This window comes from Pygocentrus nattereri, chromosome 7, assembly GCF_015220715.1.
Source record: "Pygocentrus nattereri isolate fPygNat1 chromosome 7, fPygNat1.pri, whole genome shotgun sequence".
NCBI lineage: Eukaryota > Metazoa > Chordata > Actinopteri > Characiformes > Serrasalmidae > Pygocentrus > Pygocentrus nattereri.
In genome coordinates, this window is record NC_051217.1 from 40429685 (window position 1) to 40490973 (window position 61289).

General features: G+C 40.5%; 2 protein-coding genes and 4 pseudogenes across 2 annotated transcripts; all 6 read right to left on the bottom strand.

Annotated features, from left to right (window-relative positions):
- Positions 1-1797: 1797 nt before the first annotated feature.
- LOC108434053 lies at positions 1798-6694 on the bottom strand (annotated as a pseudogene).
- A 5848-nt stretch (positions 6695-12542) lies between these two features.
- On the bottom strand, positions 12543-15903 carry LOC108434054 (extracellular calcium-sensing receptor-like). The gene is made up of 6 exons (XM_017708968.1): positions 15689-15903; positions 15245-15536; positions 14316-15107; positions 13936-14160; positions 13696-13819; positions 12543-13450 (listed from the first exon to the last, which is right to left on the bottom strand). Exons 1-6 carry the CDS (start codon positions 15901-15903, stop codon positions 12543-12545), a joined length of 2556 nt encoding a protein of 851 aa, XP_017564457.1.
- A 6146-nt stretch (positions 15904-22049) lies between these two features.
- On the bottom strand, positions 22050-26349 carry LOC108434055 (annotated as a pseudogene).
- Positions 26350-30533: 4184 nt separating this feature from the next.
- LOC108434056 lies at positions 30534-37053 on the bottom strand (annotated as a pseudogene).
- A 2379-nt stretch (positions 37054-39432) lies between these two features.
- Positions 39433-42886, bottom strand: LOC108434057 (extracellular calcium-sensing receptor-like). Its single transcript, XM_017708973.2, has 6 exons — positions 42846-42886; positions 42416-42707; positions 41478-42269; positions 41104-41328; positions 40549-40672; positions 39433-40340 (listed from the first exon to the last, which is right to left on the bottom strand). Exons 1-6 carry the CDS (start codon positions 42884-42886, stop codon positions 39433-39435), a joined length of 2382 nt encoding a protein of 793 aa, XP_017564462.2.
- Positions 42887-45125: 2239 nt separating this feature from the next.
- Positions 45126-58964, bottom strand: LOC108434059 (annotated as a pseudogene).
- Between the last annotated feature and the right edge of the window lie 2325 nt (positions 58965-61289).

Sequence of the window (61289 nt, forward strand, 5' to 3'; positions counted from 1 at the left end):
AAAAAAATTGGGATGGGAACATGCTTCATCACCTCTTCCTTTAACGCTCTGTAAGTGTTTGGGAACTACAGAGACTGTTTGCTGCAGTTTTGAAAGTGAAATGTTTGATATAAGATTTCAGTTGCTCATCAGTTCAGGGTCTCCTTTATCACATTTTTCAGTTCAGAATTTCAGTTCACATTTTGGACTGCAGACAGGCCAGTTTAGCACCTGGACTCTTTTAATACCAAGCCATGCTTCTGTAACACATGCAGAAAGAGGTTTGTCTTTATGTTGCTGAAATAATCAATGCCTTCCTTGGAAAAGACGTCATCTGCATGTCATCATAAGTTGACAAAACATAATATTGTTCATCTTTAATGGTGCCTTTACAAATGTACACGTCACCCATACCATGTGCACTAATGCACCCCTGTACAATGAATCATGAATTCTGGCTTTTGAACTGTGCACTGATAACAGGCTAAGTAGTCTTTAGCCAGAAGGACACAGTGTCCATATTTTCCAAAAAGAATTTCAAATGTTGATTTGTTGGACCACAGAACACCTTTCCACTTCTCCTCAGTCCATTTTAAATGAGCTTGGGCCCGGAGAAGGTGGCAGCATTCCTGGATCCTGTTTATGTACGGTTTCTTCTTTGCTGATAAGTTTAATGAGGCCAAGTTCATCATATTTAAGTTTTAACTTGCAAGTGTTGGTACAGCAATGAACTGTTTTACACAAACAGTGGTTTTCAAATGATCTTGAGACCAAGCAGTGATATTCACTGCAAAATCATGTCTGTCTTTAATGCAGTGCTGTCTGAGGGTCCAAAGATCATGGCCAGCAAATACTGTTTTTGGCCTTGTCCCTTCCACACACATTTCTCTAGATTCTCTGAATCTTTTAATGTTATTATGTACCATCAATGATGAAAAGTGAAAGTTATTTGCTATTTTATGTTGAGAAACAATATTTTTGAATTGTTGCATTATTTGTGCAGTCTTTCACAGAGTGGTGAGCCCCTCCTCATCTTCTGTTTTTTTTTCTTGTCTTTACTTTAAGTTTAATAACCTCCACAAAGCTATCAGGCCTGAAAAATCAGACACAGCAGTGTTTTAAATTATAGACGTATTACAGGTAGATGAGAATGTACTTGACGGCCTATGGTGCACCACTATGATAAAGCACAAGCTGGGGATACATTTGAATTGTACTAAAGAATGAAGCGCAAATAAAAGGTTCTTAAGAAGAATATGCATTTGTCCACCATGTCCACATCTTCTCCATTATTGGTAACATTAGCGCTTACAGGTCTTCCAGATTTTCCCGATTGTCTGCTTATCAGAGATTTTTAATGTTTCTTTCTGGTGATAGCTTCGTCATCAATATGGATCTAGACTGCCTGCTCATTTTCTGTCCTGACTGTGTATAGAGATTCATCATTAGAATGACAAGATGCTCTAGCATGCTCATTTTCCTGATGACATTACATAATTTTATGTGGTCAGTGCAGTCAAAGGCTTTCTTGGCGTCTTTCTTGATGCCTTGACTTCTTTGATAATCCAGTGTACATCCCCAATAATATCTCTTATTTCTCTGCCTTTCCTGATCATCCTGCTTCCATACCTGGCAGTTCTCTTTTGTTGTAAAGCTGTAGTCTGTATTAAATGATCATAAATGTAATTTTCTGGCATGTGATATGAAGTAAGTTGTGTGATAGCTTGTACACTCTTTCTTGTCAACTTTCTATGGTGTTGGGATGTAAACTGACCTCTTCAAATTTGCCAGACATTAAATCGTTTTCCAGATGTATTGTCATAATTTGACCTTTCTGCTGTGGGAGAATCGAAAAAGAGGTAAAACTGGCATAACTCTCTATTCCTCCTTGCATTGAAAAGGCACTTTACCATGAGAAGAATTACTATTCTAGTCATGTAATAATTTATTACACTTTCAAAAATAACTGGTCTTGCTTTTGGCTATAGTTATTAGCTTAATGATATATTATAATTAAATGGTAAACAGCAAAATGCTTCTATAATAATTGATCAGCCTTCAGGTAAGTGGAAAAGTTAACATACATTTTTTTAGCATTTTTTTCTGGGAAAGAGCAAAAATGAAGTTTAAAGAAAAAAAGCATAAAATATACAGATTTTCACAAATAATCTACAGCAATTGAGTGTAAATCTATAAATGAACACAATAATATTTTTGGAATAATTAGAAATTTCAATCAAAGCAAAGATAGGACTATGAATATGATGAATAAATATTTGGCATTCTGCACTACTTCTAGGTCACTATTCAAATGTAAGCATTTATGACATTTGTCATGTTAAGGTCTTTGTACAAAAAGTCTGGGTTTTTTTTTTCAGTCTTCCATGGCTTCATGATGGCGGCACGGTGGCGTGGTGGGTAGCGCTGTCGCCTCACAGCGAGGAGGGCCTGGGTTCAATTCCCTGGCCGGGCGACCGGGGTCCTCTCTGTGTGGAGTTTGTATGTTCTCCCCGTGTCTGCGTGGGTTTCCTCCGGGTTCTCCGGTTTCCTCCCACAGTCCAAAGACATGCAGTCAGGCCAATTGGACATGCTAAATTGCCCCTAGGTGTGAGTGTGTGAGTGACTGTCTGTGTGTCTGCCCTGCGATGGACTGGCGACCTGTCCAGGGTGTATCGTGCCTTTCGCCCGAAGACTGCTGGGATAGGCTCCAGCACCCCCCCGCGACCCTGACGGAGAAGCGGCTTGGAAAATGGATGGATGGATGGATGGCTTCATGATTTTGATCTTGTGGAGTCCATGTCATTCTTAAAGATCTGATGTGAAATGTGTCATTATAGCAAACTTACAAATTTACAGTTGTTTACAGTGGTGGGGTGATAGGAAACAGATGTCCAAAGCCTTTAATGCCTCTAAAAGCTACCTCCCAGAAAGCTATTGTCTTTAAATGATTTCTACTCCATTGTCCGATGCTTTAGACTTAATTTTACTATAATTTTGAAATACGGGTTTAGTCTTTTCATGGTGGAAGTACATGGAAGGTGTTGCTTTTTTCCAGATTTACCACTATTACTGTCAACGTAACATTCTCAAATCAACAAAGTTTCAGTTCAGTGGTTATTTTGAACAGGAAATACAATGGCTGTATTTTTGTTGTAAAGATTGTGACCCTGGTTTTAGGACCATTATGGAGAAAAAAACTTTCTCTTCACATCAAACCACTCGTTTTGATTTTGTTTACTACTCAAAGATTGAGTTATGAAGATGTTTATTATTTTTTAATTGTTGGGTTTCCATATTGAGATAATGGGAAGATACATTATATTAATAGTGAATGTGCAGCTCATTTAACTGGGACTTTACCCATTATTTGCTTTTTAGTGTTCATTTCTGGTTTATGTATGATTATGTAACACTTTGGAAGAAAGATACAGAATAACAAACCAAAGCTTGAGGCCAAAATGGCAAATATCTCCACAGCTACTGTGAACTTTCCAGGAGAGCTGACATAAGCTGGGATGAAGGTGATCCAAACAGCACAGAATATGAGCATGCTGAATGTGATGAACTTGGCTTCATTAAACTTATCAGGCAGCTTCCGAGCCAGAAAAGCTAAAACAAAGCAAAGTAGAGCCAAAAGTCCAATATAACCCAGCACAGCCCAGAAACCTATAGCTGACCCTAACTGACATTCTAGGATGATCTTTTCCTTGTAGTGCTTTAGATTTTTGAAGGGGAAAGGAGGGGATGTTGTTAACCAAACAACACAAATTAGGACCTGTATGAGAGTAAAAGCAAGAACACTGAGTCTCTGCTGTGGAGGCCCAAACCATTTCATGACATTACTGCCTGGAAGTGTAGCTCTGAAGGCCATTAACACCACAATAGTTTTCCCCAGAACACAGGAGATGCAGAGGACGAAGGTGATCCCAAACGCTGTGTGACGCAGCACACAGGACCACTCAGAGGGCTGACCAATGAAAGTAAGTGAACAGAGAAAACACAGAGCCAGAGAGAAGAGCAGCAGGAAGCTCAGCTCTGAGTTGTTGGCTTTGACTATGGGGGTATTTTTAAATTTAAAAAATATAATGGCTATTATTATCGTCATAAAGGCACCAATAATTGAAACAGCTGTCAACAAAATTCCCATCGTTTCCTCATATGACAAGAATTCAATTTCCTTTTTTACACATTCATTCCTGTATTGATTTGACCAGTAATCTTCATAGCACTGTTCACATTTAATCGAGTCTGTCGGAGAGAAAAATAACATTCATTTAAAAAAAGTTTAATGTGCAGTAAAAGTATTTGAAGACATGCATTACATATAATGTTCCCATTGTCTCCTACCCTCTAAACCATGGAGAAAAACTTAAACTTAATTATCTCAAATATTCCATAATACATTTAAGTTGTATTAGTAATACATACAGTAATCTATTTAAAACATTTTTTTGTGATTGTTTGTACCTGTCATATTGCTGATCTCTCCTTCAGCACATGGTATACAGTCAAAGCAGCAGATAGGCTTTCCTTTCTGCACAGCCTTCCTGGTGCCTGGTGGGCAGCTCTCACTGCACACAGACACCGGCAACTAAGATCAAAGTAAATGTTCAGTAATTTACAGTAAAAAAAAAAAAAATTATATATCTTATATTAATGTGCAGGCTTTACTGAGACCAGAGTGCAGTGTTATCCTTATACCTGGCTTGTATTTTGTGCCCACACAATAGAGGCCATTTTTACTGATAATCGATTGTGAGCAGGGAAAGAAGAGTCATAAAGTCCAACAGTGACAAACTCATGGTGATCCTCAACACTTTGCAAATTTATTATTTCATATTTTGCTGCAGGGTCACCATTTTTATCAAAATAAACTTCTTCACCGTCTTTGGTTTTGAAGCGCACCCTTTTCAGATGTTCTAGAAACTGACAGAATAAAATAAAGTTACTACATCTGAAAAACACTTCTCCTTAAGTACAGCATTCTAACTAATTTTTCTGTATCAGTGCTACTCGCATGAGCCAAATCTGTGAAGTTTAAGATCTGCACTTACACCGAATTTTAACTTACAGTGAGAGGATCAGGCTGTTTCTTTGTAGAACATGTTTGTTTGCAGCCAAGAAGGTCATGCAGAGTATGGGCAACAGCATAAACAGCTTTATACACATTAGTGAAAATAGGCATCAGAGATAAATCTGTGAAGGCATTTTCTATTCCAGACAGTTTCTCCTGTCCTGTACACACTGTAGTATCTACTAAGTCATTCTGCACTGTAAACTTGCAATTAAACAAAGCCTCCCAGAACTCAGTAAAAATGGCACTGCCTGCAGTTTTCAGTGGATATATATCCAGAATGAATTCCTTCAGACCCGTCACTGTTGTATTGGGGATAGCCAGCCCTATGGCTCCTTGCAGTATTTTGTGCTTATCCAGTCTGGCTACAGTTGAATCAGAGATCCAACCTTCAGTTCCCACCCACTGGTATCCAGTAATGTTGTGCTCATAAAATACATTCAGCAAAATCTCTAGGTCATTATATGTGACAAATGCCACAATCACTCGAGAAGTAGAGCTTTTGATATGCTGGATTATTCTCAGCACTTTTTCTTGTGAGTAGGTTCTAAAAAATGAGAAAGAATATTCTAAGCATATACCCAGCTGCTCTGCTGCTTCAGTAAATGCAGCCATTCCACTGTTACCATAATCATCATCTCTCCTTATTGCACCCACCCAGGTCCAGCCAAACTCTTTGACCATCTCTGCCAGTGCTCTGCTCTGGTAATAATCACTGGGAATAGTGCGCAAGAATGAGGGATATTTGCTTTTGTCACTGAGACACTCGCAGGTGGAATAGTGACTGATCTATGAACAGATTTGCACAGGTATTGGTATTGTCAGGTATTATGTTCATCATTTTTTTTTGCCATATATAATGTGCATTGTACATTAAGCATGTGCTCTGAAATGATATTTTATTTAAATATGTTATTTTAATTTTTTTAGTAGTTATAATACTGACAAAAACTGTTATATATATATTTCCTTACTAAGGGAATGCTGAAAGGTCCGACACTCTTTGCAATAGCCATTGATACTGGTGATTGTGTCTCACCAATTATGGCTTGCACCTGTGCTGGCTTTGAGCAGGGCTCATTCAACGTTGAGTTCTCATTCCCATTAACAAGTGCCATAGCCATTCTAACCCCCATAGCCGTGGAAGTGCATGTGTCATAGATCTTGTATCCCAGTAAAACACCAGGGAGTAAAGAACTGCTGTTGTTAATCTCTTCTATTGCAAAGATCAAGGACTGTGAAAACTGGAATGTTCTAAAATCAACACTGGATTAGAGAGAAAAAAAAACAACATATACATAGACATTTTAAGGATGGCGTCTAGAAGCTTATGTACTGCTATATATTCTCACAATCTAATTAATTAAATATTAAATAATACATTTTCATTCAGTGTTTAAAAATCTCAGTTTGTTATCCTACTTACCTTATGCAATCTAGTGGTGATGGTTTGACCATATAGGACATGTCTGTGTTTTCCCAAGTCCTATGAAATGGGAAAATCCCTCCAACTATAATATCACCATCTTTAGAAAGTTTTGGGTATGACGGCTCTCCTTGAAGGCTACATAATGTTCCATTTGTGCTGTAAAAATTAATGATGGCCATTACGACATGCAAGAGAGTAAAGATGTACTCCATCCTCCTATTCAGCTATAGGTTAGGAGAAATGACGATTGAGTATGTACAAGGTCTGATCTTTCAGCTGGTTGGACGGGAATAAGTTTGTAGTATTTATACAGAAAAAATACAAATTCTCTATGGTAATATTACACTGCTGGGCCACAGTCAAAGGAGGAGTCACTTGCCGATATGAGCAGCAGTAATCTGAATTAGGCCTGTGTCTCTTTTCGCCTCTTTTACCTTTGTATTGTTTTGGTGCTTTCTTGTTTCTTTTTGTGCATTTAAAAAACGTTTTTAATTTTAAGCTCCTCATTTTTCAATGGTGATACATTACAATTGTTTTTTTGTAACATTTATTATTACATTATTGCTATTTTCTTGACTTGAACAATTTTAATGAAATGTCCAAATGTCTACCCAATCTCTCTTAAAGTAAAATAAATGAATAAGCAAATTACTAAAATGTTTTGCTTTATTGGATAAAACAAATGACAGTCGTCTAGGCGTATTCTGTGGAAATTATATTTTAGTCATGGAGCTTTCGTTGGCTTTCTCACTTAGCTGCGTACATTCATTAACCAGACTGTAAGGCTCCAGCCGGCACCCCTGCTGCTAGCAGAGGCCGATGGCAGCAAGGTGTCCAGCCTGCACTGCCTGTTGCCAGCAGAGGGCAATGGCTGCAAGGAGCCATGGACTAATTAGGCTCAACTCAACACACCTGCGGGCTCCTTTAATTAAGGCTGTGGCAAATGCCAGCATTTGTCACACCTTTGTAGAGGTCCTTAGTCATGTTTAAGAAAAGAAAAGAAAAGCAAACAAAAGAGGGCTGAGAGAAGAAATTGCCCCAAAACTAAAAGAAAGAAAGAAAAAAAGAAAGAAAGGAGGACCACAAAGAGAACTTGTTCCAAAACTCCGGGTCACTCCATTGCCCCAATAAATCTCCTTACTTTTTTTTTCTTCACTGGCTTTCATTTCTCCACTTGGGTCTGCCTCCCCGCTGTCCCATAACAGAAAGGTGTGAACACCATGGACCCAGCAGAACTGGATCCCATCAAATCTGCCCTGCAAAACCAGGGTGCTGTTATTGATAGGCATGAGCAGCGGTTGCACGGCCTGATGCAACAGCTGACCCTTCTGTTCAGGGCACAGACCAAGAGGGTTCAGCATGCCAGTGCTGCTGCTGCTACTCTGGTACCCCATCTGGGGTGATGCTCTGGTGGAAATCCAGAGAGATATGCAGGGGACCCAGAGACCTGTAGAGAGTTTCTCTTGCAGTGCTCTCTGGTGTTTGAGCAGCAACCCTCCCAGTTATCAGCAGAAAGGTTCAAAGTGGCCTACATGATCTCTCTATTGAGCATTGGAGCTGGGGTTCATACTCCCATCCTCCTCTCCTGCAGCAGCAGGCTTCTTCTCGTCAGAAGGAAGGAAGGAGGATTGGGAATTAGCATTGGGAATGTTGCTGGTTACCGCTCACAGCAACACAGGAAGTAACGTGAGTTTGGGGTTCCTGTGGCAGAGCAGTTTATACAGTGTTGCCAGATGGCATGGTGGAAGGCCCGTGTTTCCCTCCTGACCACCACTGAAGCCAGAGAGCAGAGGCAGACCACAGGAGGTGTCCGGCACCCACCTTCTGGCCAGTAGGTCTGGCTCTCGGCCAACAATTTTCTGCTCCATGTGGAGTCCAAAAAGCTGGCTCCTAAATACGTGGGGCCTTTGAAAGTCGACCAGAAAGTCGAACCCTGGTCACCTACCAGCTACGCCTTCCGCCCTCCATGAGGATCCGTCCTGCATCCCACTTGTCACGCCTTAGGCCGTTCCTTTGTGGGACCCAGCCCTGAATGGTGCGTCTTGTTGCTAGCTCCCTAGCTTACACAGACCGTCGCGTCCTGGACTTCTGCCATGTGTGCCGTGTGATTGGGAGGGCTATGGGCCTGAGGATCTGTCTTGGGTTCCATAGCGCAATATCCTGGACCCGGAACTCATTAGGGAGTTCTGGCGGGCATGGCTGCTGGCCTGGGGACTTCTGGGTCCATCCCTAGGAGGGGGGGGGGTCTTGTAAGGGTCCAACTGGCCCCCCCTACTGCCAGGAGAGGGTGACAGCAGAAAGGTTTTCAGCCTGCACTGTTGTAAATAGCAACTGAAATCTTTTTAAGCACCTTTTGGTGTCACTCTTTATAGAAAACTTTATCATATAAGGATGCAGAAGATCTTTGTAATGGAAGAAGTGGGGAAAAAAAACTGATTGTGACTCATAAATAATTACTATACTATACTACTATACTGAACCATTTGTCACTGTTTGCGCACTGTGAAATTAGACCTCTGCATTTAACTCATCCTTGCAGTGAAACACCCACATACATGCACACTAGTGAACACACACACTAGAGGGCAGTGTGCACACTTACCCGGAGCAGTGGGCAGCCCTATCTGCAGTGCTTGGGGAGCAATTGGGGGTTAGGTGCCTTGCTCAAGGGCACTTCAGTCACATGCTTTCATCCTTTTACTGTTTTACTCTAATTATCTTTTGACTTCTCCAGGCAAAGCATTTGTTTCTCCTACTGCTTCACCTGCAGGACCACTAGCTTTCTTTGCTAATGCTCCAGCTGAGTAGGAAACTTGGAAGCCTGCTGAATAGTCATCCTAAATGCTGGCACTCAAGCAGCTTGAGTAGACAGCAGAGGACCTGAATGTGGAGCAAGCACTGAATCAAGAGAGGGAACTGGCATAGGAGCTTCCCAGGGAAGCTCAGGAAGCCTATCCGTGTGTGGAGCCATCACAAGAGTTGCATAGGAAACCAGCACTGGAGGAGCAGCAGCTTGGGAAACTGGGACTGGATCAGGATGGAGAGCAGGCACAGTAGCTGCACAGGAAGCCTGCACTGAGGGAGCAGCGACTCTGGAAACTAGTATCAAATCAGGCTGGGGAACTGGGACAAGAGCTGCCTGGAAGACCAGCAGTGAAGCACCCTGGAGGACTGTAACAGGAAACTTGTGTGGAGCTGGAGCAATGGAGTTTCTTCCAGTTGTAGTTGCTACTCCATGGGAGGTGGCAAGAGGAGCCACCATAGGATAGGAGGTTCTGGGAGAAACCACATGGTAGCTTGGGTGGCATGATGAGGGCAGATGTCAAATAGCCAGTGCTCTTTGTAGCACTGGTTGGAGCTTTGAGGGCAGGCATCCACATCCCAGTGCTGTGTGTAGCACTGGTTGGAGCTTTGAGGGCAGGCATCCACATCCCAGTGCTGTGTGTAGCACTGGATGGAGAAGGGGCCAGCTTCAAAATGCCAGTGCTCTTTGTAGCAATGGGCAGAGTCTTGGAACCTTGTGCAGTCTAACACGCATTCTCTAGAGCTGTGGGCAATGCTGTGGAATCCAGTGCAGGCATGCAGGTGTTCTTTGAAGCTCTGGGCGTTGCTGTGTGTAGCGTCCCACCCCCCTAAAATAAATAAATAAATAAATCCCTTTGAGATCCTGGCCCTCTCTCAGCACCAGGCCAAAGTCAGACTTGAAGAGGCTCCTCAAATTCTCTACTGAGTGGGCCATCTCACTATGTGAGTCCCACACGTGAGCCACCCAGTCTAAGGCAGGCCCTCGCAGTAACAGGACCACAAAGTCCACTTTAGCATCCTCAGACTGGAGTGACTCGTTGAAGTGGACCAAATAGCAAAATGAATCTCCACAGAAGCAGGGACCACATGGCAGCTAATCTTTTCTACTGAATGTTTGTTCACACTTGTTTAAAATCCTGTTGTGTCGATTGAGCCAGTGCCTGTTCAGAATTGCTCCAGAGTTTTAGACAGTTGTATATTTATTTAAAGCAGCAGTAATTATTATTATTATTATTATTTTTTATTTTTAAATTTTTAATAGAAAAAGTTTTACAAAGTGAGGATGGAAAAACCATACTTTAATCTTGGAGCCATTCACTATTGTGAGTCACCCAGTAAAACATAAAATAATAAGTCAGAGATATCAGGTCAGATTTCACAAGTTTTTTCCAATTTTCTTCTAAATTTGGTCATTTTCAGTTCAACCCACTAGTTGAACTAATGAACTAGCTCAACTAATTAGACAGTATGGCTGATGCTAGGAGGTAGGAAGGGTGAAGGCCAGCACAAGCTTGATTTGACTTGACTTGAATTTTCCTCCATGCTGCTAATGCCTAGTTCACACTACACAATTTTAGCCCGATTTTTCAGTCGCCGACTGTTTTTTGTAGATCGCCGACAGAAACCTGTGGTCAGAGGCAAATCGGCGAGCACTTGGAGCTCGCTCAGTCGTGTAGTGTGAACGGCTGAAAGACGCTCGCCGAGCCGTCGCTGAGTGGTCACCAACTAATCGCAGACGCCTGGCAAATATCTAGCATGTTTAATATCTAGCCCAGTCGGCGACTGTGAGTCAAAAGCAGCGTGTAGCTACAGCCAATGGGAATGCATAGAGAGAGAACCGCGTCACCGTTGAAGATCTCTCTGCGCAACAGTTGAGGAGTACACAAATCGTGTGTTTAAACGGTAAAAAATAATAACGAAAATATGGAGTACATGTACATATACACATGCTTTTTCACTGTACAAACAGACAGGTATGTTTTCATTGATAAAATATTTACCTCTCTAATATTTATCTCTCTGCAGAATGGACAGTCCCTGCTGGCCCTGTGTCTTTATCCATCATCTCATCCATATTTGTTCCTTTTTCTTCTTTCTTTTCTCACTACAAATCAGCGCAGTGACAACTCGGATTCCTTGTTTTTTGACATCCATTTTGGAAATGACCTATCTTCTACGTGGTATTGCTAGTTCTCACGAGAGTTAAGTTTTCGTGTGTTCTTGTATTTTTGGACAGCAGCCAGATGAGTCGGCGATTCCCCAGGGTGAAAGTCGTTTAATTTGTGAGCCCGTGTCACCAATCAGTCATGTAGTGTGAAAGCCACAACAACTGAAATACTCATGATTACAGCACAACCAGTCATGTAGTGTGAACGGCACAAAAACCTGACGACTGAAAAAGTCATGTAGTGTGAACCAGGCATTCGACAACATTATTGTACACTTAGCGACAAATGCTTACTGCCAGTTCTGTAACGTCAACTAACAGAAAGCCTGTGCTGGCTTGCATCACACTAACTCGGGAATGCCATCCTACTCACATAGAGTCCAGTTATGCTTTCATGGACTCCTGGCCACTGATAGCTGTAGCATCACCATGGATCAAATCTGCCATCTCTTGATGGTAGAGCACTTAGACCATTGCACCACTGTTTGGTTTAATATACTACATATATCATTTATGCATGATTATGGTGATTGCAAAAATTACATTAAATTAACAAACAATGCAAAGTAGAAGAATATTCACTAGTTCTCTCAGAGTTTTGGATCCCAATCAATGTAATCAGAAAGATGCAAAAGAAAAGAAAAACCTTTAATAAAACATATTTCCAAAGCATTAAACATATACATTTTGTCCAAAAATCTACGTAATCAACAAGATGTGAAAATAATTTATTGAAAACAGTCTCATGTGAAATGTGCCATTCTAGGTGAACTTGCCAGTTTCTATCTTTAAACACAGATAATTTTTTATCTATTCATGGTGGAAAGAATACATTTTTTTCCTGCCCAAATTAAGTACTATTACTTTTTTAAACATTATGTGTAAAAAATCTTTTGGATTACAAATATTGTTTGTATTTTAGACATTGTGATCCTTGATTCCTTAGGATCATTTGACTATGGAGGAATTATTTTAAATATTAAAAGTTCTAGAGATTTCCCTTTAATGTAATTTGTTTTGAAATTTTAACAAATTAAAATCACAGTTATAAGATTTATTTAAAGCTATGATGATAGTGAACATGGAGCTCACTTAAACGGCACTTTACCCATAATTTGCTTTTTAGTGTTGTTTTCTGGTTTCATTATGATTATGTAACACTTTGGAAGAAAGATACAGAATAACAAACCAAAGCTTGAGGCCAAAATAGCAAATATCTCCACAGCTACAGTGAACTTTCCAGGAGAGCTGACATAAGCTGGGATGAAGGTGATCCACACTGCACAGAATATGAGCATGCTGAATGTGATGAACTTGGCTTCATTAAACTTATCAGGCAGCTTCCGAGCCAGAAAAGCCAAAATAAAACACAAAAGAGCCAGAAATCCTATATAGCCCAGCACAGCCCAGAAACCTATAGCTGAACCTAACTGACATTCTAGGATGATCTTTTCCTTGAAGTAGTTTAGATTTTTGAAGGGGAAAGGAGGGAATGTTGTCAGCCAAAGCATGCAAATAAGGACCTGTATGAGAGTGAAAGCAAGAACACTGAGTTTCTGCTGTAGAGGCCCAAACCATTTCATGACATTACTGCCTGGAAGTGTAGCTCTGAAGGCCATTAACACCACTATTGTTTTCCCCAGAACACAGGAGATGCAGAGGACGAAGGTGATCCCAAACACTGTGTGACGCAGCACACAGGACCACTCAGAGGGCCGACCAATGAAAGTAAGTGAACAGAGGAAACACAAAGCCAAAGAGAAGAGCAACAAGAAACTCAGCTCTGAGTTGTTGGCTTTGACTATTGGGGTATTTTTATGTTTGAAGAATATAATTGCTATTATTATTGTCATAAAGGCACCAATAATTGAAACAGCTGTCAGCAAAATTCCCATTATTTCCTCATATGACAAGAATTCAATTTCCTTCTTTACACATTCATTCCTGTGTGCATTTGACCAATAGTCTTGATAGCATCGTTCACATTTAATTGCATCTGTCAGAGAGAAATAAATAACATGAAATTAGATGCATGAGTTAGATGCAGAGAGAAAGATGACTATTATTTATAAGGTTGACATTATCCCCTAACACATGGAGAAAAGCTTTTAGATTTCAATCAGGTTAAACTTAGTTATCACAAATATTGTAGAATATGTTCTAGTTAAAGGAGTAAAAGCCTACAATAGCAACTAATACCAACAATACTTTCTTTGTTTCAGCTTTTGTGAATGTTTGTACCTGTCATATTACTGATCTCTCCTTCGGCACATGGTATACAGTCAAAGCAGCAGATAGGCTTTCCTTTCTGCACAGCCTTCCTAGTTCCTGGAAGGCAGCTCTCACTGCACACAGACACTGGCACCTGTGATCAAAATCAATGTACAGTTACTTTAAAAATATTTGGCTATACATATTATTCACATTTTATATAAAGTATGCATGCTTTACTGAGACCAAAGTGCTGTTTTATCCTTGTACCTGATTTGTATTTTGTGCCCACACAATAGAGTTCATTTTTACAGCTAATCGATTGAGAGCAGGAAAAGAAGAGTCATAAAGTCCAACAGTGACAAAGTCATGATGATCTTCAACAGTTTGCCAGTTTATTATTTCATATTTAGCAACAGGGTCCCCATTTTTATCAAAATAAACATCTTCACCATCTTTGGTTTTGAAACGCACCCTTTTGAGATGTTCTAGAAACTGGTGGTGAAAAAAGAACAAAGTTTAAATTACAACATTTGAAAGATTATCACAATGTAGAATTTTGGCTGATATTTCTGAGTTAGTGCTACATACATGGCAACGTTACAAAACTTGAAATTTGAAATTTTTGTTCAAACAGACTTTTAACGTACAGTGAGAGGATCTGGCTGCTTCTTTGTAGGACATGTTTGCGTGCATCCGAGAAGGTCATGTAAGGTGTGGGCAACAGCATATACTCCCTTGTACACATTACAGAAAATGGGCATCAAAGACAAATCTGTGAAGGCGTTGTCCCTTTCAGACAGTTTCTCCTGTCCTGTGCACACTGTTGCATCTTCTGACTCATTCTGAACTGTGTATTTGCAGTTAAACAAAGCCTCCCAGAACTCAGTAAAAATGGCGCTGCCAGCAGACTGAAGTGGCATTATATCTAGAATGAAATCCTTCAGACCAGTTACCTTTGTTTGGGCTAAAGCTACCCCTATGGCTCCTTGCAGTATTTTGTGCTTATCCAGTCTGGCTACAGTTGAATCAGTAATCCAACCTTCAGTCCCCACCCACTGGTATCCAGTAATATTGTACTCATGAAATACATGCAGCAAAATTTCAAAGTCCCAAGAAGTGACAAATGCCACAATCACTCGAGAAGTAGAGCTTTTGATCTGCTGGATTATTCTCAGCACTTTTTCTTGTGAGTAAGTTCTAAAAAATGGAAGTGAATATTCTAGACAAACGCCCAGCTGTTCTGCAGCTTCAGTAAATGCAGCCATCCCGTTGTTACCATAATCATCATCTCTTCTTAATGCGCCCACCCAGGTCCAGCCAAACTGCTTGACCATCTCTGCCATTGCTCTGCTCTGGTAGTAATCACTGGGAACAGTGCGCAAAAATGAGGGATATTTCCTTTTGTCACTGAGACACTCGCAGGTGGCATCATGACTGATCTAAAAACAGATTCACACAATCATGTCAAATTTTATATTTAGTCAAAATTTTATGTCGGATATTAACAGGATTTAAAATTGAAAGCTAAGGTCAAGTGGTTTTGATATTGCTTACAAAAAACTGCTGAAATGCTTACTAAGGGAATGCTGAAAGGTCCTATGCTCTGTGCGATAGCCATTGATACTGATGAGTATGTCTCGCCAATTATGGCTTGCACCTGTGCTGGCTTTGTGCAGGGCTCATCTAACGTTGAGTTCTCATTTCCATTAGCAAGTGCCATAGCCATTCTGACCCCCATACCTGTGGAACTACATGTGTCATACATCTTGTATCCCAGTGAGACTCCAGGGAGTAAAGAGGAGCTGTTGTTGATCTCTTCTATTGCAAAAATCAAGGACTGTGAAAACTGGATGGTTCTGAAATCAATGCTTGATTTGAAAAAGACAGATATACACTCATAATTCAAGTATGACATCTAGAAACATCTGTATTACTACTTTCATATGTAACATAAAAACAATACATATTCAATTCATGTATGAAATTCTCACTATGTGACTGTTTTTTTCTTGCTGCTTACCTAACACAATTCAGTGGTAATGGTTTGATCCTATAAGACACGTCTGTTATTTTCCAAGTTCTGTGGAAGGGGAAAATCCCTCCAACTATGATATCACCATCCTTTGAAAGCTGGGGGTATACCCGCTCTCCTTGCAGGCTGCAGAAAGTTCCATCTGTTCTGGAAAAATTGATGATAGCCATTACCACATTCAACAGAGTAATGATAGACTCCATCCACCCATTCAGCTACTGAGTGCAGATAATGACTGAGTGTGTGCAAGGTCTGATTTATCACCTGGTTGAACACGAAAGGTTTGTAGTATTTATAGAGATGGAAATGCAAATCCTCCATGGTAATGTTACACTGCTGGCCCACAGTTGAAAGAGGTGTGACTTTTAGATGTGAGGTTTTTTCTTGTATAAGAATAAATAAATAAATAAATAAATATATATATATATATAGGTATCCAATTGTCCAACCTGTTCCTCTTAAATGATAATCAATAAATAGATAAATAACTGTTAAATGAAACAATTTAATCAACAATTTAAATCAGTTAAGGTTATGCAACTGAAAGTAAATTATTTATGTTTTTACCAAGGAGCTTGTGCTGGCTTCCTCAGATAGCTGCACAAGTTTATGTATTAGTCAAATATTGGCCATATTTCACATTTTTTCATGCACAATTTTCTTTACTGACCCTACATTCAAGCTCATAATGTGATCAGCTTTTTAATACCACCTTACCACTTGCTAAGCTTGAAAATTTGTGTACATAACAATACATTAACATAAAATACAGAACCCAGTTTTGTATAGTTTGTTCGTAAAACATTTGTTAAACAGTCAGGGTCAATGTCAATGAAAAGTGTGTGAACCTCTTGAAAAAGGTTAAAAACCTTTCAAAAAGGTTAAATGATGTTTATTTCAGCACCTCTGTTTATGAGTCCTTACAGACCTTGCTCTGTACAGGTAAAGAAGGTCTGTGTAAAATAAGAAATAAGTGGAAAAACTGATTCTGTGACTAAATGAGTTATTCCAGGATTTTGTTGTTTTATTGGTTTTATGTCTTGACTTGAACGTGGCCAAGTAAATGCTTTGGTTAGTCCAAATGCATACAGAATCTTTAGCCTTCTTTGCTTTTTTTGGTTAAAATTGACAGAAGTAGCTGTAGAACCTAAATTTGTTGCAGCCAGCACAAGGAGGCATAGAGCTCCCCCTTTGTAATCAACGCAACCAGCATCAGTTGTTAACATACTTACGTGGAGCTCTCACACTGCTCAGTGCTCTGAATTGTGTTAACCGACAATGTGCACATATCTCCAGACTAAGCTAGTAATTTCTGTTTTTCCTCTGCAATTGTTCTTGATCTGTCTCTGTGCATTTAGATGCTTTTTTTGTGTCATTCTGTGCCAACGTAAGAGATCCCTTCTCTTTTTGTTTTGAAAGTTGGGGCTATTATCAATGGCTACCTTCCTACATTTATTTTAAGACTCAGCAGAAGCACAGTACGAATTCCTAGGCCTCTCACCTTGGTTCATGCCACTAGTGGGGCAAGATTTCTTTGTCCTTTCTATATACTCTAAGTTACAGTTCCTGAGGTTTAGACAGCATTCAGCTTGTTCTTGTGTTACTTTGAGTTCTTTCAATAGTTTTCCTGAGTCTTAAGTTGCTCTGCCTTTGGTTCTATTCCTAGTCCTCAGGGGGTGGCTCACCCAGTTAAATGGGGCACTCTGTTCATCAAAGCCCTATTTCTAGCTGGTCCTGTGGTGCTTCATTATTTTACAGCAAGACTGAGCCAGTAACATGGACCCAGCATTTTAAGACTACCTTGGCCAACCAAGCATCATGCATGCAGAAAGTACCCGGGCCTGTCCAGACAGTGGCCTCAAATGGTGATCCACAGCCCTCCGAGGCTCTACATGGACTGTATGTTTCTGTAGTGGAAGTTAGCAATGTTAGTAATTGTTTAGCATTAGTGCTAATCATGGTTAGCATGATAACAGTGTTGGCTATGTGCCTGGTTTTGTGGAAATGGTGACATTAAATGGCCTTGTTTGTTAAATGAGCAGCTCATTTGTATTGTATTTTGTTGATTTTTTGGTTAATGTAGCAATACAAAATGAGGCTGTCATTTAGAAGGTTGAATTTGTGAGCAGCTAGTAGCTTTCCACAATACATTGATAGGTTTTGTATTTTTTGCCAGTGTATTGGGTTTGGCATAAGCTAGCTGTATTGTGTTGCAATATAGCTATTGTACTAGTGTCTTTGATATAGGATTAATAGAGTTACAATGGCTGAATTTGACCCAGAAAAGTTTTTGGAGCAGGAAGTAAACTGTGCACGTTTAGTCAGACTCTCAAAGCTTAACTTAATTAAATTAGTACATTTTTGTGAGATAGAAGTTCCTCTGGAAGCCAAGAAACACGAAATAATAAGTGAAGTGTTGTCTTCGAGTTCCAGATATGAAGGTAGAATCAGTTATGCGTAAAGAAGAGTTTCAGAAGGAAGATAGTCAAAAAGAGAGAGATTTGACAAGAAAGGAGAGGGAATTTGCATTAATCCAAAGGGACAGAGTAGAGGCAGTAGCATTTGTAAAGTTAGAATTAGAATTAGCTAAGACCCTGCTCAAGCAAGAGTATCCTGCAGTTTTTCCTTCCTCCGATGTCCAAGTATCCAGTCTGTTTGTCTGAGCCTCTCAAAATGTATCAGACTATATCATTAGATTAATCTCTTCCCCAGTCTGTGTATAAGTCTTCAGTTTAGATGTGATGTTCTTCTTAAAGAGCAAAACAGCAAGCCTGTCCTGTCTGACTTAAGAGCGACAGCAGCTTCAGTAGAAGAGAGTAAGGAGCTGTCGAAGGGTTATTATCACCAGGATGGTGTGCTTATGCTCAAGTGGAGGTCACCTGACCAGCATTATCAGATTGTCTCCTCAGCCTATCATCTGTGCTCACAGGAAGCAATAGAAATGTATCATCAGACTTTGAAGTCTATGATTAAAGCATATTCTATTTAGTTTCCTGAAGATTGGGATTGTGCCATGCCTTTTATTATGTTTGCTTTAAGAGATTCAGTGAATGATAGCACAGGTTTAACTCCATTCAAGTTAGTTTTTGGGCATGAGGTCAGAGGGCCCCTCAAGATGGCCAAAGAGAAACTTCTGGGACAGGAGGCAGGGGGCAGTCTTTTTCAGTTTGTGTGTTGTTTAAAAGAAAGGTTGTCTTCAGTATGTGAACTGGCAAGAGAAAATTTGAAAGGGGCACAGAAGCATATGAGGCATTGGAAAGAGCCTTTGCAATTGGGGACAAGGCTTTAATGTTAACCCCTGTGTGAGGTGACAGTCTTAATGCAGCTTTTATTGGGCCATATACAAATGTAAAGAAAGTGAGTGATCATATTTATGTGGTTAGCACTCCTGATGGTAGGAGAAAATCTAAACTATATCACATTAATCTGCTTAGGTCTTTTTAGATAGGCCTTGTCTTACCACATTAGTAGTGTATGATGTTGAGCTTGTTGATGTTTTACCTATTAAACAACACCCTTATAGACTGTCTCCATCCAAACTAAATATGGTTAAACGAGAGCTGACATATATGGAAGAGATCAGCAGAGGTTTGAGAAATTCAAGGATTAGCTGGCTACTCATGACCCACTCTTTGTCTCTTGGAGATCTATACAAGCTGACCCACAGACTGAACAAGTGCCTTGAGTAGCACAGTCAGGACCAAAAGTCAGATGCTGCCAGGCATCCTGCTGAGTTGCACACTACTGCTTGCCTTGTTTGCACCTTTTCTCAACCACCTGCTGAATTGCTTGAGCCTTGAGAACAGCCCGTTCAGTTGGTCAGTACCTGTATTTTCCACCAAGGATGGGACACCCATATGCAGGAGGGAAAAATACATCCATTATGGGTGCTTGAGTCACAGAAAGGGAGACCTGTGATGGACCCTGTTCTTTTCACCAGCAGTCAAGCATTTGTCTAGATACTACCCTCTCTGGGGGCATCAGCAAAAGTGCAATATCAGAGCTTTTTTCACTCTGGGGCAGCTGGTAACTAAGACACTTTCAAGGTCTTGACCCAAGCCCCTGACCTACTGCTTATCTTAATTTTTCCCTAGCTGCAGCAACAGTCTCTGGACTGACTTCCTGGCCAGCATGCCCTCTGATCACTAAGAGTACCTGGTGATGCCCTTCAGGTAAATGAATGTTGCATCTTCCACCTGGCTGATACTTCTGTTTATAGAAGGATATTAAACAAGCACATAGCCCAGGGTAGGTGAGTTTTCCAGCAAATTTTGAAAAAACACTTCTTTGTGAAACCTCTATTTTCTGTTTCACACACCATCTGTCTCCTGAGTTTGTTGTGTCCAAAAAGCAGTCTGCATTTTGATCCAGCCAAAATTAAGGTAGCCTTGGAATGCCTGTGCCTGTCTCTGGCTGGTTTAGTACTTCCTATGTTTTTTTTATCTTTGTTCCAGCAATTTCTTTGAAATTATAGGATAACAGCAGCTCCTAACCACCCTCAGTAATAAAATACCTGAAGTCAAGGAGGCATTTAAAGATATTAACACTGTCTGACGTACACACTGTTTGTCCAGTTGCTGAACCCCACTGCCCCATTGCTTGTGAAGATGGATGACTCTAAAGTGGGGGCCCTATGATGTCGGCAGCCATGAGCCTCTTGCTGTGAAGCTAACCCCCGAGAAGTGGAGACATTGAAGGGGTTAAATATCAGTTTCTAGTCTGCACATATCATTAAAAATTGTCAAGTATATGGAATGCCAAGTACTTCAACCACTACCAGCCCAGATAGGCTTTATACTTCAACTAGTTTAACCATGTCCTGTACTGACCCTCAAATTTGAAACTAATGGCTAGCACACAGACTCTAGCCCTGCAAAGAGACCTCCATTTGAGATGCCCTTCAACAGGATCCTGACCATGGAAGAGGTCCTGTAGTTATGATATATCTCCCAACATCTGCTTGGGCCCAGACTCTGCAATGAGATGCTGCATCCCCATTCTCAGAACACCCAGGGTTTACCCAGACTCTGGGCTAAATATGTCTACAATACAATGTGGCATTGAATGTCAGTTGGGAAACTTTTCCCATAGGTACCCAGAGAAGGAGGCTAATGTTGGGGTTTCCACAGCCGAGCACTTAATCTGTCCTTGCCATTATGTTTGGCAGATGGTCTGAACCACTATTTGGGCTACCTTGGACACTTAGAAATGGACTGCCATCTAGAGAAAGAGACTGAGGCCCACATTCCTCATGGCAAAGTGATTCTGGCTCTTCTCAAAGGACTTCTCTCATGTTTCGATACCTAAAAGCTGGCCTCTCGATGTGTGGGATACGTCAAGGTGGACAGGTGGGTCTTGAGCTGACCTGCCATGTGCACATATCTCCAGGACAAACCAGTAAGCTAGGTATTTCTTCTGAAGTTGTCTCTTGGTGTTTTGAAACCTTTTTCATTAAACCACACACTGTACCAGTACAAGTTTTAAAAGTATAAAAAAACTCCAGCAGTACACATTAACACATCACCACCATGTCAGTGTTACTGCAGTGCTCAGAATGATCCACCACCCAAATAATACCTGCTCTGTGAGGGTCCATGGAGGTCCTGACCACTGAAGAACAGGGTGAAATGGGCTAACAAAGTATCAGAGAAACAGATGGACTACAGTCTTTAACTGTAGAACTACAAAATGCACCAATATGGTATATAGTAGGCAATGAGCAGAGGAACAAGGTCTTAATGTTATGTCTGATCGGTGTGTGTATGTATGTGTGTGTGTATATATATATATATATATATATATATATATATATATATATATATATATATATATATATACACCGATGGCGTTCACTAGAAATGAAGAGACATTTTGTGTGTTAGAATATGCTTGAACACAGTCAAATGAGTGCAGTGTGCATTTTTGAGAAAATTCAATAAAAATGAGGTCCGTTATATCAAATGACATGGTGAACTGCAATTCTTGATTTAAATAAATTGATATTTTAATGAAAATGGCACAATGAATAATCTTTGGCTGTGTTTACACAGCAGGTAAAAGTGGCCCAAATCCGATCTTTTTCCTCATGTTTGACACAGATGTGTCATTTGTAAGTCAGTGTGAACAGCAAAAAACGCATTGAATCTCATATTGTGAGAGTTTTGATTTGAGGCGCTTTTATATGTGGTACTGAAATCTGATCCATATCCAATCTGCAGCAATGCGACTCTGAAACTGACTCTGAGTCTGAACAGCCAGATCAGAATTCATGCGACTTTTACATCAGTCCAACTCGACATTGGGTATAATTTCATGCTGTTGGGACTGAAGCTCCAGGAGCAACAGGCATTCACTGGCCGTCATGACCGTTTACGTCCAGAGGAGCCTCTTGAAGTATTATTCTTTTGCACATCTGGGTTGGTTTAGGACCTGATCTGTTCAGACTGATGTCGCATACAGATCACATTAAAAAGATAATGTGAACAGCCAAAAAAAAAAAAATCAGGCCACTTTTACCTGCTGTGTAAACAAAGCCTTTTTTGATATGTTTATTCAGTCTAAAACTCATTACCATTATGGATGAAATTAAAATGCTTATACTGAGGACACCAGAGGGATATTATACTGATGTTGATCCAAAAAATTATCCAAAAGGTTGTTTTTTTTATTTATTTATTTTTTATTGTTAAGTTAACCAATTAGAGTTACTATATATTCATTGTCTAAATGTTTCAATAATGAACAAGTTTCAAATAAGTGGATAAAAGTGTTATTTTAAGCAAGAAAACATTTTCTGGGTAAGGTAAAAAAATAAATAAATAAAAAACTCCAAGCGCATAAAATATACAGATTTTGACAAAATATCTAGAGTGCTTTCCAAAATCCTGAAAATCTGGGATTTCATTCATTTAAACATAAATATTTGAAAGCATAATAAACATTTAAAACAAACCAAATCTATTACATGTAAAATAAAAAAAGAAAAAAATTATTCAAGTGATCTTTTGACACTGATCATGTTACCACTTTACAAAAAGCTCTGCCTTAGATAGTCATTCTTCTCACTGAAGCTTGTCTTCTGATGGATAGATTTGGTCTACTTGTCAGAGTTCCTGTAAGCTTGAGTGCACGCTGTCATTAAAGCCAAAGTTTCTTTAAAATGTTCACATCAAACCACTCTCATTTTGATTACATCTCAGAAATTAAATTATACTGATTTTCTTAGAGAGTAAAATTCACATTTAAGAGGTTTTAAAATGGTAACTGACTAATAATTAAATTGCAAGCATCTTGTGTGCTTTATATTAAGGCATACTAATTGGGAGCATTCAGCTCACTTAACTGGCACTTTAATCAAAATTTGTTTTTTAGTGTTTTGTTCTGGTTTCATTATAATTATGTAACACTTTGGGAAAAAGATGCAGAATAACAAACCAAAGCTTGAAGCCAAAATGGCAAATATCTCCACAGCTACAGTGAACTTTCCAGGAGAGCTGACATAAGCTGGGATGAAGGTGATCCACACGGCACAGAATATGAGCATGCTGAATGTGATGAACTTGGCTTCATTAAACTTATCAGGCAGCTTCCGAGCCAGAAAAGCCAAAATAAAACACAGTAGAGCCAAAAGTCCAATATAACCCAGCACAGCCCAGAATCCTACTGCTGAACCTAACTGACATTCTAGGATGATCTTTTCCTTGTAGTGCTTTAGATTTTTGAAGGGGAAAGGAGGAGATGTTGTCAACCAAAGTACACAAATTAAGACCTGTATGAGAGTGAAAGCAAGAACACTGAGTCTCTGCTGTGGAGGCCCAAACCATTTCATGACATTACTGCCTGGAAGTGTAGCTCTGAAGGCCATTAACACCACTATTGTTTTCCCCAGAACACAGGAGATGCAGAGGACGAAGGTGATCCCAAACGCTGTGTGACGCAGCACACAGGACCACTCAGAGGGCTGACCAATGAAAGTAAGTGAACAGAGGAAACACAGAGCCAGAGAGAAGAGCAGAAGGAAGCTCAGCTCTGAGTTGTTGGCCTTGACTATTGGGGTATTTTTGTGTCTGAAGAATATAATTGCTATTATTATTGTCATAAATGTACCAATAATTGAAAATGCTGTTAGCAGAATTCCCATTGTTTCCTCATACGACAAGAATTCGATTTCTTTCTTCACGCATTCATTCCTGTGTGTATTTGACCAGAAGTCTTGATAGCATTGCTCACATTTAATTGAGTCTGTCAGAGAGAGAAAAATAACATAAATAACAAAAAAGTTAGAAGCAGAATTAAATGTTGCTAAAGGACTGTTTTATATATCTCTTAAAATGTGGAGAAAAGCTTCAAGATGAAACAGTTTACACTTTTAATTATTAAGTTATAAAAAATTACACTTTTAATTATCAAAAATATTCTACAATACTTTGTGATTAGCTGTAATACCAACAATACTCTGTTTCAGCTTTTTTTTATTTTTGTACCTGTCATATTACTGATCTCTCCTTCTGCACATGGTATACAGTCAAAGCAGCAGATAGGCTTTCCTTTCTGCACAGCCTTCCTGGTGCCTGGTGGGCAGCTCTCACTGCACACAGAGACTGGCATCTATAAACAAAATAAATGTTTAATAACCTAAAAGAACATATAATTTAGACATTTTTACAAATGTTTTATAAAATATACATGCTTTATTGAGACAGACATGCAGTTATATCCCTGTACCTTGCTTGTGTTTTGTGCCCACAAAATAGATGGCATTTGTACTGCTAATCTGTTATGAGCAAGTAAAGAAGAGTCATAATATCCAACAGTGACAAACTCATGGTGATCGTCAATAGTTTGCAAGTTTATTATTTCATATTTAGATGCAGGATCACCATTTTTATCAAAATAAACCTCTTCGCCTTCTTTGGTTTTGAAGCGGACCCTTTTCAGATGTTCTAGAAACTAATAAAATAAAACAAGTTTGAATGGCAACATCTGAACAATCTTAGGTTGATACTTTCAGATCTGTGTTTGACTTTTAACTCACAGTGAGAGGATCAGGCTGCTTCTTTGTAGGACATGTTTGCTTGCAGCCCAGAAGGTTGTGTAGGGTATGGGCAATAGCATATACTGCTTTATACACATTATTGAAAATGGGCATCATGGTCATGTCTGTAAATTCATTTTCTATTTCAGACAGTTTCTCCTGTCCTGTGCACATTATGTCTTCTGAGTCATTCTGCACTGTATATTTGCAATTAAACAAAGTCTCCCAGAATTCAGTAAAAATGGCACTGCCTGCAGATTTCAGTGGATTTATATCCAGTATGAAATCCTTAAGACCCGATACTGTTGTTTTGGGTATAGCTAGCCCTATGGCTCCTTGCAGTATTTTGTGCTTGTCCAGTCTGGCTACAGTAGAATCAGAGATCCAACCTTCAGTTCCCACCCACTGGTATCCAGTAATGTTGTGCTCATGAAATACATCCAGCAAGATCTCCAAGTCCCAATAAGTAACAAATGCCACAATCACTCGAGAAGTAGAGCTTTTGATCTGCTGGATTATTCTCAGCACTTTTTCTTGTGAATACGTTCTGATAAATGGAAGGGAATATTCTAAGCATATGCCCATCTGTTCTGCAGCTTCAGTAAATGCAGCCATCCCACTATTGCCATAAACATCATCTCTTCTGATTGCCCCAACCCAGGTCCAGCCAAACTGCTTGACCATCTCTGCCATTGCTCTGCTCTGGTAGTAATCACTGGGAACAGTGCGCAAGAATGTGGGATATATTCTTTTGTCACTGAGACACTCGCAGGTGGCATCATGACTGATCTAAAAACAGATTTATACAGTTATTTCAGGGATTCTGTTTATTCTTAATTTTATGCCAAACTTTTAATTTTATGCCAAACAAATTGCATTAAACATTAAAAGTAAGTTCACAAAATATTTTACTTAATGGTTATGTTGGTCTTATTATTGAAATTAATATTGATGAAATGCTTACTAAGGGGATGCTGAAAGGTCCGACAGTCTTTGCGATAGCCATTGATACTGATGAGTATGTCTCACCAATTATGGCTTGTGCCTGTGTTGGCTTTGTGCAGGGCTCATCCAATATTGAGTTCTCATTTCCATTAACAAGTGCCAGAGCCATTTTAACCCCCATACCCGTTGAACTGCATGTGTCATATATCTTGTAGCCCAGTGAGACTCCAGGGAGTAAAGATGAGCTGTTGTTGATCTCTTCTATTGCAAAAATCAAGGACTGTGAATACTGCATTGCTCTGAAATCAAGACTGGATTAGGGAAAACAAAGATATACAAAGACATTTTCAGGATAGCATGTCGAAGCCTCGTTTCTACTGTTTAATGAAATAAACTGCTTAAAATACTACCTATTCATTCAATGTATGAAAATCTCACATTGTCTTTCTGCTTACCTGACACAATTCAGTAGAGATGGCTTGACTTCATAGGAAATCTCTGTGTTTTCCCAAGTCCTGTGGAAGGGGAAAATCCCTCCAACTATGATATCACCATCCTTTGACAAAAGTGGATAAACTGGTTCTCCTTGCAGGCTACAAAAAGTCCCATTTGTTCTGAAAGCATTGATGATGACCATTACTACATGCACGAGATTAAAGATCGGCTCCATTCACCCATTCAACTACTGAGTAGGAATAATGAATGAGTTTGTGCAAGGATAGATGTGTCCGCTGGTTAAACAACTAATATTTCTGGTATTTATACTAAAATGCAAATCCTCTACGGTAGCATTACACTGATGAGTCACAGTCAAAGAAGGTGTGGCTTTCAAATGTTAGTAGCACTAATGTAAAAGAAGCTGACCTCACTTTCTTTTATTGCCTGTTTTACTTTTCTTTTTTTTTCTTTCCTTTTTGTGACATTAAGCTAAAAATTGTAAGTTTTTTATGTTATTATTTTTCACTGTTGATACTTTAAGATTTTCTCTGTAATTCTGTTTTAATTATTTCATGCTTATTTGCAAGACCAACAATTTATTAATAAATAAAATAAGGATTACTTATAAGGATAAAAATAAATAAAGGATTACTTTAATACATTTTTACATAGAGCCAAGTTTTGTATGTTGGAAATTGCCATTCCTGGATTGATGGCGGACGTGCTTGTATGGATCTTCAGAGCTAAGTTGTCTTGAGCAGTATGCTCCTGGTAGGGTTTCCCAAGCGAACAGGTTTGAAGTGAAGACCTAGTCTAACTCAATCCAAAAATCCTCCAAAGCCGGAAATCATGTACCCTTCCAGGGAGTGGGTTCTTTGGACCTACCAGCCCTAGGAGTAGTGTTCCTTGGTGAATGTCTCAAGAGTCTTTCTGGCTGTCATGCAGATGGAGATGAGAGGGTCTCCTCAATGCAAATTAAAATTGCAGGGAGGAAAACTCTGACTGTTGTGGGTGGTCATACATGAAACAGCAGTTCAGAGTATTCAGCCTTCTTGGAGAGAGTGGGCAGGGTTCTGGAAAGGGCCCCATGTACAGATTCTTCAGTTTTGCTGGGAAACTTCAATGCTCTTTTTGGCAGTGACTGGGGAACCTGGAGAGGGATGATTGGGAAGAACAGTCTGCCCACTTCACTTGAATGGTGGATTGTTATTGGACTTGTGCTAGGCATGGATTGTCCATAACAGGTGCCAAGTTCAAACACAAGGATGTTAATAAGTATACATAGTATCATAGCTCTTTGGGTCGAAGGTCAGTCTTGTCATTTCATCTGACTTGGGGCCATATGTTTTAGACACTTGGGTGAAGAGAGGTGCTAGGCTGTCAACAGATTACCATCTGGTTGTGAGTTAGATCAGATGGCAGGGAAGACTGATGGGCAGACCTGGTAGGCTCAAGCAAATACTGAAGGTGTTCTGGAAACAATTGTCAGAGGTCAATGTTTGGAATGATTTTAACTCCCATCTCCAGGAGAGTTTTTCACATGTTCTGTAAGAAGTAGGCATAGCATTCAATCTCTGTAATCCCAGAGGGAGATTTGTTAAATCAAGCTCATTCAGTGTTAGTGTTGGCCAAGTTTGTGCCTTGTCTCCTGTTCATGATGTTCATGGACAGGGTTTCAAGGGGTAGGCCAGAAGGTGGAGTCTAGGCTGTTTGCAGATGATGTCCTTTTGGCTGGATTGCATGGATGCCTCCAGTGCTCACTGGAGCAGTTTGCAGATTGTGACGTGCTTGGTATGCGAATCAACACCTCCAAGTCTGAATCCATGGCTCTAGCCCGGAAAAGGATGGCATGCCCACTCCAGGTAAGGGAAAGGACCTGCCCTAATTGGAGGAATTTGGTTTTGTTTATGACTGATTGGAAGAGGGATCATGAGATCAGTTGTAGGTTGGGACAGGTGACAGCAGTAATGCGGTCATTGTACTGGACTATAGTGATGAAGAGGAACCTGAGCCATGAGGCAAAGCTCTCTATTTACTGGTTGATCTACATCCCAACCCTCACCTATGGTCATAAGCTGTGGGTAATGTATCTTTGAAAAGTGATGCGCCACATTCTACATAATAAGTTAAGGAGCCCGTTCATCCAGGAGGAGCTTGGAATAGAGCTGCTACTCTTCTGCATTGAGAGGAGCCAGTTGAGTTGGTTCGGGCATCTGATGAGGATGCCCCCTGGACGCTTCCGGGTGTTGGTTTACCCGGCAATGCCTACTGAGTCATCTTACGATCCGCTGGAGGGATTATATCTCTAAGTTGGCCTGGAAGTGGGTTGGGTCCCCCAGAATGAGCTGGAGGAAGTTATGGGGGACAGTTTTGTCTGGGACTCTCTGCTCTCCCAACTGCTACCACAACCCTATCTGGTCTGAGTGGTTAATGATAATGATGATGATGTTGGAAATTCTGTTCCATTATGGTTCTATTATGATTGTTTAGAATTACTCCAGACCTCCAGTAATTTGACCCATTCATTGTTTATGTTAGTTTTTTTTTCCTTTCTCATCAGAATATTTCCAAAACAGGACATCTTCAGTTAGGTTATCTGGGCTTCAAGTGAGAGATGAGGTTTGCTTTGTTCGCTGATCCAATCATTTGTTTTCTTTGCTGTCCAAGGCACTCTCAGAAGTCTTTGCCAATGCCAGAGTTCACTTGTTTATTGTCCGGCTTTCACATTTATAACAGTATATTATGAATAGTATATAGTTCTGATCTTTGTTTGTAGGGACAATTTATTGCATTTGAAGATCTTTCAAAGCTTCTTCATACTTAGTCTGCCATGTTTCAATTTGTGCTGGATCCTCAGTTGTTAATAATTGATCTGAGTAGGTAAAAGCTGTCCACAATTTCCATATCTTCTCCATCACTGTTAAAGTTAGCAGTTTTTTCTCTCTTCATAATCTTGTGTTATTCATGTTGAGCTGAAGTCTTATGTTTTTGAGTCTTCTGCAGCCTTCTTTAGAAGGGCCTCAAGGTATCTCAGATTTTCTGCTTTGGGTGTTGTATCATCTGTATATCCAAGCATATTGATGTTTCTTCATCCAATCATGAATACTTGATCATTGTCCTTGAGTCCTGTTTCGTTATGTATTTTGCATATAGGTTGAACAGACATGTTAAAGGATGCAGCTGTGTATTATTCTTTTTCCAATGTGGGTCTATTTGTCCATTTTCCATTCTGACCCTGGCTTGTTGATCAGTCTACTGATTTCTAGTCAGAATGATGAGATCTCCGATTTTCCTGTGAACATTCCATAAATTTATGTGGGGGGTGCAGTCAAAGGCATTGCTGTAATCAATGAAACACATGTTGACTTCCTTCTTAAATCCTTCTTCAGTTATCCAGCATACATTAACACAGCGTATATTCTTTAATTCTGCTTCCACACCTGACTGTTCTCTCACTGTAAGGCTTTATTCTGCCTTAAATAAGCATCATTTTACTGTCAATAAATATTAGGTTAATTGTGCAATAGTTTGCACAGTCTGTCTTGCCTTTTTTTCTTGGCATTAGGATTTAAACGGACCTTTTCAAAGTGCCAGCCATTGAGCTGTTTTTCAGATTTAATTTTGATGAAATCCATCTGGTGGTATCCACATGTAAATATGTTCTTTCGGTGCATGAAAAATATTGTAGTAATGACAATCACTGTACTTGCAAAAAGTGACTAGTCATTTTCCTGATTCATTCTTGTTTCCAAGGCTATGTTGCCTGACAGTATTTCCTTTCTTCTCGTTTATGATCTTAACATTCCAGTGTCCAACCACCACCATTATTGTCAATAGTGGAAGTATTGGCAGTACCACACCAGGTCCATGACAGACCAATCCAGTCTGCTATTATAAAAGGGCATGAGGCAGCCTTAACAAAAAAAAGCTTTGTGATATTCATTAAAAAAACGTACCGCCATAATTCTAGCTAAAGTATGCCATCATAGACAAATACAGGTCCAGCTCCTCCCAGCGGGCAGGATAGACCTGGAACAAAATGTCCCTATAGATGACGAAAGCAACAACAAACTCCCTAAAACAGGTTGCGCTGGAGCCAAGGATCGGATGTTTTAAGAAAAACAGAAACATCACCACAATCAACCATTTTCCGATCTATAGCTGGAGAGGGAAGGACATTAATCAGAAGCCAAGAAGCGGGGCTGACATACTGCTCAACGGCAACTAAATGAGACTCGAGGCTTCAAACATAGTGTGTGAGATCTTGAATGGCCTGAACCAGTTGGAGGTCTGGGGCAGTTGGAGCCTGAGGGACCGCAGACGGGGAGTGAGGAGAGGGGAGGGCAGTCCAAATTATTAGCAGAGAAACCGCTTGAAACTGGAATACTGTGATCACCCAGTAGCTCCAAAATCCTCTCAAATGGCCAAGGAGACGAAGGAGATATCCAGGTCTGAATGCGAGCATTCCTGGACGTAGATGTTGGTGGAGATGGGACTGCAAGCTCGTCTGAGTCAGAAACATGCAAAGTCAGAATTCCGGAGTGACACATGTTGTGATTTAGTTTAATATACATGAAGATAATGGGTGGACAAAGACATGACAGGGTGGACCAAGATTTGACAGGGTGAAGATGAAAATTCATATTTACAAGAACGGTAGGAGTTTCATTAGCACTGTGACCATAATAAATACCTATGCTTATATTTGACATTAGAGACTGGATTGGGTTATGTGAGTGGTAGAATGTGTCTGTGTTTTGGTCATACTCACAATGTAGGTGCCCTTGTGGAAATGTGAGGAGTGACAGGTGATAAAACTTTTTTACAATTGTGCAAAAACATGTATAATTTGAGTTAATAGGAACTACTATTTTATTAAAACAGCAAAAACGCTAAGAAAAAGGCATGTATGTGTTCAACCAGTCTTGTATGCATCCACCCAGTCATGGCAAGGTGTACAGTGCACAATTTATCTAAAACCAGCATTTGATGAACACAGGGTTAACATACTGCATATTGCAGACATGTTACAAATATTCAAGATGACCTTGTTTGTTTCAAATATAAATTATATTGCCAAAAGTATTCACTCACCTATCCAAATAATTGAATTCAGGTGTTCCAATCACTTCCATGGCGACAGTTATATAAAACCAAGCACCTAGGCCTGCAGACTGCTTCTACAAACATTAGTGAAAGAATGGGTCACTCTCAGGAGCTCAGTGAACTCCAGCGTGGTACCGTTATAGGATGCCACCTGTGCAATCGTGAAATTTCCTCACTGCTAAATATTCCACAGTCAACTGTCAGTATTATTATAACAAATTGGAAGCGATTGGGAATGACAGCAACTCAGCCATGAAGTGGTAGGCCACGTAAAATGACAGAGCGGGGTCAGCAGATGCTGAGGCGCATAGTGCACAGAAGTCACCAACTTTCTGCAGAGTCAATTGCTACAAACCTCCAGACTTCATGTGGCCTTCAGATCAGCTCAAGAACAGCACAGAGAGTTCCATGGAATGGGTTTTCATGGCCGAGCAGCTGCATCCAAGCCTTACATCACCAAGAGCAATGCAAAGCGTTGAATGCAGTGGTGTAAAGCGCCGTCACAGGACTCTAGAGCACTGTACTTCTCCGTCTGGCAATCCAATGGACAAGTCTGGGTTTGACAGTTGCCAGGAGAATGGTACTTTTCTGACTGCATTGTGCCAAGTGTAAAGTTTGGTGGCGGGGGGGATTATGGTGTGGTGTTGTTTTTCAGGAGTTGGGCTCGGCCCCTTAGTTCCAGTGAAAGGAAGTCTTAATGCTTTAGCAGATCAAGAGATTTTGGACAAATTCATGCTCCCAACTGTGTGGGAACAGTTTGGGGACGGCCCCTTCCTTACTGCGCACCAGTGCACAAAGCAAGGTACATAAAGACATGGATGAGCTTGTGTGGACGAACCTGACCTCAACCCGACAGAACATCTTTGGGATGTATTAGATTGGAGACTGTGAGCCAGGCCTTCTCATCCAACATCAGTGTCTAACCTCACAAATGTGTTTCTGGAAGAAAGGTCAAAAATTCCCATAAACACACTCCTAAACCTTGTGGAAAGCCTCCCGAGAAGAGTTGAAGCTGATATAGCTGCAACGGGTGGGCCGACGTCATATTAAACCATATGGATTAAGAATGGGATGTCACTCAAGTTCATATGTGTGTGAAGGCAGACGAGCGTATACTTTTGGCAATATAGTTTATAGCAAATATATATTGCTTGACCTCAGCTGATTATAAGACAAAAATATTAAATGAAATTAACTTATAAACTTACAAACATTGAAAATGAAGCTCATATGTTCAGCCCATTAAAGATTGAACAATATGGAGGTGGTAAAGTCATTGAGGTCAGTTTCTTAAAGGAGCTTTTATATCAAATGAGAGGGTGGACAGCAATTATTGGTTTAAATAGCTTGACATTTTAATAAAAATGGCAAAATTATTTACTAATGTCTTTAATGTCTATTTATTAATAATAATGTGTTTATATATATATATATATATATATGTATATATATCTTATGTCAGAATGCTATTCACAGATTTAACATGGATCTTCCGCATTTAACACCATCATCCTCCAGAAGGTTCTCAAACTGGACAGGCTGGGGCTGAACACTTCACTGGGCAGCTGGCTGTTAGACTTCCTGACTGGGAGACCACAGGCAGTACGGGCCGGCAACAACACATCCCACACCATCACACTGAACACTGGGGCCCCCCAAGGATGTATACTGAGCCCCGTCCTATTCACCGTGTGGTATGGTGCCTGCACCGTGTCCTGCCACAAGACACTCTAGCGCATCGTTAGAGCATCTGAGAAGATCATTGGCACCTCCCTCCCCTCCCTCCAAGAGATATACAGCTCCCGTCTCACCCAGAAGGCCCTCAGCATGGCAGGTGATCACATTCACCGACTACACAGCTTCTTCAGCCTGCTGCCTTCAGAGAGGAGACTGCAGAGTCTACGGGCCCAGACCAGCAGACCAGGGGACAGCTTCATCCACCAGGCTGCCAGGATGCTCAACTCTGTCCTTACTTTGCCCGCCCCCCCCACAACCTGCAATTACAATACACTGTATGTCCTGTACATATTGCAGTATTGACAATAAAGCTGACTTGACTTAAATATGTAGATTTTGAAAAATGTTTAGAGTTGTGCCCAAAAGCCTGAAACCACATTGAAAATCTGGGATTTCATTCATTTGAACATATAAATATGTAAAAGCATAATAAACATTTAAAACAAAGCACAAATACGATATGTAAAAATTTTAACAATTAAAAGTGAATGAAATATTCAAAATTCTGCACTGTCTAGCAATCTTTTGTGAATTTTTGACACGGATCATGCTACGAACTTTGCACAAAAAGATCTGGCTTTTATACGCTGTCATTAAAGCCAAAGTAAGTTTCTCTAAAAGGTTCACATCAAACCACTCTCATTTTGTATAAATTGATCTCAAAGATCAAATTATACTGATTTTTAAAGAGGTAAATTCCCTTTTAAGAAAATAAGTTTTAGAATGTTAACTAATTAATAATAAAATTGCAAAGGTCATGTGCTTTATATTAAGGTATACTAATGATGAACAGTCAGCTCACATAACTGGTACTTTATTCATAATTTGCTTTTTCACATTCTTTTCTGGTTTTATGATAATTGTGTAACACTTAGGAAAAAAGATGCAAAATAACAAACCAAAGCTTGAGGCCAAAATAGCAAATATCTCCACAGCTACAGTGAACTTTCCAGGAGAGCTGACATAAGCTGGGATGAAGGTGATCCAAACTGCACAGAATATGAGCATGCTGAATGTGATGAACTTGGCTTCATTAAACTTATCAGGCAGCTTCCGAGCCAGAAAAGCTAAAACAAAACACAGTAGAGCCAAGAGTCCAATATAACCCAGTACAGCCCAGAAACCTACTGCTGAACCTAACTGACATTCTAGAATGATCTTTTCCTTGTAGTGCTTTAGATTTTTGAAGGGGAAAGGAGGAGATGTTGTTAACCAAAGCACACAAATAAGGACCTGTATGAGAGTGAAAGCAAGAACACTGAGTCTCTGCTGTGGAGGCCCAAACCATTTCATAACATTACTGCCTGGAAGTGTAGCTCTGAAGGCCATTAACACCACTATTGTTTTCATTAAAACACAGGAGATGCAGAGGACGAACGTGATCCCAAACACTGTGTGACGCAGCACACAGGACCACTCAGAGGGCCGACCGATGAAAGTAAGTGAACAGAGAAAACACAGAGCCAGAGAGAAGAGCAGCAGGAAGCTCAGCTCTGAGTTGTTGGCTTTGACTATTGGGGTATTTTTATATCTAAAGAATATAATTACTATTATTATTGTCTTAACTGTACCAATAATTGAAACAGCTGTCAGCAAAATTCCCATCGTTTCCTCATACGACAAGAATTCGACTTCCTTCTTTACACATTCATTCCTGTGTTGATTTGACCAGTAGTCTTGATAGCATTGCTCACATTTAATAGAGTCTGTCAGAGAGAAAAAATAAAATAAAATAAGATAAATAACAAAAAAAGTTAGATGCAGAAGGAAAATTACTGAATGAATGTATTTTGTATAATGTTGCATGTGTCTTATCACTTAAAGTGTGGAGAAAAGCTTCTGGACTGGAAACAGTTGACACCAATATTCAATAATATTTTCTGATTAGCTGTAGTATAAACAATACAGTGTTTCAACTTGATGAATTTTTGTACCTGTAATGTTACTGATCTCTCCTTCAGCACATGGTATACAGTCAAAGCAGCAGATAGGCTTTCCTTTCTGCACAGCCTTCCTGGTGCCTGGTGGGCAGCTCTCACTGCACACAGACACCGGCACCTGTGATCAAAATAAATCTTTAATAATGTAAAAGAACATATAATTTAGACATATTTTACAAACTTAATTTGAAATATACATGCTTTATAAGACAGAAATAGAATTCTATCATTGTACCTGGCTTGTATTTCGTGCCCACACAATAGATGGCATTTGTACTGCTAATCGATTGTGAGCAGGGAAAGAAGAGTCATAATATCCAACAGTGACAAACTCATGTTGATCTTCAATAGTTTGCAAGTTTATTATTTCATATTTAGCCACAGGGTCACCATTTTTATCAAAATAAACCTCTTCGCCTTCTTTGGTTTTGAAGTGCACCCTTTTCAGATGTTCTAGAAACTGATAAAATAGAATGAAGTTTAAATGACAACATCTGAAGATTAACACACATTTAAAGGTTAAAACTCTAAAGATCTGTGCTTGACTTTTAACTTACAGTGAGAGGATCTGGCTGCTTCTTTGTAGGACATGTCTGCGTGCAGCCCTGAAGGTTATGCAGTGTATGGGCAATAGCATATACTGCCTTATACACATTACTGAAAATGGGCATCATGGACATGTCTGTGAATTCATTTTCTATTTCAGACAGTTTCTCCTGTCCTGTGCACATTATGTCTTCTGAGTTATTCTGCACTGTATATTTGCAATTAAACAAAGTCTCCCAGAATTCAGTAAAAATGGCTCTGCCTGCAGATTTCAATGGATTTATGTCCAGAATAAATTCTTTCAGACCTGTTACCTTTGTTTTGGGTATAGTTAGCCCGATGGCTCCTTGCAGTATTTTGTGCTTGTCCAGTCTGGCTACAGTTGAATCAGAGATCCAACCTTCAGTCCCCACCCACTGGTATCCAGTGATATTGTGCTCATGAAATACATCCAGCAAGATCTCCAAGTCCCAATAAGAGACAAATGCCACAATCACTCGAGAAGTAGAGCTTTTGATCTGCTGGATTATTCTCAGCACTTTTTCTTTTGAATACGTTGTAAAAAATGGAAGTGAATATTCTAAACAAATGCCCAGCTGTTCTGCAGCTGCGGTAAAAGCAGCCATCCCACTGTTACCATAATCATCATCTCTCCTTATTGCCCCCACCCAGGTCCAGCCAAACTGCTTGACCATCTCTGCCATTGCTCTGCTCTGGTAATAATCACTGGGAACAGTGCGCAGAAATGAGGGATATTTCCTTTTGTCACTGAGACACTCGCAGGTGGCATCGTGACTGATCTAAAAACAGATCCACACAGGTGTGTCAGAAATGTTTATTCATATGTTTATGCCAAATTTTAATTACATTTAACATTAAAGGTAAGTTCAGAAAATATTTTAATCATTTTAATCGTTTTAATATTGGTATTAATATTGAAATTAATATAGCTTAAATGCTTACTAAGGGAATGCTGAAAGGTCCTATGCTCTGTGCAATAGCCATTGATACTGATGAATATGTCTCGCCAATTATGGCTTGTACCTGTGCTGGCTTTGTGCAGGGCTCATCCAGTATTGAGTTCTCAATTCCATTAATAAGTGCCAGAGCCATTCTAACCCCCATAGCCCTGGAACTGCATGTGTCATAGATCTTGTAGCCCAGTGAGACTCCAGGGAGTAAAGATGAGCTGTTGTTGATCTCTTCTATTGCAAAAATCACAGACTGTGAATACTGCATTGCTCTGAAATCAAGACTGGATTAGGGAAAAAAGATATACACAGATGTTTAAGGATAACATGTTGAACTGTAATTGCTACTGTCTAATTTAAGTGCTGAAAATAGTACCTATTCATTCAATGTATGAAAATCTCACTTTGTCTTTGTACTTACCTCACACATTTCAGTGGTGATGGCTTCACCATATAGGACATATCTGTTATTTCCCAAGTCCTGTGGAAGGGGAAAATCCCTCCAACTATTATATCACCATCCTTTGAAAGTTGTGGATAAACAGGTTCTCCTTGCAGGCTACAAAAAGTCCCATTTGCTGTGAAAACATTGATGATAAACATTACTGCATGCAAGAGATTAAAGACAGACTCCATCCACCCATTCAACTTCTGAGTAGCGATAATGATTGTGCTTGTGTAAGGACGGATGTTCCAGCTGGTTGGACAGCAAGTTTTTGTGGTACTTATACAGAAATGCAAATTCTCTACGGTAATGTTACATTGATGAGTCACAGTCAAAGGAGGTGTGGCTTTCAGCTGTTAGCAGCTCTAATCTAAAAGAAGGTGACCTCACTTTCTTTTGTTGCCTGTTTTACCTTTGTTTTGTTTTTCTTGCTTTCCTGTTGCTTTTTGTGTAGTTTAGTTAAAAACAATTTTTTTTGCTTTTTTTGTTTCAGTTCATTATTTTTCAGTTTTGATACATTGAGAATTTCTGTGTAGTTATTTTTAATTACGTCATGCTTATTTGTAAGATCAGCAATTTTAGTCAAATATCCAAATGTCCAGCCAGTCATTCTCAAAGAAAAATAAATAGTTATCTAAATAACAATTTTTTTTTGTTTGATTTACTGCTAAAAGCAAATGACAGACAATTAAATGTTGTACGTTGGAAATTGATTCTGTTCTGATTGTGCCATGGAATTTATGCTGGCTTTCTCACTTAACTTAAGGTTCATTAAGCACAGTGCTCTGTAGATGCCATATTGGGCTTTATTGCTTACTGCAAAAGCCTGTATGTTGATTTTGCATAACAACTCTAAAGAAAAAAAGAAGGTGGGAAAAACCTGATTGTGTGATTGAGTGACCAATTCTAGATTCTTGCTGTTTTACTGGACTTACCTTGATTACTCTTATGTGACCAGTCATACGCTTTGGTTACTGCTAATATAACACTACTAGCCTGTTTATTTAGATGAACACTTGTGTCAGATCCTCTCCTGTCCAGTGAGTCTGTGCCTGTTTAGAATTACCCCAGTGATCCAGTAATGTGGCACATGTATTATTTAAAGTAGCTCTATGTTAGATTTATTTTTTTTTGTTAGAATTGAAAGATGTGCATTACTGTGTTGGGAGGGGATGTAGACATGCTGGAGTCTCGAAATTGGGGCATGAATCTGATTTGCCTGTTCACGTCAAAATCAGTTTGAAAATTCTCTGACTTAGCAGCACGCTGAAACTCCACCTCCAACTCTTTTAAATGAACCATAAGCGCTGGATCAGAAACTGATTGAAAAGGACTTACAGTATCTATGTCAAGAGATGCTGCCATTGCCTCAGCCTTCGTTGTGGCAACACCCGTGCCCTTGGTCACCGAGCACGGCTTCTCCAGTAGAATTCCCTGTTCGACTTGCTGTCGATACAAATCAGATTTAATTTCAGCCTTAGTCGCCAAAAACAGCTCATTTTAAGGCTTAAAAAAGTCAGCAATTAACAATGTCAGCCTTACGACACTCGTCAAATTGCTGAATATGGGTGGATGTGGATTTTTCAGAGCAGAGTTTTATTGTCCATTGTCCAGAGTAGGTTGTGTTTTTAGCTGTTAGTGCTGGCGAGGATGTGTTTCTTCTCACATTGTTTCCATAAATTAATAAATTAAAAATAAAGCTGCATTATGACTCGTAACTTCAAGTTGTCTGAGTTTTTTCTTAGAACCTTGAATGTTACAGTATTTTGCAGTTCAGCTTTATTGATAACCTAAATTGATGCAAAGACAAAAAATCCCAAAATTAAAAGCCAAATATCTGCCCAATGTACGACTGTTCAAAAAGTTGAATATACAACTTGTATTGTCTCAAACTAACAACATACACTCAACATTGGAGAATTCATAAAAAAAGCTTATGAGGGGAGCTTGACCTGAAGTTAGACCTTATTTGTGTAAAGAGGGGAGAGGAAAGGAACTTTAACTGGCATAAACATGCAGATGTGTTCCTAGTTTACACTGAAGACAACACATACTCTGTACAGCATTAATGTAGCATTTATGAAATAATGTTTCTTTTTAAGGGTTTGATTTAATATACTTATGTCATTTAAGACAAACTTTATATAAAATGATTTTTGAGTATTTTAATAAAAAAATACAACAGTTTAGTAATGTGATATTTTTAATGTGGTAAACACATGGTGTTTCATCCTAAGTGGTTTTGTAATAAGTGATCAGGCTTCAGGTTGAAAAAATACACATACATCTTTTGAACATTTTACAGATTTTCTGGGGAAAAGGGAAAAAAGGATCTAATGAAACGTACTTTAAAAACATAAAATATATAGATTTTGACAAAAATATATGTAATCAGCAAGATAAAAAAAACAAAATTTTTCACAGTGGTGGTGATAGGTACCACACACACACACATAAAACAGAAAGCTATTGCAAGAAACAGTTTTCAGTAAATTTCCTGATGCCTTAGACATTATTTTATAATTTTGAAACTGCATTTTGGCCATGAACATATTTATTAAAAAAAAAACTCACTTAACAGGCACCTTATTCATAATTGATTTTTTAGTGTTCTGCTCTGGTTTCATTATGATTATGTAACATTTTGGAAGAAAGATACAGAATAACAAACCAAAGCTTGAAGCCAAAATGGCAAATATCTCCACAGCTACAGTGAACTTTCCAGGAGAGCTGACATAAGCTGGGATGAAGGTGATCCACACTGCACAGAATATGAGCATGCTGAATGTGATGAACTTGGCTTCATTAAACTTATCAGGCAGCTTCCGAGCCAAAAAAGCTAAAACAAAACACAGTAGAGCCAGAAATCCAATATAACCCAGCACAGCCCAGAAACCTACTGCAGAACCTAACTGACATTCTAGAATGATCTTTTCCTTGTAGTGCTTTAGATTTTTGAAGGGGAAAGGAGGAGATGTTGTTAACCAAAGCAGACAAATTAGGACCTGTATGAGAGTGAAAGCAAGAACACTGAGTCTCTGCTGTGGAGGCCCAAACCATTTCATGACATCACTGCCTGGAAGTGTAGCTCTGAAGGCCATTAACACCACTATTGTTTTCCCCAGAACACAGGAGATGCAGAGGACGAAGGTGATCCCAAACACTGTGTGACGCAGCACACAGGACCACTCAGAGGGCCGACCAATGAAAGTAAGTGAACAGAGGAAACACAGAGCCAGAGAGAAAAGCAGCAGGAAGCTCAGCTCTGAGTTGTTGGCTTTGACTATTGGGGTGGTTTTATGTCTGAAGAATATAATTGCTATTATTATTGTCAGAAGTGTACCAGTGATTGAAACAGCTGTCAGCAAAATTCCCATCGTTTCCTCAAATGACAAGAATTCAATTTCCTTCTTTACACATTCATTCCTGTGTTGATTTGGCCAGTAGTCTTGGTAGCATTGTTCACATTTAATTGAGTCTGTCAGAGAGAGTTAACATGAATAACAACACAGTTGGATTTCCAGCTAAATTAAATGAAGGAAAGCATTCTATGTACTTTGTAGACATTGTCTTCTTTCAAAACATGGAGCAAAGCAGTTTAGACTTAATTATCCAAAAAAAACTTGCATATTTTTCAGTAATACCACCTATACTTTGTTTTTTTTGGCTTTTGTGGATGTTTGTACCTGTCATATTACTGATCTCTCCTTCAGCACATGGTATACAGTCAAAGCAGCAGATAGGCTTTCCTTTCTGCACAGCCTTCCTGGTGCCTGGAGGGCAGCTCGCACTGCACACAGACACCGGCACCTGTGATCAAAATAAATCTTTAATAACCCCGAAAAACAAACATTTCATACATATTATTCAAACATTACACAAAGTTTGCATACTTTATTGAGACCAATGTGCACTTTTAGGTAACACTTTATTTGGATTTGGATTGTGGATTTATTTAGCACTCTAGATGCTTTTTAGATACTTAGTATATCTTATATATGTAAGGAACATTCAACTAAACATCTATTAAATGCAACTGAAGTTGAAGTTGAGTATGGAAGGTTTTATTAAATCTATCCCTAACCCTAATCATAACCCTAACCTTAACCTCAGGGCAAAACCTACTCCTACTCCTAACCCTAAATATAACGCTGTTAATAATCAACTGAGCATCAGCAGAATGTTTGTTAATGACTAAAGTATCTGTGTCTACAGGGTATGACCCAGTTTAATCCCTGTACCTGATTTGTATTTTGTGCCCACACAATGGAGGCTGCATTTACTGCCAATCGATTGTGAGCAGGGAGAGAAAAGTCATAAAGTCCAACAGTGACAAACTCATGGTGATCCTCAATAGTTTGCAAATTTATTATTTCATATTTAGCCACAGGGTCACCATTTTTATCAAAATAAACCTCTTCTCCTTCTTTGGTTTTGAAGCGCACCCTTTTCAGATGTTCTAGAAACTGACAAAAAATTAAAATACAATCAGTTACAACATTCGAAGAACGTAACAGTCCTCCATAAAAATACAGCATTTTTACTAATTTCTGAATTAGTGTACACGCATTTGACAAAGCTTTAAAGTCTGTACTCAGTCAGACTTGAAACTTACTGTGAGAGGATCAGGCTGCTTCTTTGTAGGACATGATTGCATGCAGCCAAGAAGGTCATGTAGAGTATGGGCAACAGCATACACACCCTTATACACATTACTGAAAACAGGCATTAGTGTCATGTCTGTAAAGGCGTCTTCCATTTCAGAGAGCTTCTCCTGTCCTGTGCACACTGTTGTGCCTTCTGAGTCATTCTGCACTGTATATTTGCACTTAAACAAAGCCTCCCAGAGTTCAGTAAAGATGGTGCTACCTACAGATTTTAGTGGATATATATCCAGAATGAATTCCTTCAGACCTGTTGTTGTTGTATTGGGGATAACCAGCCCTATGGCTCCCTGTAGTATTTTGTGCTCATCCATTATGGCTACAGTTGAATCAGAGATCCAACCTTGAGTTCCCACCCACTGGTATCCAGTAATGTTGTGTTCATAAAAGACATTGAGCAAAATCTCCCAGTCCCAGTGAGTGACAAATACCACAATCACTCGAGAAGTAGAGCTTTTGATCTGCTGGATTATTCTTAGCACTTTTTCTTGTGAGTAGGTTCTAAAAAATGGAAGGGAATATTCTAAACAAATGCCCAACTGCTCTGCAGCTTCAGTGAATGCAGCCATTCCACTGTTACCATAAATATCATCTCTTCTGATTGCGCCCACCCAGGTCCAGCCAAAATACTTCACCAAATGTGCCAGTGCTCTGCTCTGGTAGTAATCACTGGGAACAGTGCGCAGAAATGATGGATATTTTGTTTTGTCACTGAGACACTCACAGGTTGAAGAGTGACTGATCTAAAAACAGATTCATATGGGTATGTCTTAAGTTGTTTTCAGTTATGTTTTTAAAGCCTCATTTTAAATAAATTTAATATTAAAAGTAACCTTAGGAATTATTTCACACAGTAATTATAAAACTGAAAAAATGCTTAAATGCTTACCAAGGGAATGCTGAAAGATCCAACACTGTTTGCAATAGCTGTTGATACTGATGAATATGACTCACCAATTATGGCTTGTACCTGTGCTGGCTTTGTGCAGGGCTCATCCAAGTTTGAGTTGTCATTTCCATTAATAAGTGCCATAGCCATTCTAACTCCCATCGTTGTGGAACTGCATGTGTCATAGATCTTGTAGCCCAGTGAAACTCCAGGGAGTAAAGATGAGCTGTTGTTGATCTCTTCTATTGCAAAGATCAAGGACTGTGAATACTGCATTGTTCTGAAATCAAGACTGGATTAGGGACACAAAGATATACACAGATGTTTAAGGATAACATGTTGAACTGTAATTACTACTGTCTAATTTAAGTGCTGAAAATAGTACCTATTCATTCAATGTATGAAAATCTCACTTTGTCTTTGTACTTACCTCACACATTTCAGTGGTGATGGCTTCACCATATAGGACATATCTGTTATTTCCCAAGTCCTGTGGAAGGGGAAAATCCCTCCAACTATTATATCACCATCCTTTGAAAGTTGTGGATAAACAGGTTCTCCTTGCAGGCTACAAAAAGTCCCATTTGCTGTGAAAACATTGATGATAAACATTACTGCATGCAAGAGATTAAAGACAGACTCCATCCACCCATTCAACTTCTGAGTAGCGATAATGATTGTAAGGACGGATGTTTCAGCTGGTTGGACAGCAAGTTTTTGTGGTACTTATACAGAAATGCAAATTCTCTACGGTAATGTTACACTGATGGGCCACAGACAAAGGAGGTGTGGCTTTCAGCTGTTAGCAGCTCTAATCTAAAAGAAGGTGACCTCACTTTCTTTTGTTGCCTGTTTTACCTTTGTTTTGTTTTTCTTGCTTTCCTGTTGCTTTTTGTGTAGTTTAGTTAAAAACATTTTTTGCTTTTTTTGTTTCAGTTCATTATTTTTCAGTGTTGATACATTGAGAATTTCTGTGTATTTATTTTTAATTATGTCGTGCTTATTTGTAAGACCAGCAATTTTAGTCAAATATCCAAATGTCTAACCAGTCATTCTCAAAGAAAAATAAATAGTTATCTAAATAACTAATTTGTTTTGTTTGCTTTACTGCTAAAAGCAAACGACAGAGAATTAAATGTTGTATGTTGGAAATTGATTCTGTTATGATTGTGCCATGGAGTTTATGCTGGCTTTCTCACTTAACTTAAGGTTCATTAAGCACAGTGCTCTGTAGATGCTTTAAAGAAAAAAAGAAGGTGGGAAAAACCTGATTGTGTGATTGAGTGACCAATTCTAGATTCTTGCTGTTTTACTGGACTTACCTTGATTACTCAACAATTACTAAACATCAGTCTGTCTTTTCACAGCATGAGGAGGACTATGGCTGCACGGAGACCATCTTACATGAGATCCCAACAAGTGATGCAGCCCCAATCAGACAGAGGTATCGACAGATCCCTCCAAATCTGTACAGTGAGGTCAAAGCTCTGATAAAATGAATGTTGGATGCAGATATAATCAAACCCAGCTCAAGTCCATGGTCTTCCCCTATAGTCCTAGTCCTAGTCCTAGAAAGAAGGATGGCTCCATTCGTTTCTGTGTAGACTATAGGCAGCTGAACCAGGTAACCAGAAAGGACTCATATCCCCTACCCCGGGTGGAAGAAGCGTTAGCCAGCTTAAAGAAGGCGCGCTGGTACTTGACTCTTGACCTTGCATCTGGTTACTGGCAAGTCAAAATGCACCAAAAGGATATGGACAAAACTGCTTTTACCACTCCTATGGGGCTATTCGAGTTCCAACGAATGCCGTTTGGTTTGTGCAAGCTTCCAACACCTAATGGAGAGCTGCTTGGGAGATCAAAACTATCAATCACTGCTGATTTATTTGGATGATATGATAATTTTTGCTGCAGACTTTAGAAGCCACCTTGACCGCCTTGATTTTGTCTTCTCTCGCCTTTCCCAGCAGGGTCTAAAGTTGAAACCAGACAAATGCAAGCTTCTCCGAAGCAGTGTCCAATATCTGGGTCATGTGGTGTCTGATGCTGGCATAGCTCCAGACCCTAATAAGGTGATGGCTGTTCAGCAGTGGAAGGTACCAAAGTCTGCTACAGAGTTGCAAGCTTTCCTTGGCCTGGCTGGGTATGTTCGTGAAGGGGTTCTCACAAATAGCAGCACCACTGCATAAGCTACTGGGGGGGCACCCTGCTAAGAAATCTAAGGCCAAGGCCTTATGCCCTCCTTGGAATTGGTCTAATGAATGTGGAGCAGCCTTTGAATCCCTAAAACAAGGCCTTGTGCAGGCACCAGTCCTGGCATTTGCAGATTTCACGCTACCCTTCCTGCTCTATACAGATGCAAGCCACAGAGGCTTAGGGGCCGTGCCCTCACAAAAACAGGGTGGACAGGAGAAGGTTATTGCTTATGCCAGTAGGGGTCTCCAGGGTGCAGAACGTAATGATGCTAACTATAGTTCTTTCAAACTGGAACTTCTGGCTCTTAAATGGGCCATTACTGAAAAATTCCACGAGTACCTCCTTGGCTCAGACTTCACTGTATATACTGACAACAATCCCCTTGCACATCTGGCCACAGCACGATCAGGGGCGGTGGAGCAGCGATGGGTGGCTCGGCTCGGCTGGCTAGCTATAGATTCCAGGTCAAACACCACTCTGGCAAATTAAATGTAAATGCTGATGTTCTGTCCCACTACCCAGTAGGTGCTGCAGTGGTGCCAGAGGACGACGATGGTATGAAGGTTCCCGGGTTCCAAAAGCTGACCGTTGGAGTGGTGCAAGCTTGCCTCTTAGGATCCAGCTCGGCGGCCTCTATTGGACCAGCACCAGACCTGCCACAGCCTTCTGGGGGCTCTAGAATAGGACAGGAAATGGAAAGATGGGCAGAAGTGCAGCAGCAGGACTCTGTAATTTCTCGGGTATTGCGTGTTTTCCAGAGAAAGACACCTTTACGGCGGGACGAACAACAACGGGAATGTACTGAGGCTGTTGAAGGAGCTGCCCCGCCTGCAGCTTCAAGAGGGGGACTATATCGTTGCACCCAAGACCCAAACACTAACATGCCACGGTACCAGCTCCTTCTCCCTCAGAGTCTTCAGAAGGAGGCATTTACCTGTTGTCATGACAAGATGGGACATTTCGCAAATGAAAAAACTCTGAAAACGCTGCAGATAAATTTCTACTGGCCACATATGGCTACTGATGTCCAGAAATGGTGCGCAGAATGCCAACAGTGCACCCTTAGGAAAAGGCCTGGCACCTCAGCTGTTGGCTTGACCCCTGTTGCTAGGTGGGCTGATTACTTACCCGAAATGCTGCATGCCTATAATAACACTGTCCATAGCTCCACAGGATATACACCATCCTACCTCATGTTTGGACAGCATGTCAGGACCCCCCTGGACGTGATGCTGGGGCACCCTGTGGATGAACAGAGCATTGTGGAGGAGTGGGTGAGAAGACACCATGAGCGCCTACATTATGCCTACAGGAGAGATGGGGAGTTGACGGGCAGGGCAACATCAAAAGAAACAGCATGACAATCAGGGTCTTCTGGGTCCTTTAATGGTGGGACAACGGGTGTTGGTCTGTAATGTTGGTCCCAAGGGACAGGGCAAACTGGCTAACTTCTGGAGCAGTATGCCCTATGTGGTGACTAAACAACCGAACCTTGACATACCCGTTTATGTTCTTAAGCCTGAAAAGGGGAGTGGGAAAGAAAGGGTTTTGCATAGGAAGTTGCTTCGGCCTTGTCCTCTGTCTTTACAGGACTCTGGGGAAGAAGTTGCGGCAGCCGCAGATGGACCTGGACCCCCAACCCCTTGGCTGTTTCCACCGACCTGGTTCCTACCACCTCTGACAACCTGCACTCCCTCTGCATGACCATCCACAGAGGATGGGGTTGCCCCTGATGCTGAGGGACCCCGTCGGTCACACCGTACCACCAAAGGCATCCCACCAGAAAGATATGGGGATGCTTGAAGTCAGCCTGAGGACAGGCTGCGGAAAAGTGGAGGGGGGTGTAACAGAATGGACTGTGTTCAGGGTGGGTGTAATGACTGAGCTGGGACAATAGGGGAGCTGTGGCGCTGAGTGACAGGAAGTGCCCAGCCCGAAATGATGGCTCCCCTTTAAAAGCAAGAAGTTGGAGGTGCTGAGGGCGTTTTGTTTTGTTGGTCTCTTTTGTGCAGGGGTAAGGTTGGTGGCATGCAGGTTTATTTCCTTCGGAGTGTCTGTGTTAGGTGTGTGAGATATTGAGTGTGTGTATGTGTTGAGGCTGTTTAACTTATCTGTGACTTGCCTGATCTCCTGTAGTTGGGTTTCGCTGATATTTGTGCGAGTGTATGGGTGAGTGCAGTTTCAACATGTGATTTGGTGCATGTTTGTGTGAGTGTGTGTGTGTGTTCACTTAATTTGGTTTTGTTTGTCTCAGACAGGGTGGCCAACCTGTACTGGGACACTGTGCGCCACCAATTACTTTGGCCAGCGGCCTAGTGTAGGCAGTAGTCTGGATTTGGTAATGTGTGTTGGGTTCATGCTTTTAGATATTGTTTAAGGTTAATAAAGGTAACTTTATTTTAATTACTTGGGTTTTAAGCTTGTACTTTGTGGGCCACTGGCTGGGGTGAGGAGTCTCGCTGTTCACTACAGGCTTATTTCAGGTTTTGTAGTGGTTTCATCCTGATGAGCTTGTAATGCTTTTAACCCTTTTCACACCAAACTATTGTGTGGTTTTGTAGTGGGCTTTGTAGTTGGTTTGTATGATTGCTGTGTTCCCTGTTTGCAGTGTTACCCCTGTAGGTGAGCAGCTACCCCTCCAATCCCCCCATTTGTCTTATTTGCTTTAATAAACCCTCAATTATGTTGATCTGTCTTATTGCTCTTCTGTGGTGTTGACAACCTACTGGTGTCTGAACCTTGTGTTACACTTATGTGACCAGTCATACGCTTTGGTTACTGCTAATATAACACTACTAGCCTGTTTATTTAGATGAACACTTGTGTCAGATCCTCTCCTGTCCAGTGACCCTGTGCTTGTTTAGAATTACCCCAGTGCTCCAGTAATGTGGCACATGTATTATTTAAAGTAGCTCTGTTAGATTTTTGTTGTTGTTGTTGTTGTTGTTGTTGTTGTTGTTGTTGTTGTTGTTGTTGTTGTTAGAATCGAAAGAAGTGCATTACTGTGTTGGGAGGGGATATAGACATGCTGGTGTCTTAATGCCTTGTGCTGTTGCAAGTCACCTTGTAACACTTGAAATAGTACTTTAAACATCAGCGATCTGAGTCAACTTTAGCTGTTTTTCGAAGCCCATCAAGTCTTTATGTATAAATGTCATTGATCATTGCCTCAGAAACTCTGGCTCAGTGTTTCACAAATTTCACAAATGCAAAATAAACATTATCAAAGTAAATACGTTCACCTGTGTAATCAGAAGACACCACCTTCATTAAGATTTGACTGAGTTCTCTTTGAATACTCTTTCATTATGCTGTTTTTCCACACGTTGCTTGCAATTACACATTTCCACCAGAGAAGCCTTTTGAATGATGTGCTTTACCACCAAATAAATACATAAATATTCATTTATTTATTAAAACAGCCAAATGCATAACAAATAAACATTTTTTTTCTTGTAAATTTAATAATTTTTGTTTAGAATCTAAAACATTTACATTTTCAGAAGTCTTCAAAAGTACTTAAGATTTTCAAAAGTGAACTAAATAAAACAGGGATGTTTTTGAAACCTTTGTTTTGTTAGATCAATTCAAGAAACCTATGCAACATTTGCATAATACTATAAAACAACCTTTATTTAGGCTTAGTTGTTTAATAAAATTAAAATTTGTCACCTGCTTCTGCTTTTTTACAGAGGTGCACCATGTGCTGTCAAGATTTGTCTAGCCTGATAACACTGAGGAGGCTATCATAAAACCTCAGATACTGGCAAAATCTCTAATAGACTCACCATGACTTAAAAAATGCATATTAAGTTTGTTTACTTAACACTGATTGTTCACCCCAATTTGTATTGTGGAGGTGTTACTGAAGAGCTTATGAAAAAGTGTTTATTTGATCTGATTGGATTCATATACTTCATGCATCATTTAAAACAAACTTAATAAAATGATTTTATAATACACTGCTCGAAAAAATAAAGGGAACACTTAAACAACACAATATAACTCCAAGTAAATCAAACTTCTGTGAAATCAAACTGTCCACTTAGGAAGCAACACTGATTGCCAATCAATTTCACAGCTGTTGTGCAAATGGAATAGACAACAGGTGGAAATTATTGGCGATTAGCCAGACACACTCAATAAAGTAGTGGTTCTGCAGGTGGGGACCACAGACCACTTCTCAGTACCTTTCTGCTTTCTGGCTGATGTTTTTGGTCACTTTTGAATGTTGGTGGTGCTTTCACACTCGTGGTAGCATGAGACTGACTCTACAACCCACACAAATGGTTCAGGTAGTGCAGCTCATCCAGGATGGCACATCAATGCGAGCTGTGGCAAGAAGGTTTGCTGTGTCTGTCAGCGTAGTGTCCAGAGACTGGAGGCGCTACCAGGAGACAGGCCAGTACACCAGGAGACGTGGAGGAGGCTGTAGGAGGGCAACAACCCAGCAGCAGGACCGCTACCTCTGCAAAATGACCTCCTGCAGGCCACAAATGTGTATGTGTCTGCACAAACGGTTAGAAACTGACTCCATGAGGATGGTATGAGGGCCCGACATCCACAGATGGGGGTTGTGCTCACAGCCCAACACCGTGCAGGACGCTTGGTTAGTGTAGTGGTTAACACCTCTGCCTTGTAGACTGGGGTTCAATCCCCACCTGGGTAAGCACCCTACACTACACCAATAAGAGTCCTTGGGCAAGACTCCTAACACCACATGTGTAAAATGATCAAACTGTAAGTCGCTCTGGATGAGAGTGTCTGCCAAATGCTGTAAATGTAAATGATCATACAACTTTTCGATTTCTCTCTTGCTTGCGTTTATTCTATCCATCTTAGCTCACTTAGCTTAGTTCCTGTTTAAACCCTACAAATACACTCAACAGCAGAAGAGTGATGAGAAAGCTTAGATAGTGTCTTAACCTGGAGTTTACCTCAGGAAAGAAGAGGAAAGCAACTTAAACTGTGTTACGAGCCCGTTCTACTGCCCATACTGGATTTAGTCTAGACTGGGTAAAAAGAGGAACATAGCAACATAAAAACAAGTAGACCAGCACACCTACTTAATGCTCTTGTCACAATTGACTTCTCCCAGTCCTGTCAATGTGCTTTTGTTTTGGTTTTGGTCTGGTCCATGTGCTTTTGTTTTGCTTCCTTCCTGGTCCTGTCCCCTTGTTTCCAGACCCTGCCCTTGATTGTTTTCACTTGTTACTCTCTTGTTAACCACCTGTGTCTCATTACCTTTCCCTGTATTTAAGCCCTGTGTTTTCCCTAGTCTCTCGCTCATCTTTGTTTGAAATTGTTTGGTGTTTGTTTCTTCTGGCCTCCGTTGTGTTTATCCTGTGTTCCTTGTCATGTCTGCCTTCTGATCTATCCATGTTGGCTCCCTGACACTGGACTGTCTTGACCCTGAAAATGGATTTACCCCCACTAAATCTCCCACATGTTACAGCTCAATTGAATAGATTGTATTATGTTTAAAGGCAAACAGTCACAAACGTGTTGACTTTTGGACTGATGGCATAATAACAAACAAAAACCTCTAAACGTGTACAAATTAGTCAGTATCACTGCGCTTAGTCTCAGGACCTGAAAACTTTGCTTCCAATGATTAGCCAGAGAGAGGCAATACAACTAAAACCTGGTTGCCTGGCTGCCTCCCTACACTTAAGTAGGGAAGGGTCACATTTCTGCTCTGAACTAAATTGCTCACTAGTAGCATAACAGCCTAAAATTGAGATTCTGTCACATGAACTAAAAGAAATAACAACTGTGTCTGAAGATTTGTCCCTAGGCTGATTATCAGCAGAGGAATCAGAATGCAAAAATGTGTCTGACAAAGCAGTTACATTTTGCACTGAGTGTGAATTACGACATAAGCTGGAAAGGTCATCTAAACGTTCATCTATATCATTCTGAAGCTTGGATTTTATAGTTCACAAAGGATCAGCCACAACCTCTGGAACAGGAAGAACCACCTGCTAAACCATTCCCCAGGAAAAAAGTTACACCTGCAACTGGCAACTGCGGACACACTCCAACCCCTGAAATCAGGTCAGATTGTACGTACACTGAATGCAACGGAACAGTGATGTACCCTTGGCCTATGCCCTGAACTACTCTGCCCCACAGTTTGTCTCAGTAGAAAAAGGAAGAATATTACTGGGTCTATCTTCCATAGTTGATATTGGATACAAAACTTTGTAAAAGAGAAGGCTCGAACATTCTGCATCTGTCTAAAACCTCCATCACTTGACACGTCAAGGGTAAAAACAGACTGTATTAACGCTACCCCTTTAGGTGACAATGAACATAGTTTTTTCTTTAAAGCTCTTTTAACACTAACAGACTGCATCTCTTTAAGGCGAGTTACATCTAGCTTCTTGATCCTATCATTGTGGTGTACCAAAGGGAATACAGTTTTATGTGTTAACACAAACTTGTCAGCTGCAGCAGAAAGGGTTACAAACATTTCCTCATTCAAATTAACTGCTAACTTCTCAAATACACGGCTCCTAAAATCCTCTAAAAGCATTAATTCTCTAAGCTGCTTAAACATCGTCACCTTGCTAGTTTTACACCATTTGACAAATAAAACTGTTTTCTCATGGACAAACTCAAGATAAGTTTGATTGGCTGTTTGCATACATGTGCAAAAATTCTGTCAGTATGCCTTGGGCACTAATTCATATCTCGTAATCTAAGCTTTGACTGATAGGCAAAGCAGAAACACCTCCTAAGCCTTACCAGTTAACCTACACTAGAGCAAGAGGCCAAACCATCTTCTGCCATTTCAGAAAAGTAGCAATGTGTTCAAAAGTTTCAAAATAGGAGTCTCAAAATTGGGGCATTAATCTGATTTGCCTGTTCACATCAAAATCAGTTTGAAAATGCTCTGACTCAGTGCGGTGCAACTCCAACTCCACCTCCAACTCTTTTAAATGAGCCATAAGTGCTGGGTCAGAAACTGATTGTAAAGGACTTACAGGATCTATGCCAGGAGACGCTGCCGTTGCCTAAGCTTCCACTGTGGCAACACCAGTGCCCTTGGTCACTGAGCAGGGCTTCTCCAGCAAAATTACCCATTCAACTTGCTGTTGATACAAATCAGATTTAATTTCAGCCTTAGTCGCAAAACAGCTCATTTTAAGTCTAAAAAAGGCAGCATTTAACAATAAGTCAGCCTTACGACACTGGTCAAACTGCTTTAGCAAAGGCTCACAAGTAAAAGTCTCTAAGTCAAATATTGTAGCAACTAACCACTTTCCTTACTGTATTTCAGGCACATCATACATCTTTATTTCTTCTTTTTCCTAAGCGGTAGGAACAGTAAACATCTTGGAACAAAAATTTTAATACAAATACTTTTCACGTTTATATATAAAACTACTTAATTATAATGGTTTGTTACCTGTTGAAGAGTTACTGATTGATTTTAATAAAACATGAAAATAACAGGTGGACAAGGACATGACAGGGTGGACCAAGATATGATAGGGTGAAGTAGAAAATTCCATCCATCCATCCATCCATCCATCCATTATCTTCCGCTTCTCCGGGGTTCGGGTCGCGGGGGCAGCATCCTAAGCAATGAAGCCCAGACCTCCCTTTCCCCAGCCACTTCCACCAGCTCTCCAAGGGGGATTCCGAGGCGCTCCCAGGCCAGCTGGGCGATATAGTTGCACCAGCATGTCCTGGGTCTTCCCCGGGGTCTCCTCCCAGGTGGACTTGCCTGTGACACCTCCCGAGGGAGGCGTCCAGGAGGCATCCTAACCAGATGCCCGAACCACCTCAGCTGGCTCCTCTCGACGTGAAGAAGCAGCGGCTCTACTCCGAGTCCCTCCCGGATGACTGAACTTCTCACCCTATCTCTAAGGGAGAGTCTAGACACCCTGCGGAGGAAACTCATTTCAGCCGCTTGTATTCGCGATCTTATTCTTTCTGTCATTACCCAAAGCTCATGACCATAGGTGAGGGTGGGAACGTAGATCGACCGGTAAATCGAGAGCCTTGCCTTATGGCTCAGCTCTTTCTTTACCACAACAGACCGGTAAAGAGCCCGCATCACTGCTGACCCAGCACCAATCTGCCTGTCAATCTCCCGCTCCCTTGTACCATCACTCGTGAACAAGACCCCGAGATACTTGAACTCCTCCACTTGAGGCAAGAGCCTAACCCCGACCCAGAGAGGGCTCTCCACCCTTTTCCGCCTGAGAACCATGGTCTCGGATTTAGAGGTACTGATTCTCATCCCAGCCGCTTCACACTCGGCTGCAAACAGATCCAGCGAAAGCTGAAGTTCGCGGCCTGATGTCCCCAATAGGACCACATCATCTGCAAACAGCAGCGATGTGACCCTGAGGTCACCAAACCGGACACCCTCCATCCCTTGACTGCGCCTAGAAATTCTATCCATAAAAATTATGAATAGAATCGGTGACAAAGGGCAGCCCTGACGGAGTCCAACTCTCACTAGGAACGAGTCTGACTTACTGCCGGCTATGCGAACCAAACTCCAGCTTTGTTTGTACAGGGCCTGAATGGCTCGTAGCAAAGAGCCATGTACCCCGTACTCCCGAAGCACCTCCCACAGAATACCCCGGGGAACACAGTCGAATGCCTTCTCCAGATCCACAAAGCACATGTGGACTGGTTGGGCAAACTCCCATGAACCCTCCAGAATCCTGGAGAGGGTGAAGAGTTGGTCCAGTGTTCCACGACCAGGGCGGAACCCGCACTGTTACTCCTGGATCCGAGGTTCGACTATAAGCCGGACTCTCTTCTCCAGTACCCCTGCATAGACCTTACCAGGGAGGCTGAGGAGTGTGATTCCCCTGTAGTTGGAACACACCCTCCGGTCCCCTTTTTTAAAAAGAGGCACCACCACCCCAGTCTGTCAATCCAGTGGCACCGCCCCCGATGTCCACGCAATGTTGAAAAGGCGTGTCAGCCAAGACAGCCCCACAACATCCAGAGCCTTGAGGAACTCAGGGCGGATCTCATCCACCCCTGGAGCCTTGCCACCAAGGAGCTTCTCAACTACCTTAGCGACTTCGGCCTCAGTAATGGACAAGCCTATTCCCATGTCCCCAGACTCAGCCTCCTCACTGGAGAACGTGTCGGTGGGATTGAGAAGGTCCTCAAAGTATTCCTTCCACCGCCCAATGACGTCTTCAGTCGAAGTCAGCAGCACACCATCTCCACTATATACAGTGCTAGTGGCACACTGCTTTCCCCTTCTGAGTCGTCTGACGGTTTGCCAGAATCTTTTCGGAGCCGACTTAAAGTCACTTTCCAAGGCCTCACCAAACTCCTCCCATACACGGGTTTTTGCCTTGGCGACAACTGAAGCCGCAGATCGCTTAGCCTGTCGATACCTGCCAGCTGCCTCTGGTGTCCCACAGGCCAACCATGCCCGGTAGGACTCCTTCTTCAGCTTGACGGCATCTCTCACCTGGGGTGTCCACCACCGGGTTCGAGGATTACCGCCCCGACAGGCACCAACTACCTTACGGCCACAGCTACAGTCAGCCGCTTCAGCAATGGAGGAGCGGAACATGGCCCATTCTGAGTCAATGTCCCCCACCTCCCCCGATAACTGGTCAAAGTTCAGACGGAGGTGTGAGTTGAAGATCAATCTGACAGGTTCTTCTGCTAGACGTTCCCAGCAAACCCTCACTATACGTTTGGGCTTGCCTGGTCTGACCGGCATCTTCCCCCACCACCTGATCCAACTCACCACCAGGTGGTGATCAGTTGACAGCTCAGCTCCTCTCTTTACCCGAGTGTCCAAAACACATGGCCGCAAGTTCCCCGTTCCCCAACCCGAAGGCGTAGGGAAGCTACCCTCTCGTCCACCAGAGAAAACCCCAACATACAGGCACAGAGTCGAGGGGCTATGAGAAAGCCCACACCTGCCCGCCGCCTCTCACCATGGGCAACTCCAGAAAAGAATAAAGTCCAGCCCCTCTCAAGGAGATTGGACCCAGAGCCCAAGCTGTGTGTTGAGGTGAGCCCGGCTATATCTAGCCGGTATCTCTCAACCTCGCGCACCAACTCAGGCTCCTTCCCCGCCAGTGAGGTAATGTTCCAAGTTCCAAAAGCCAGTTTCAGCAACCGAGGATCAGAACGCCAAGGCCCACGCCTTCGGACACTGCCCGATCCACAACGCACCGAACCCCTACTACTGCCCCTCCCATTGGTGGTGGGTCGATGGGAGGGGGGACTCATGTAACTCCTTCGGGCTGGGCCCGACCATGAGTAAATGCCCGGCCACCAGACGCTCGCTGGCGAGCCCCTCCCAGGCCTGGCTCCAGGGTGGGGCCCCGGTAACCCTGTTCCGGGCAGGGTACACAAGTCCCGTTTTTGTGTCTTCATAGGGGTTATTATGAGTAGAGTTAATTATGAGTAATAAGTAGAAAATTCATATTTACAAAAATGGCAGTAGTTTCATTAACACTATGACCACAATAAATATCTATGCTTATATTTGACATTAGAGACTGGCTTGGGCTATGAGTGGTAGAAAGTGTCTGCGTTTTGGTCATGTTCACTATGTAGGTGCCCATGTGTAAATGTGATAAGTGACAGGAGATAAAACAAAACTTTTTTACAATCTTACATAAAAATTTGAGTTTAAAGTAACTAGTATTTATTTAAATAGCAATAAAACCAAAATAAAAAAAAAGTCATATGTATGTTCAGCGAGTTGTGCATGCATCCACGACGGCAAGGGGTATACAGTGACAGAGTGGACAATTTATGTAAAATAAGCATTGGATGATCACATCGTTAACCTCCAAATGCAGACATGGTAAAATAGTAAAATGACCTTGTTTTGTTTTTAAAAATAAAGAAATAAAAAGGAATATATATATATATATATATATATATATATATATATATATATATATATATATATATATATATATATATATATTTATATATATATGCTGATTTTTGATATTTTAAGGGTGAAATTCCCTTTTAAGATAATATGCTTTATAACCTTCACTAAATAATAATGGCAAGGGTCATGTGCTTTATATTAAGGCACACTAATCATGAATATTCATCTTATTTAACTGACATTTTACTCATAATTTGCTTTTTCATGTTTTGCTCTGGTTTCATTATAATTATGTAACACTTAGGAAGAAAGATACAGAATAACAAACCAAAACTTGAAGCTAAAATGGCAAATATCTCCACTGCTACAGTGAACTTTCCAGGAGAGCTGACATAAGCTGGGATGAAGGTGATCCAAACTGCACAGAATATGAGCATGCTGAATGTGATGAACTTGGCTTCATTAAACTTATCAGGCAGCTTCCGAGCCAGAAAAGCTAAAACAAAACACAGTAGAGCCAAAAGTCCAATATAACCCAGCACAGCCCAGAAACCTACTGCTGAACCTAACTGACATTCTAGGATGATCTTTTCCTTGTAGTGCTTTAGATTTTTGAAGGGGAAAGGAGGAGATGTTGTTAACCAAAGAACACAAATTAGGACCTGTATGAGAGTGAAAGCAAGAACACTGAGTCTCTGCTGTGGAGGCCCAAACCATTTCATGACATTACTGCCTGGAAGTGTAGCTCTGAAGGCCATTAACACCACTATTGTTTTCCCCAGAACACAGGAGATGCAGAGGACAAAGGTGATCCCAAACGCTGTGTGACGCAGCACACAGGACCACTCAGAGGGCCGACCAATGAAAGTCAGTGAACAGAGGAAACACAGAGCCAGTGAAAGGAGCAATAAGAAACTCAGCTCTGAATTGTTGGCTTTTACTATAGGGGTGGTTTTATGTCTGAAGAATATAATTGCTATTATTATTGTCAAAAATGTACCAATAATTGAAACAGCTGTCAGCAAAATTCCCATCGTTTCCTCATACGACAAGAATTCGACTTCCTTTTTTACGCATTCATTCCTGTGTTGATTTGACCAGTAGTCTTGGTAGCATTGTTCACATTTGATCGAGTCTGTCAGAGAGGAATAAAATAAAATAAATAAAAGAAAAGTTAAATGCGAAAGGAAAGTAACTGAAGGAATGTATTTTACATCATGGTGCATTTGTCTTCTTATCCACTTATCATGAAGAAAAGCTTCTAGACTGGAAACAATTTTTGTACCTGTCATATTACTGATCTCTCCTTCAGCACATGGTATACAGTCAAAGCAGCAGATAGGCTTTCCTTTCTGCACAGCCTTCCTGGTGCCTGGAGGGCAGCTCTCACTGCACACAGACACTGGCACCTGTGATCAAAATAAATGTTTAATAACCTAAAACAACATATAATTTAGACAAGTTATACAAACTTGATATGTAATATACATGCTTCATTTAGACCAACGTTCAAGTCTCTCTGTACCTGGCTTGTATTTTGTGCCCACACAATGGAGGGCATTTGTAGTGCTAATCGATTGTGAGCAGGGAAAGAAGAGTCATAATATCCAACAGTGACAACCTCATGTTGATCTTCAATAGTTTGCAAGTTTATTATTTCATATTTTGATACAGGGTCACCATTTTTATCAAAATAAACCTCTTCGCCTTCTTTGGTTTTGAAGCGCACCCTTTTTAGATTTTCTAGAAACTGATGAAATAGAATGAAGTTTAATCGAAAACATCTGAAAACAGTTTAACACATACTTGACGTTTGAAACTTTAAGATCTTTGTTTGACTTTTAACTTACAGTGAGAGGATCAGGCTGCTTCTTCATAGAACATGTTTGTGTGCAGACCAGAAGGTCATGCAGAGTGTGGGCAATAGAATATACTGCTTTGTAAACATTGTTGAAAATAGGCATCTGGGTCATGTCTGTGAATTCATTGTCCATTTCAGAGAGCTTCTCCTGTCCTGTGCACACTGTAGTATCTTTTGAGTCATTCTGCACTGTATATTTGCAATTAAACAAAGTCTCCCAGAATTCAGTAAATATGTCACTGCCTGCAGACTGCAGTGGATTTATATCCAGAATGAAGTCCTTCAGCCCTGTCACCTTTGTTTTGGGTATAGCTAGCCCTATGGCTCCTTGCAGTATTTTGTGCTTATCCAGTCTGGCTACAGTTGAATCAGAGATCCAACCTTGAGTTCCCACCCACTGATATCCAGTAATGTTGTGCTCATAAAATACATCAAGTAAAATCTCCAAGTCCCAATAAGCAACAAATGCCACAATCACTCGAGAAGTAGAGCTTTTGATCTGCTGGATTATTCTCAGCACTTTTTCTCGTGAGTAGGTTGTAAAAAATGGAAGGGAATATTCTAAACAAACGCCCAGCTGTTCTGCAGCTGCAGTAAATGCAGCCATTCCGTTGTTACCATAGTCATCATCTCTTCTTATTCCGCCCACCCAGGTCCAGCCAAGCTGCTTGACCATCTCTGCCAGTGCTCTGCTCTGGTAGTAATCACTGGGAACAGTGCGCAAAAAAGTGGGATATATTCTTTTGTCACTGAGACACTCGCAGGTGGCATCGTGGCTGATCTAAAAACATATTCACAAAGGTATGTCAAGGATTATGTTTATTCATATTTTTATGGCAAATTTTAATTACATTTAACGTTAAAAGTAAGTACAGAAAATATTTTACCATATACTTTATATCAAAACTTATACTGTATATAAATATTTTATTGTATACTAATCAGTATAATATTGGTCTTAACATCGTAATTAATATTGATTAAATACTTACTAAGGGAATGCTGAAAGGTCCAATAGTCTTTGTAATTGCCATTGATACTGATGAGTATGTCTCACCAATTATGGCTTGTGCCTGTGCTGGCTTTGTGCAGGGCTCATCCAGTATTGAGTTCTCATTTTCATTAAGAAGTGTCAGAGCCATTTTAACCCCCATAGCCGTGGAACTGCATGTATCATAGATCTTGTAGCCCAGTGAGACTCCAGGGAGTAAAGAGGAGCTGTTGTTGATCTCTTCTATTGCAAAGATCAAGGACTGTGAATACTGCATTGCTCTGAAATCAAGACTGGATTAGGGAAAAAGATACACACAAACATTTTCAGGATGACATGTCGAAGCCTCATTACTACTGTTTAATGAAATAAACTGCTTAAAATACTACCTATTCATTTAGTGTAATAAAATCTCACATTGTCTCTCTGATTACCTCACACAATTCAGTGGTGAAGGCTTGATTTTATAGGACACTTCTGTGATTTCCCAACTCCTGTGGAAGGGGAAAATCCCTCCAACTATAATATCCCCATCCTTTGAAAGTTGTGGATAAACAGGTTCTCCTTGCAGGCTACAAAAAGTCCCATTTGTTCTGAAAACATTGATGATGAACATTACTGCATGCAAGAGATTAAAGACAGACTCCATCCACCCATTCATCTTCTGAGTAAGGATAATGATTGAGTTTGTGTAAGGACGGATGTTTCAGCTGGTTGGACGGCAGGTTTTTGTGGTATTTATACAGAAATACAGATCCTCTATGGTAATCTTACACTGATGGGCCACTGACAAAGGAGGTGTGGCTTTCAAATGTTAGCAGCACTAATGTGAAAGAAGCTTTTATTGCTTGTCATACCTTATTTTTGTTTTTGCTTTCTTGTTCCTTTTTGTGCAGTTTAGTTAAAAATTGTCACTTTTTTGTTGTTATTGTTTTAATTCACTATTTTTACTGTTGATATTTTAAGTGTTGTTTTCTTTTATGTAATGCTTATTTGCAAGACCAACAATTTTAGTCAAATATTGAAATGTCCAACCAATCCTTCTTTAAGGATTTTTCTCTGCTGCTGAAAATAAATGGCAGACAATTAAGTTTTGTATGTTGTAAATGTATTCTGTTATGATTGTGCCATGGAGTTTGTGCTGGTTTACTTCCTTAAATGCATATGTTCACTAACAGTCATCACAGTGTTCTTGAGAGGCCATATTGGGTTTTAGTCCTTCCTACAACAGGCTGTATGTTGATTTTGCATAATGGCTGTAAAGAAAAAAGAAGGTGGAAAAAACTCATTGTGTGACTGAGTGATCAACTCCAGATTATTGCTGTTTTACTGGAGTTACCTTGACTGTTCTGACTACTATTTAGAATTACTCCAGAACTCCAGTATTTTGACTCCCTGCATTATTTAAAATAATTATATTTTAGATGTTTTTTTTCTTGTTAGAATCAAAAAATGCAGTATTACTGTTTTGGGAGAGGTGATGTTGAGTTGACTTTCACAGTACGTTTTCCATCCACATCATAAGTCTTTACATATACTAAATATAAGAAGTCACTCACCCATCCAAATCATTGAATTCAGATGTTCCAATCACTTCCATGGCCACAGTTGTATAAAACCAAGCACCTAGGCCTGCAGACTGCTTCTACAAATATTAGTGAAAGAATGGATCACTCTCAGGAGCTCAGTGAATTCCAACGTGGTACCATGATACCATGATGCTACATGTCAGGCCATGCCAACAAGACCAGTAGTGAAATTTCTTTGCTACTCAATATTTCAGTCAACTATCTGTGGTATTATAACAAAGTGGAAGTGATTGGGAACGACAGCAATGTAAGATGATAGAGCTGGGGTCAGCGGATGCTCTAAACTTTATGTGGCCTTCAGATTAGCTCAAGAACAGTTTTTTTTATTTACATTTATTTATATTTTACAGAGTCCCAACTTATTTTGGAATTGGTGTTGCAAAATAAGTGTCACACCTACTGGCCATTCCATCAGCTTCTCTGGAATATTGAGAGCTGACTCCTCCCACACTCACACTCCTGCCTACAATCTGCTCTTCAGCCACCCTTTATAACCAGGACTCTCACTCTGCCACTCTGGTATTGTCACTCTTAGTGTCTTTATTGAGCCGTTATCCTGTATTTTGGTATTTTCTGTTTTTTTGACTCTTTGCCTGTCTGTACTCTGATTTTTTGCTCTGTGGATTGTTCAGTCAGTTTTCTTGAGTCAGTTTGTTTAAAAAAATCACTGAGATTGTGAACTTCAAAACTCAATAAATTAGTGTCATGTTTCAGAAACATTCATGTTATTGTTACATCAGGTCTCTAACCTGTACGTTTTTTCAGGCCTCATAGTTCTGAGGGGATTATCATAAAACTTCAAATAATGGACAATTTTCTGATCGAAGTTAGACTCACCTTCACTTATGTCACTTTCTTGGCTGGAGATTCCCGTCCCCTACTTCATAGGTCAGTCTCTCCTGAGTTTCAGTGGCTGGATGTTTTCTCATTACGCTCCCTATATGTAGCTTATGTTTTGGCTATGGTCTTTGTGAAGTCTTGCCAGATCTTTTCTTGTAATTCTGTGCCTTATTACTCAGTATTCTTGGTGTTCTTATATTCATGGACCTACTGCGTGGCTTCTGGGTTTTTCTTTTTTTTTTTTTTGGCCCTGTGGATGAGAGGGTCACCTCATTGCAAATTAAAAGGGGAAAACTCTGACTGTGTGTGCTTATTCACCAAACAACGGGTCAGAGTATTCAGCCTTGTTCAGGGTTCTGGAAAGGGACCGACCTACAGATCCCATAGTCTTACTGAGAGACTTAACCGCTCATGTTGGCAATGACTGGAAAGAACATGATTGGAAAGAACAATCTGCCTGCTCTAAACCTGAGTGGTGAATTGTTATTGGACTTCTGTGCCAGGCATGGATTCTCCATAATGAACACCAAGTTCAAACAAAAGGA

What these genes read in the sequence shown, in the direction of transcription:
- LOC108434057 (XM_017708973.2), bottom strand. Translation starts at nt 42,886, where the DNA reads ATGTCCTATATGGTGAAGCCATCACCACTGAAATGTGTGAG. An exon ending in TCACCACTGAAATGTGTGAG is followed by an intron (nt 42,708 to 42,845) that starts GTAAGTACAAAG and finishes TCCCTAATCCAG; the next exon opens with TCTTGATTTCAGAACAATGC. An exon ending in AGAGATCAGTAATATGACAG is followed by an intron (nt 40,341 to 40,548) that starts GTACAAACATCC and finishes TCTCTCTGACAG; the next exon opens with ACTCAATTAAATGTGAACAA.
- LOC108434054 (XM_017708968.1), bottom strand. Translation starts at nt 15,903, where the DNA reads ATGGAGTCTATCATTACTCTGTTGAATGTGGTAATGGCTATCATCAAT. An exon ending in GACCTTTCAGCATTCCCTTA is followed by an intron (nt 15,108 to 15,244) that starts GTAAGCATTTCA and finishes ATCTGTTTTTAG; the next exon opens with ATCAGTCATGATGCCACCTG. An exon ending in GGGCACAAAATACAAATCAG is followed by an intron (nt 13,820 to 13,935) that starts GTACAAGGATAA and finishes TTTTGATCACAG; the next exon opens with GTGCCAGTGTCTGTGTGCAG.